The following is a 71768-nucleotide window of genomic DNA, read 5'->3' as shown; positions in this document are numbered from 1 at the left end:
ATAATGCATTTATTAGATAATTATGACCTAAGAGGGTTTTTATTTATTTTTATTTGAGTAGTGGATGGATTTTGTTAGAGACAATTAAAATTTAAGAAGACCAGAGATGGCTTTTATGTTGATTTTTTTATATTTATTATGATTTAATTTAAAAATGACTAACCACTTGTTTGAGAAATGAGAAGAGATCTATGTGAGCTTTGTGGTGAGAGGACCCCCCACCTTCCCTGCATACAATAACAAAATTAGGGTCCTTTAGATACATTAAATCTTAAATTGTTATATTCACGAATTTGTGTGATGTATGCATAACACATAATTAACTATATACATATTTGTATAATATTAGAAAATATATGTGCATACTCAAATGTTTTTTTTTTTTGCATTTTTCATATTTTTTGTTTTATTTTTTATTATTTAATTATGACATCAATAGTTAACAAATTTGACCTAAAAAAAGGTTGAATCATTCACTACCACCAAATAGGAAAACAATTTCAGTTTTGGGTTAATTTTAAAATTTTTATTTCATTTTCATCATCAATAAAAACAATTATTGTTTATCATAGAAAATATTAGATATATGCCCAATTTTTTATAATATATATTTATTTATTTATTTTGTATTTTTATTTGATATAACAAATATATAATATTAAAGATGTATCCAAATATTTCTATGCAGTTTTTTTGGATTAAATAATTAAATAAATAAAACATTTGAGGGTATAGTAATCAATGAATCAGTTTCAGATGTCAAAGCAATAAGTTATTCAATGAAGCCACTTCAACTAACAAAAAAAAAACTTAAATATTCCACTTCAGCTCTTATCTTGGGTCGGGCTAGGGTTGATCTCAATTCGACAACCCAACCCGGCCTGACTTCCTTGCAAACTACTTTGTAATTTAGAAAAGTTTAACTATCTCATGGCAGTTCGAGTTGAAATCGAATTTGATCCTCACAAGACTGTACTCACACCATTTGCACAGTCCCTATAGCCTTGCATTGGAAATATCTCCCCATGAAAAAAAAGGATGAAAGTAGACATGGCAAAAAGTTGACCCAAACCATGAACCCAACCCGAAAAAAACTGGGTTGTGTTGGGTCATGTGTCAACCCGTTGACCTAATTGTCAAGTCTAGTTGGAACTATTTATGCATTGTTAGAAATTTCCACTCTTTAACTTTTTCTATTTAGTCTTTTGTTTACTTTTTGAATTGTTAAATGTTCAAGTTTTTTTTTTTTTTTTTTTTTGGGGGGGGGTGGAACTTTAAGGCTAACTCCTTTAATTTTTGCATTTTTCATATATTTTATCTTTATGTTTTTAAGTTTCAGTTATTTTTTGGCATGACTCGAATTGACCCAACCTTAACCCAAACGTTTAGGGATTGCGTCTAGCATTTGACAACCCAACTCGAAGTGTCTTGACCCAACCCAAACCCGACACACACAACCCAATTGCCAGGTGTAGATGAAAGTATGAGATATTCTCAATGCAAAGCTGTGCGATCAGTGTGAGAACAATTTTGTAAGCATTGAAGTCGATCTCGTTCAAATTCGAGGCTGATACAGTGGGGCCTAGGGGTGTCCACAGTTTGATTAACTGAACCATGGCACCTTTTTGTAAACCGAACCGGTGGTACTAGTTTTTCCAATTCTCCAAAACGAAACTGAACCGGTACCACCAGTTAACTAGTTTGCTAGTTTCGGTTTTTGACCAATTCGGTTCTTTGGTTTCTCATTTTTTATATTTATAATATACATTATACAAATATATGTATAATATTATATAATAAATAATAAATGATATATAATATATTATAAATATTTGAAAAATATATAATATATATAATATATTTATAAATAGATCATTATAAATATAATACAAGTATATATTTATATATAATAAATATATATATATTTATATATACTACATAGAAAATATGTGACATATATTAAAAATATATATACCGGTTGGTTCGATTAACCATCGATTTTTTGTAGATTAACCAAAAACCAAACCAGTCCTCCAATTTTTTAAAAATCCTGAACCAAAACCAAACCGATCAATTTAGTTAACCGCATTTTGCGGTTCGGTTTTCCGGTTTTTTATGGACACCCCTAGTGAGGCCATAAATTTATTAGTGGTGTGGAACACTATCATTGGTTCCACAGCCTAATGAACAACCATCACGTTCAGCTAATCCCCAACAAGATAGTATAACAACTGAACAAGGACTACTTTTGAAGAAAGAGAGAATAACGTCTACGGAAAGCGGTTTTCTTGGTTGGATCATAACTGAAAACTCACACCAGATTCCTTCCTATATATAGAAAACCTATAACCATCTCAACCATCTTCCTCTTTAAAAGAAGAACAGCAGTCTGAAACTCTCATTGTATTTCTTTTTTCTCCCCTGTCCCGTCCTCAATTTCAATCTTCTCCAAGTGTTTGAAGGTTTGTCTTCATGGAAGCCAATCAATCAAAGCTCTCACTGTCGTTAATTCTGCTCTTATCTTCTTCATGGGTCATGGCGGGTTTCTCTCAAGAACTTGGAGGAAACCGTCCTAACGTTCCAATGGATTGCTTGGAGAAGCTCCTCCCCTGTGAATCATACTTGAAGCCTCCAGCGTCACCACCATCGTCATGTTGTGTTCCGTTGAAGCAGATGATTAAGGATGACCCGAACTGCTTGTGTTCTATCTTCAACGATGTCAACCTTTTGAAGAGTCTCAATGTAAGCCAAAGTGATTTGCTGGAGCTTCCAAAAGCATGCAGCGCCAATGTTGATATAAGCGTCTGCAGCAAGGGTAGTGGTTCTAACTTCTCTGATTTTTCTTTTCTTTAGACTAGTCTACATGTTACTGTTTATGCTTTTCTTAGTGATGATAGTCATGTAGGGAAAAAAACTTGCAGAATTAGGTTGCGTTTGGATAAGTTTCAGGATTTGTGCTTTTAAAGCCTATTTTGGTTCTTATGTTTTTGAAAACAACTCTTACTAACCTACAGCCTAAAGCTCAAAAGCAAAAGCTTATCCAAATGGTGGATTAATTTTCTATTTTATTGTTTGGTTTAAAGAGAATTTATTTAAGAACATGATCTAAATTCTGTACAAAAAAATCTTATTTTTCTATGGATATTTATTTGGTGAAGTTTTTGGATTATATTGTATTTATTTAGTTTCTTGTTGCCATAGTTCCTAATTTTTCAATTTTCTTTTCTGGGTTATTTGGTTTGCATGCCCTCTTCAATCCAAGTGGGGGACAGATCTTTGGATTAGGACCAGAACAATTTTTTTTCTCCTTATAATAACACTGGATTTGTAATTGAGGACTACAAATCCAGCTCCAAGTTCATTTATTTGTACTGAATTAAGATATTATATATTGCAATATCATCTCAAGTCCAGTATCTATCTTCCTGGAAGGCAGGAGTTCTAAGGTTTGAACATTGAAGAGTTGAAGAAGCTTCTTCATCTATCAAATTTAGTTATAAATAACAATAATAGTAATAACAACACAAAAATAAAATCAGTTTAGCAATGCCTTTGTCCAGACAAGGTTTCTCTGCTCAAACCTGGAGTAGAGTTTCTTCCTTAAGTTCTACTCGGGGACCGGAATTTCTAGGTTATTGTTTCTTCATGCAAACTTTAATTTATTCTATTTTTACCTTTTTTTATATGGTATTATTCAATGATCATTGTGAATTTTGATTTAAAACCAAATTCAGATACAACCGCTTCAACTTGGTCCATGGTTTTTCTCAGTGTAGTTAGTGTCATAGATGATACATAGGTGACCTATTTGCCTAATTAGGATCCCTGTTTACTGCGAAGTCCACACGGCCAGGGACTATTAGGTATTTTATTAAACTTATCTTCGGCTTATAATAACAGGAAATTTTAAGGTAACATCACAATTACCTGAAATGCTTTAAATGGTTTAATTCTGTGTGTGGATCCCCATCCTTTAGAAGGGACGACGAGCATACTATGTTGAGCCTGGAATTTACATCTCTCTCTCTCTCTCTCCTGAATTTCAGTCTCTCATTCCTTCTGTTTAATAAGAAAATGGCATGAAATTTAGAAATATATGAATAATACATTAGTATTCTTTTTGTAAAATTTAGTGAATATGGCACTTTCTAGTTGCAAATCTCTATCAAAACCCCTCTTCATTCAATTAACAAATTCTTATCTAAACTAATTCAAGTCAGGCAGTCAGAAGCAAGAAGGTAATGGATTGACAGAATCAGGTTATTTCAGCTATGACCCAACTAGAATGCACTGGTTAGAAGGCTTAAACGAAAAAAACACATCTACCAAAAAAAAAAAAAAGAACACATTAACATGGTGTAACGTGCTGATGCTGATTTGCACAGCTAACTACCATATATTTCGTAGTTATTCTCCATTAACAAATAGAAGATCGACCAAGATTATATCTGTTATTTCTTGTCCTAGCAAACTGTGTGCCATCATCTTGCTTGGAAATTCTCATTTCTTGAAAATTCACACTTATGCTTAGAGAGTAAAGAATGTAGAACTGATATGTTTTTTCCCAGTTCTTTTAATGCAGCAGCACCAGCAACTGCGTCTAACGGTATGTTTCTGAAACTTTCCTCTGTATTGTATCACTGTTGACTTTTGCTGCATTTTCTTATAAAAATCAATAGAATGTAGTTGGATGGTCCTCTCTCCCTCTCTGGTTTATCTCACAGGCCATTTTAATTATTCCATGAACTATCTTTTCCTGGTAATTACTATTTATTGTATTTTTGTTCATCCAAAAGCAGGTAATCATTGGGTGGATAATTACAAATTAATTTGACCCTTAAAATTTTCAGCTAATTGTGTGTGTTGGGGGGGGGGGGGGGTTATGTTTATCTGTGAATAATAATCATCCTATTGATACATGAAAATGTCAAATATGATGTGCTCATAGCTTACTTTCCATTTAATTTTCAGGTTCTTCCACGAGCAAGTCTACCAATACTCTAACTTCTAGGAGCTCAGCTTTTGGGATCTATCTTTCTGATGGATGTGACTTCCTTGCTATATTTACATCTTTAGTTTTGTCAGCATTCTAAATACAGTAGTTCTATTGATCAGAATTATGTCTAGAGATACATTGTCCAGAAGATAGTGGATAGGTTACTAAAATGACTGTCTTGACTAGATGTTTTTTAATGGATTATATGAATATGACAAAGTGTTTATTGGATAGTACAATTTGGTTTTGTAATCAGCTTTCCAAAGAATTAGAACTATTTATGTTTCTTTAGTTTTACTTTCAAGCAGTTATCTTAACAAAAAATATTACAACCAATTGTGTATTAAATAGATGAAATTATCAATATTGGTTATATGCAATGATGAACATCGATACTCTCTGAAAATGAAACTGTTTCAGAACAAGATTTGAAATCTTCATTCTCCCTAATGAAGAAGATCAAGCTTTGATCATCTTCATTCTCCCAAATTTGTAGCATTTTGTGTATTGCCCACTCCGAAAGGTAGTACCTATCATAGGATAGGAACCTTAAAACATTAAATTATATATTTTCCTTGAATATACAATTTCATTTATGCTCAGTTTGGAAGGAGTACAAATAGAGATATCTAGAGTGCAAAACCTTGTACCTTATATTATTTTGTATGTATTTGCACTGTACATATTTGTATCTGTACTCTTTTCATACTCAGCCTTAGTCTCAATTTGGAAGGAGTACAAATACAAATACGTATTTATATTTTGTACTATCTTGTATGTATTTGTACTGTAGATATTTTTATTTGCACTCTTACCAAACTGAGCCTCAGGCAAAGAGTACAAATACAAATATGTACAGTACATATACATACAAAATAATACAAAATGTAAGGTTTGCACTCTACATATTTGTATTTGTACCCCTTCCAAACTGAGCCTTAAGAAAAATCAAGGTTAACTGAAGTTGGCCAGCCTACTATCCTGCTAATTGAATGAATTTTAAGAAGAAATAAGACAATGAATTTTCTTTTTCATTTTAAAGTTTCAAGAAATGAACTCCCTTTGTTTTTTTTTTTTTTTTTTTTTTGAAACTTTGTAAATGTAATGTGCCACATAAGCACCACATGGGCATTTTGTAATGTGAAGATGATTTTGGTTTGCATTTATCTTGGTTGACAAAAAGGTTGAAAATTAAGATCTCCATAAAAGTATTTGGCATATGCAATTCAACCTTCTTTAAAGAACATTCAAATTGCAGAAAGGGTGAACTAATGGAAAACTCAATTTCCAGCATGCTCATAGATCGATGATTGAATGAAATTGACACAAAAAAGTGTTGTTCCTTATGGCGTTCATCATTTATTGGATTGAAGATTGGGATATTTGAAAACCTGTTAGCTTTCTAAAAGTTTCCAAATTCCAACCACTAAGCAGAAAGCCAGAAACGCAAACATCGTGTTTGCATTTATTCTACCGGAAAAAACAGCTAGGCTAAGTACAAAGTGCACTGATTACACGTAAGTGCCACTTGACACCGTTAGGCGTCGTTAGGCGCCACATGGGACAAAATGCCTCCCTTAATCAATTAAAGTAGCGTTTATATAACTTTAGGCAAGGCTCAGTTTGGAAAGAATACAAATATAAATTTATATGGTGTAAACACATACAAAATACAAGATTTTACACTTCACTGTATTCCTTCCAAACTGAGCCTTAGGTAATGAACATTGAACGATACAAAACGTCTGTACTTGAGCAATCCAACCAAAGTTGGGCCTAAGGCCTGAGGTAAATCCTCCTCAACCCAGGTCTCGACCAAAATAAAATTTGACGCAAGGTTGGGCTTGAGCATATTAGGCCCAAAGTATTAAAAATGGCCTTAAAGTTTATCTCAACTGTCATGTATTTATGTAGGATCTGACCTTGATACAGGCCAAACTTATATTCTGCGGAGAGGGGAGCGGGGGTTGATTGATTAATGCCCTTTCGGTATCATGTCCTTCCGGCAGCATAGATTTTTCCATGTATGTATTTATGCAGTCGGGCTAAGACTGGGGCTGGTCTTGGGCTATCCAAGGTCTAGGCCCATGCCCCCAAAATGTATAAATTAGAAAAAAAAAAAACGTCGTCAAAGTTTTAAAGGCTAAAACTGAGCGCAGGACTAAGGCAAGGCTCAACCCGTGTAAAATTTTGGTTATCCTACTTCTGTGTAGATTTAATATGTTGGTGGTTGTAGATGAAAAGGGATCGGATCTCCAGTATTGCATGAGGCATAAAACATTATGGCAGAATGATTATGTGAATCATTGATATCAATAAAATAATTTCTGTTTAAAATAGTGCCCGTACTGGCTGAATTTGATGGTTATTTTATTGGGGTTTTTACAGTTAAATCCATCCCTAGGGTGAAGCTATGATTTTTAGGGGTAGACTGAAAAGTTGTCCTCCCCTATAAACTACATCCTGTTCATGAATTTGACATCAATCCACGAGCAATATTCAGTCCACCCCTAAGAATCCTAGGTGGATTGAACTATAAAAACCCTTTTCTTTATTAGGTGTGGGACCAATCATTATGTTCCATGTTAGTCCTAAATGCAAGTTAGAGATTGAGAAGTGGATGTGGGCCACTCAATGTTTTCAATCCATCATTTATCACGACAGTCAAACCTGTCCAATCATCACTCAGTTATGATTCTGTATCAGGTTTTGGTAAAACCACAAGTTTTGGTAAATTCATTGATTGGTCAAAACTCAAAACCATCTAACTAGTTGGTTAAACCATTGATTCATTTGACCTAATCGATGTGTGAATTTTACTTTCATTGTCTAATTGGGGTGATGCTTATATTGATTTGGGGTAAATTTTTGAGATCTATGCATTCAAAACACCCTTTGCTATGCTATTTTTGCCCCAAAACTCCTTTTTGGACCTTTAATCCCAATTTTCAACATTTTTTACAAATAAAAATTTAAAAATGAAATAAAAAATATAACTTAAATGTATGTATATACCAAACAGCAACTACCAATATATATATGTCATGATGTGACACATTTAACCCAAATGGTCAAATTGGTGACTTGCAATTCGGTGGCAAAAATAGTTCAACCTCCACGGCAGTTTCAAAACATTGAGACCATATACACTTTATAACAGGCATGGAGCAAAATGATCGATCCCATGACTAGTAAAACAACTACCAAATTCAGCTAATTCATTCTAGATCCATCCATATACAACATATTAATTTTGTATCACATGGTACTAGAGATCATGATTTTGTAAACTAGACCAGATCAGATGGTTGGACTGATTGACCAAGGAATCAGTTCCGTTTCACCCTAAAACCGTTTATTTGATCAACGATCTGCTAATCTAGGTGATTGAACTATTGACTCATCATCATGAACAAATGGTTTTTAACCATTTTTTATTTTTTAAATCAGAATGAACCATTCATTTGAACCAGGCACCCAGACCGTTTGACTCCGTGTCCGGTCTTATTTTTAAAGCATTAGTAGAGATTGTGGGGGCTGTATTCATAACCTTGAACTCATATGTGTGCTGGGACCAAATGGGATTAGAGCAAATCCCATTTATGCAATGCATCCCTAGTGAAACGACAAAGAAACCACTGTTTGTTGTGAAAGTAAACATGTTCCGTTCTCCTTTGAGTGATTGAGTATTTAGATTTCCACCATATTCATAAGTGTACCTATGCATCAATTAATTGTCCTCTTTATATCTTTAATTAAAGGTAAAGGACCCCTCATTAGGAATAGGGATGGGATCGTATGTCCTCCCAGTCTCTCTTTGTCCCCATAGAAATACAGAGTTCGGATATATCCCAACAATGTCCAGTTCAGTCGTGCATAAAGAATATCTTGTCATAGGATAAGGAGATGTTCCTGATGTATGGCTGCAATGACTTGTTGGGGCGTTGTTAGGACCAGATCCGAATTCCTCTATCATTCACACAAATGACAATTGAGTATTTAACCACTTCTATTTCAGGGTCTACAAAGCTAATAAACTACCTTTATTTTTAATCTTTAAATTCAATCAAGAGCAAATATTTGAGAAGGAAAAACATTATGAACATTAAAATTAAAAAAAGGAATCTCTTAGGCTTGGAGAGGCATCCTCCTTGCTAGAGATCTCATTAGAATTATCTCGTTGACAAGTGACTGATGGAAGTTCTATAAATTTTTAGCTGGATAATTTGGTATATGAAAAACCTTTAATTGAAACTTTGAATCATGAAAATATCACAAATATTAATAGTAAAATAGCAGAAATGATTGATTTTGAGAGGAATTGAGGTATCTTAAAATGGTTGGCAAGACATTAAGACTATTCATATTGCCCCTAACTACATGAAGGATAAAAGGGTTTGGGGGGTGCAATCCTAAGGTACCTTCTCTACAAAATCGGCTTGTTTACTTAAATGTTCCTCTATTTCAAACCCACCTAGCAACTTTAATTGATTGAGTAGCATTTGGAACTTGAAATTCCCTCCAAAGGTTAAATTATTTCTATTTTTTTGTTTAATAATAGACTGCCTGCTAAAAGTCACTTGAGGAAAAGAGAATTTAATATGGCTCTTACAGTTTTTGTGTGCTTGAGGAAGATGCTAAATATAATTTTAAAATTTGTGATCACACAAAACAAGTTTGGCTTACTTTAAATACACCCTTGGAGGGCTCAAATGAAAATGAAAATTTAAGTGATTGGTGGATAAGAATGTGTACTAAAAAAGAAAGCAAAACTCTATTCATAAAGGAAAAACTAGTTTTTGTTCTATGGGTGGTCTGGAAAATAGGAACTCCAAAACTTTTAACGATGGTACTATTCCCATTCCAATAATGTTAGATAGAGCTTTAAATATGTTTATGGAAACTTTTGATAGAAATAAATTTAGCACCTCTACTACATCTCACAAGTTTTGGAAACAAATTAGTTGGAATGCTCCAAAATAGGGTTATATTAAAATAAATTTTGATGTCTCTCGTAATAGTGGTGGAAAATGTTCAGTGGCCTGTATAGTCTGGGACCATCTTGGTAAGGTTCTAGCGGTCAAAGCGTATAAACTTAGTACCTAAGGGTGCAAGTCGGGTGGGTTGGGTCGGGTTTATGGTCAACCCAGGCCCGGGCCTAATTTTTGGGCTTAAGGCCCAAGCCTGGCCTGAGCTTGAGGTCAAGCCCGGCTTTCCCAACCCAAGCCTAGCCCACCCTGTAATTTGATTTACTCGGGTTAGGCTTGGGCACGGGCCGGGCTCGGGTTGGTTAATGAACCCGCTCTAAAATTATACACATATAAATGTATTTATGCAAATATACATACACATTTATAAATGTATGTAAATATGTATGCAAAATATCTATACAAATATATATATATATATATGTAAATATGTATGCAACATTTACATATATACACATATATATGTATAAATGTATAATTGGGCCAGGCTTGGCCTGAGTTTGGGCTACCTAAAGGCTAGGCCCGAGCCCGACCCTGACCCAAAAAATAAAAAGCCCAACTTCTTGGGCTCGAGCCCAGCCTGAGGATCGAAAATACAAGTCCAACCCGTGTAAAATTCCAAGTTGGGCCGGTTCGGGCTCAAGCTGGGCCCGCCCAAGTTGCACCCTTATTGGTACCTGTCCATCAAACAGGATGAAGCTTGGGCTGCATGGGAAGCACATGTCCAAGCTACAAACTATAGGAAGTTTCCTATCATCATAGAGGGAGATTCGTCTATTGTCATCTCCTGCCTCAAAAGAAAGGTGGATATTCTTTGGAAGCTAAAATGTACTATCTCAATCTACTTGTAAGGGAGAGATTTGTTCAAAGGAGATTTTCATTATCAACATGTTTTCAGAGAAGTAAATCAAGTGGCTGACTGGCTGGCTTGAGAGGCTCTTTCTTCTTCTTCTTCTCTAGATTTTAGCATCTCATCTCTTCCCTCTTCTCTTCTTATTTGTTCTACTGACTTTTGGGGATGTACTACCCCCCGTTGTGTGTAGTATATTTCTGTTTCTTAAACAAAAAAATCAATCAATGGATCACGACATTTAAAACCAGCATGGTAAAAGAAATTCAAAATATAATTGTTTTTTTTTCATTTTTGTAGTTTTTATTTTTTTAGAAGGCCAGTTTTTATTCTTTAACCTTTATTATTTATTACAAAAAGCTACAATGAAGGAGATTTGAACCCACTCAAGTATAAACAATGGGGATAGCCCATCCCCCAACTCATAACCCTCCAAACCTAGGTGCAGGCGGGATCTCCCGCTATGACCAGTAGGAGATCTTACCAAGCTGCTAGATGACAATAGGGGAATGACTTCAATAATTAATCCCATTAAATGTTGTGCATGACTACACTGGTATTGAAAAGGGTTCCACTATGATGCCAGAAAAAAACTTATAAACAACCAATCTGCATCATAAAAGTGATAATCAATTACATGGGTTTTCATCAAAATTCATAGGGGATTGTGATTGGTCAAAGCCTTTTTTGCACCATAGGTTTTCCCACTTGGAAAAGGTTGGAGAGGGATAATGTTGAAGTAAAAAAAAAGAAAGGGTTTTGGAAGACAATCACTATATCTCTAAGATACTCTTGGGAAAAAATAAGAATAAAAAGGTCTCCAAAGAAAAATGCCTCCTAGTCCAATAGTAATAGAAAAAGGCAAATTTCAAATTTTGTGATTGAATTTGTAATAAAAAACTATAATAACGACTTGCACTCACAGCATCCAAAGCAATGGTATTTGATAAAATGGAAAGTAGCAAATAAGGACTTAATCAAAATCAATTTTGATGCCTCAAGAAAAGAGAACGATAATTGTATTATTAGATGTATTTATGTAATCAGATTGAATTTGGATTTTGTAATATGCATGTAATTGATAATTGGATTTGACTGCAGCTGATCCAATTAAAATCCAAGTCTTATATATTATAATATTTATTGATTTTAATATATAAAATTTCTATAATTATATTTAAAATTATAAAAGATAATTATAATCGGGTTGAATTTATGTAGAATAGATTTAACATGTTGCATTTATATTAATTTATTATATATAAAAGTTGAAAAATAATTAACTTTTATTTTTTATGTATTTAAAAAGATTAAAGAAAAATCAAATTAAACCTAAATTTGATCTGAACTCATTAGAATTAAAATTTGAATATGAGACCTTTATATCAAACGGAGCTTCAAATTCAATTTGGATGTGAATTTTCAATAATCAGATCATACAACTCTTTAGAAATGGAGCAATAGGAAAGAACTAAGGACAGAGAGTTAAAATGCTTTGTCATGAATAGAAAGAAAAGCCAAGGGGTAAATTCATGTCTTTACTGTTTACTGTTTAGGGAGGGTAACCAAGCCGATTTTTATAACTTTTGTTCTCCAAATTTCTGAAAAACTAGCTGTCCCTTAAAATGGGTGAAAACTATTGAAAACTACCCAGGTTTCAACAAAACAACAACCCAACTAGTTTTCGATGTCTTGCCTCGGACATTTATTTGTTACAAATTATAAAATGACAATAAAATTTAGACCTATAACCTGCATTAATACGTTATTATTTTTTTCTTTGCTTTATTTGAAAAGTATATAATATAAATATGTACAGTGTAAAATCTTTTATTTATACTTCTAAACTTGGTGCACTGTATATATGTATTTACATTCTTTGCAAATTGATCCTTAATATTTTATTTATATTGACAACAGTATATATCTATAAATCGTAAAGTTAAAAAGATTTCAACCTTACTTGTATTACAACCTAAAATAATCTTATTTAATCATCAATTTTACACTGATATCTGATGTCATGGGTCACTAGATTCATTAACCTATAGTGGTCGTGGTCATGTTGTCTGACTTGTGACCGATAGCCTTTTCTGTTTTGTGTATTATATTCAAATTTGCACAAGTTGCTAATGTCTGCTTGCAAATGGATCGGATCAGATTCGACAGAGGGTATATCTGATCCAATTCGATAAGAAATCTGATCTATCTTATTGAACCCTTTTCAAAATTATGGTCTGAATTTGAATTCGAATATCTTATTGAATATTTGATTAGAATTCAATTCGACTTGAATTGCAATAAATGAATCAACTGTTTGATTAATACAAAAAAATCAAATTGAATTGGGATATATTCCAATTTGATCATTAACTAAATGAATCAACTGTTTCAATTCGATCCATTTGTTAGAATCAAAGAAGATATCCAAATCTGATTCTTAATTGATCGAATTTGGATTCAAATTGAATTTGATCCGACTTATTTACAATCTTTATGCACACTTTGGAATCATAAGCATTAAGCCATATATTAGAAATATCTCTATGATGCATGGCATATTAGGCTCTGGATCTCCTGCAAGTAAAAACACATTGAAATTAGCTTATTAAATTCATATAGAGATGTTTCCAATGTACAGTTGGATCCCTACGTTTTTAAAGTGTGTGCAAAGTTTTTGATTGCATGAAAAATACAGATCTGAACTCTTATCTTAATGCAGTAGCCTGCAATTAATAAGAGTTCAGATCTGTTCCTCACAGAATGCATAGCACATTTCAGATGTGCATTCTCTTTATTTTTCAGGTTTGGACAAAACTTTTGGTCCACAGATTTGGGCTTTTTCAAATAAATCCGGTTCAACACTATTATATATAATAAAAAGTATTTATATTATATATAATATATATTTGTTTCTTAAATTATTAATAAATATTAATTTACTATTAGGAAATATAAATCACTAAAATCAATTTATTAATTTATCAAATTATTATTAAATTAATATAATATTAATTTATAAAATTACACATTTTTGTATATAAATCAGGCTCCGGGATTTATATAAAGGCGAGACTCAGATTCAAAGATCTAAACCCGACGGTCGGGCTGGACTTGGGCTCAGGCCTACATATTTTCTGTTTTTAAAGAGGAGAAGATCCGGATTTGGCTACAGCCGAACACATGGGTAGAAGATCCGAGATCGTTCAAATAAACATGGAGGGAGCACTTTCAGTTTCAGTCTTTCTTTCCATGTTTCATCCGAGAATGATGTACTTCTCTCTACTGCTCAACTTAGAACATTGGCTCTTTTTTTCCGGAAAGCCGAAAGAAATGTCCGGAACCGGAAGATGATTAGATGACCGTTGGTTGAATCCAGTTGGACCCGTTCCCGAAGCAGGAGGCCAGGAAGGAAGCAGCTTCCAGCTTGAATTGAGGTTGAGGATTCATGCCATTCCGGTCCGACTGGATAGACCGGAAGGGTACAAGGTTGGTTGAGGTCCTGACCGGTGTATCACGACCGTCTGATCTCTGACAAACGCACACGTGATGTGTGAGACTGAGAACATCTCAGAAGGCCAGAACGGCAAAATCAACCAATAAAACCCCCCTTAAAAAATTTTTCCTATTTTTAATTCCATTCTTCCTCAGACTTCGGTCTTCTCGTCTTTCCAATTCCAGCACCCACAACCACACTCCACCACCACTTGAAAAGCAGAGCTCTCTCTCTCTTTGGTTTTCTTTTTTGGCCACTCTCTCGTTGTTGGGTATCTCTCTCAGATTCCTCAGTGGTTTGTCTGGTTTGTGCAAGACTGAGGTTTTGCATCTTAAGAATCTGTATATGGCTCGCCTGCTGCTTCTTTTGCTTTTGGCTGTCTCTCTTGTTACTGCTGAAGGTGCGCTCCCTTCTTCTTCTCTTCATTCTCTGTCTCTTCCTTCCTCTTCATCTTCTTCTTCTTCTTTGGCGTTTCCGTTTGGATGTGTCTGTTAGTGGGTTCATTTATGCAGCTGTGGACCTTTTTTTTATACGTTTGTTATGATTGGGCTGTTTTTATAGTCATTTTTAATCTGTTTTGTTTCTGTAAACATTTGTTGATGGGTCGTGGGCATTTTGATCTGCTTTTTGCTCCCCTTTTGCTTGAGCTATGTTGTAGACCTCTTTCATGATGATTCATGATTAATCTCTGTTACAAAACCCATTCGGGGGTTTATTTTGGAGGTAACCAAGCCAAAGCTGAAAAGAAAAAAGTTCAGTTTTTTCCCCATTTTGCTTTTGTGTTCTCATTTTCTGCGAGATTGAGCTGGTTAGCCATGAAAATGAAGCGGTAAAGACTAAAGAGAGATGTTTGGGTTTTTAAAAGTCCTAACTTTGTGCGGTATGGAATAGTCCGTTCCGTTCTTAATTCTGAAAAGGTGCAGATACAGAGATACTTTGGGGAGAGAGAGAGAGAAAGAGAGTTACTGGATGACAGGTGGTTCTAGGTTCTTTTTAATCTGTTCTGCTCACTAAAGCAGTAGATGTAGATTTATTGAAAAGAAAAAAAAAATAATAATCTCCTGGGCCCTGCCTGCGTTCACTAGTAAAATCTCCAATATGACCTTAGTCAAGTACCCTCTCCCTTCTCTGAAGTATGCACGTATGGCCTTTTCAATTTGTGGGTGCACAATAGGACCCAAAAACTATTGCCTCACAGCTCACCATGTTTATGTTTTGTTTCAGTTATTTTAAGTTTTAACCATGAGTCTCTACAGATGTTGTTCTATTATGGCAATGACCCTCTATATCTCTAAAGTGACCAAAATATCCCTCGATTGTTCAACTTCAACCAAAGCCACAACTAACAGAGGGCATGATTGTCATTTCTAGGCAGTTCGGACCTGGCCCTGATGAATATTGCTTGCATTAGTTGGGTAGTCCATTACTACCAACAAGCGATGCTGATTTGCATGCTTGCCCATTTTTCCAAACCGTCCAAATCTAATATGATCACGAAATCTTGACTCTTAAATGTGCAATATCACTTTCCACTATTCATTCCATCACATCCCTGATTAAAATAATATTAAATCTGTACATTTCCTTGGCATCATTAATGGCTTGAGTTTTACTAAAAAAGGCCTTAATATACTATTATTATCTCTATATCATGATTCATGACCATTCATTTATTGCTTTTGATGCTTTAGAAATATATGGTGGGTGGACCTTGGGCCATTCTGGGTATCTTGCAATGTTGCATTTGTCACCTACCCATCATGTTAAAATGGTAATATGATGCTCTTAACTGAAGTATTAATATCCACCTACCTCAATGTTAACAAGTAAAACCCTACTTTTGGAAATAAAGAAATGACCTGGAAATGACCTTATTACCCATAAGTTCTGCTTGCTATTGTGTCAAATGAGTCAGGACAAAACTGCCATTCTGATGAAAAAGGTCTCTTGTAAATATATTTTCTGGGGTCTGGCCAAAGACGTCATGTTGCATGGTTAGATTATTTATGGAACTCCACATTAATACTTTTTGGTCCAGATTTCCAAGTCCAATTTGTTGGATTGTGCCTCCTTAATTCCATAGCATGCCCATTACAGCTGGCATAGTACTCTATTTGTAAGCTGCATCATTTATGTGTATATTCATGAACAGAGGAGTAAGAAATGCCAACTTACAAAGATAAAAAAAAAAGCATTATTGTCCTCCTCCTCCACTCTCCACAAGTCACCCGGCTGGAAATGAAGAATGTGTGTAAAAGAGAGGGTACATGGGGTGGGGACTTAAAAGAATACTGTAAAATGACAGAAAATTTGATGAATGGTTCATGATCCAATTGGATTGATTTTCTTCTCTGTCAAATTCAAATTGTTTTGATGTGGCCCATTTGATGAGTGGTGGTGACTCCGTCTTTATGAGATTTGCACTATTTCAACTAAGGCAATGCATGAATACAAAGTATTTATCTCTAGTGATGAAAGTGAAACCACAATCCTAACAATTTAATAACAGATTTTAGGACTGGGCTGGATGCTAAGTAGATTAGGATCTGTGATGGGGTTGACTGTCCTTTTGGTCTTTTGAGCATATCTCTCTGCTGGACCCAAATGCAGTGGTCCAAGGAACTTCTTCTATGTGCAGTAATGGTTACATTGTATTGTATGCTTGTCCATCATCATCTGTGATGCATGCTTTGAGAAATGCTGTCAAAAGGCCATGTCCTGCAGCTCATCAGGCTTTTCTTTAATCTCCACCTGGAGGAAAAAGAAGAAAATCCAAATTGTGTAAAGTAAGAAGCCCAGGTAAAATTTATCCATTCAGCTATACGACAATATGATGTTTATGTGTCATTCTAAGTGATGCCTCTGTTTGGATGATGACAGTTTCCTCCATTACTGTGTGCATTTCTGAACGCATCCTGTGTTTTTGTGTCTTATCTTTCAGATGCTTTTATTGGTGTCAACATTGGCACAGCCCTTTCTGATATGCCAGACCCAACTCAGGTGGTGGCCCTGCTAAGAGCCCAGCAGATTCGGCATGTAAGGCTGTATGATGCTGACCGTGCGATGCTCCTCGCACTTGCCAATACTGGCATCCGTGTCACTGTCTCTGTCCCAAATGATCAACTACTTGGTGTAGGTCAGTCTAATGCCACCGCAGCCAACTGGGTTGCTCGCAATGTTGTTGCACATGTCCCTGCCACTAACATCACAGCCATTGCGGTTGGATCTGAGGTCCTCACAACTCTTCCAAATGCAGCCCCTGTTCTTGTCTCTGCCCTGAAGTTCATTCATTCTGCCCTAGTTGCATCAAACCTTGATAACCAGATCAAAGTCTCTACACCACATTCATCTTCCATCATCCTTGACTCATTCCCTCCTTCTCAGGCCTTCTTCAATCATTCATGGAACCCAGTCATGGTCCCCTTGCTCAAGTTCTTACAGTCCACAGGATCATACCTCATGCTTAATGTCTATCCTTATTATGACTACATGCAATCAAATGGAGTTATCCCATTGGATTATGCACTCTTCCGCCCCCTCCCACCAAATAAAGAAGCAGTTGATGCAAACACATTGCTCCACTATACCAATGTTTTTGATGCCATAGTGGATGCAGCCTACTTTTCCATGGCTGATCTTAACATCACAAATGTTCCCATTGTAGTAACTGAGTCAGGGTGGCCTTCCAAGGGTGACAACAATGAACCAGATGCCACCCTTGACAATGCCAACTCATACAACAGCAATCTGATCAGGCATGTGCTCAACAACACTGGGACACCCAAGCACCCTGGAGTTCCAGTTAGTACCTACATTTATGAGCTCTACAATGAGGATCTGAGTCCTGGACCACTCTCGGAGAAGAACTGGGGGCTGTTTGACGCCAATGGCATACCAGTTTATATCCTGCACCTAACAGGCTCCGGAATGGTGTTGGCAAATGACACAACAAACCAGACATATTGTATTGCAAGGGATAGTGCTGATCCAAAGATGGTTCAGGCTGCACTGGATTGGGCCTGTGGTCCTGGAAAGGTGGATTGCTCTCCTTTATTGCAGGGGCAGCCGTGCTATGAACCTGACACAGTTAATGCTCATGCAACCTATGCTTTTAATACATATTATCACCAGATGGAGATGGCTTCTGGGACTTGTTACTTCAATGGTGTGGCTACAATCACCACCACAGACCCAAGTAAAAGAACCACACCTGTAGAATGCATGTAATTTTGCTTTTAATCCTAGATGGATTATTTTCAAGTGTTACTGACAAGTGTTTCTTTGGTACAGCTCATGGTTCCTGTATTTTTCTGGGAAGGTAAGGAAATAACACATTAATATTTGCTTTTACTATATGTTACCTAAACCTTAGAAAATGATGTTATACCAACTTTTGGTGGATGAAGTCCTCCATTACGTGTGTAGTATTGGTGCATTTTTTAAACCAAAAAGCTTGTAACTTTGGTTTTCATAAAATGCAGTTCTGAAGTGCAGCCAGCCCATGTCTTCCAGAAGTTGGTTTTATAATATAATCCCTAGAAGATGAAAATCTAATCCTCAACTTTTCAGTAAAAAAGTATGTTAGTTCAATTTTTGATGCTTACATTTTGTGACCGTGCGTGCATGAACTAACAAAAAAGTTTGAGCTGGAAACAATGAAATCTTATGGAGATACATGAACTAGCTGTTTCCTGTTTGAACAACCGTTTCACCTCTCCCCTTCATCTATGTTTTCAACCTCGTTATTTTTTCTTCCTTTCTGGTGGCTCATTCAGTCATGTTTATGTCACTGACTGTTGTTATCTTCTTTTATGCGCATAGTGGTGGCAAGAATGGTACTATTAATGGCACGTTACTCGCCCCATCTTCAAATTCGACAGCCTCTGGATCACCCTCACGGATTCTCTATGGCAGCTTTACTACAAGCATTCTGCTCTCTGTGGTTCTACTTTGGAGCGTGCTTCTCTTGTAGGGCAGTACATGGCTTTTCTTCTTCAATATATGGTGTATACTCTCTCGACCTCAACATCCTTCTGTAACTTTTGGGACGGTTCCTTGCTAGTGGGAACCCTGCAGAATACCCGATTTTGGCTCCTCAGAAAGGAGAGAAAGGGAGCAGCGAGGCAGTTCAAATTCAATAGGCTTTCATCAAACTGAAAAGGCCTGTTTGGTTTATCCAACCTCCACTTCACTAGGCTTTCACACGATTCATTGCTCCATTCCATTCCCCAACCTTGGTAACTGCTGGATATGTATGGATACTGATGATACATATACACACATACGTTAAAGCAGTGCAAATTTTAGCTGGATATAAATTTTGCACCTGATTCAGTTTTGCATCCATTTATTTGTAACTACAATTTGCACCAGTATGTGAAACAAAGTTCATTAACAGTGCAAAATTTTACATCTCGAAAGTTGATGCAAAATTTGCATCACCTTCCTCACCAAATCATCTTGCTTGCCATATCGCTTCCAAGCAAAATCATGTCTTTGAAATCATGAAAATTGTGTTTTCTAAAATAAGAACCAAATTCACTCTTCAAACTTTTGAAAACAAAAAATGCATACAGAATCAAGTACATGTTTTCAGTATTTTTGCTCTGCTTTCAAACCTGATGGTTTTTATGACGACAAGAAAAACAAATCACATTGGAGAATGCCTCTTTAATGGTTTGTGTGAAGAAACAGTAATATACATTGACTGATACAAATTCAAATTCAAGAGTCATGCCATGTATGTATTTTTGTGGTCAGCCTCGCAACCTATACAATATGATATACACCAATGCCACTGGCGAATTTGATATCGATCTCCAAATAATTAAACTAACCCAAAACTCGACTTCCTTTCCCTACCTTTTTCTTTTAAACCAAACGCAGCCTTAATTTTGCTAGGAGTCTAGGAACATCAGGTAGTGACAGAGTTGGGTTGCTGTTTGTTGAGGGTTGCAGTGTTTCTCGCCATTGGAGCACCTCAACATCCTCAACCAACCATTGCAGTAGGCTTCTTCCTGTGGCTGTAGGAGCACCTTTGTCAATGGGTTTGCTTCTGGCCAAGGAAGAAAAGAAAAATCATTCTCATCTTTGAGGGTGTAACTTGGGTGGACCCAACAAGATTAGCCCAGTCTGCAATTTTACATGGCCTGGGCCTAGTCGTTAAACTTTGGGCTTTCTTATTTTTTGGGTTGAGTCCATGCTTACTTGTTTTGTTGCTTGAGCTGCACCTGACCCCGACTTAGCTACACACATACATAATCATACACACACGTATGTCAAATTTCAGCACAAGCAGTGCCTGGGTTGAGCAGATCAAACTTGACCTCAGGCTCAGGTTGGACTGTGCTTTGGGCTGTTAAGGACTTTGAAATTCCAAAATTTGGTCCAACATCTGATTTGAATATCTCGGATATGAATGATCCTTCAGATTGGATTCGGATTTAACTTCATCCAATATTCCAATCCAAATCTTTTTAATTATAGTTTATAAATATAAAATATATAACTGTATATATTATACTATCTATTAATTTATTATATATAAATTAAAAATAATTAACATTTTTATTTTTTTCTTTCGAATAACCGAATAATTATGAGGATGGTACACCTTGTCCCAAATCAGATCCCATCCATTGACAGTTCTACGATCCATTGAGAATTTTGTGGTATTTTTTAGGGAATATTTCACTTTAATACCTTAAACTTAGGGAGTAGCATTAAGTTAATACCCAAACATTAAAATGTGTCAATACAGTACCCAAACTTTGAAAAACTGTCAATTTGGTCCCAAACCGTTAACTGACGTTAACAAACAAGTGGAATGACAAAATAACCTTAGCGGTTCATAAAAGAGAGAACAAACACTAGAGGTCCTGTTCGAAGTGGTAGCATTTGCCGCCAACGAGTTCTTAGAAATCGTTACCGGAGAGAAATCCCAGTGTATTCAGTCGTTGCCAGAGAGAAGCCTCTATGGAGAAGGGTTGCTCTTATCCTTCACATAAAATCCCGGTGTGTTCTGTAGTTGCTCTTACCTTCCGTAGGTCTCATTCTCTTTCAACAGAGTGCTTGACAGAGATCTAATTGGTCTGAATTGTTGAAGTAAACGTAACATACTCGTTAGTCTCATCTAACAAGCAGTCCTCAAAGTAGAACTACCAAGGAAGCTCAAAAAAATCCATTCATTATGTTCTGGGTGAACCATTCAAGTAAGGTGGAGCTGAATTGAATGATATAGCCCAAATCTTATTTCTCACTCTATTTCCAACACCTCAGATTTCTAACGATCTACAAACATATTCACATCGGTAACAATTATTCTATTATAATCATCTCACAGAAACACCAGTTCTTGGTTAGATTTGTTGCTGAATAGGATATGCCAATCGGAGAACAAATAGAAGCCTTAAAACTCTATCGCAACATTGACAGTTAGAATATGGTGGTGAAGTTTCGTGACTAAACCCAGATAAGATTTAACAATATGAGTTCCGAAATGAACACCTGAAAACCCAGGCCCTGCAGCACAAGAGTAGATAGAGAGATAAGAGAAGAAAAAAAAAAAAAGAGGAAGAATCTCTTAAATTACTCTCAAATTTTCACAACCATATGTGTTCTCTAAGCGGAGTCAAAAGCCAGCGAAATCCACAAATCTATCCACCAAACAAAAACTAATACAAATTGTTCATGAGTTGCAGTTGAACAACTAAAACAAGAGAAAACAGAACAAGGGCCTTTCATGAAAAAAAATGAGCTTTTTTTCAGAGCATTGAGCATATAACCTGTGAAGTGAAAAGGCAGAGTTGAAGATGAAGATCCATAGACGAATAAATAATAAGTGAAAAAGCATAGTGGAAAGAATTATAGAAACAAGAGGAAGTGCATGTGGTAAATTAACAATAACAATAAGCTTTACCTGGGAAATGGTGGCTTTATTACTGATTGATTACATACGCAAAACACTTTCACCTCCCTTATCTTACTCACTCCACTTCGTCCAACATTAGGGTCGTTCTCCACGCTAATGATGGATTTGTTACTAGTAATCTCCCAATCTTTCTCTGGTTTTCCCGTAGGTGCACACACTCTCTTTCTAGTTTTCCTCTCTTTGGTTTTCCCGCAAGCGCACTCTCTCTCTCTCGTTTTCCCGCAGGCGCACTCTCTCTGGTTTCCTGCAAGCTCTCTCTCTCTTTGGTTTTCCGCAAGCACACCAAGGACTGAAACAATCAACGATTGGCATAATTTATCAAGATAAAATTGGGCGGCACCACCATGCCATGATATTTAGCGGAGGCGAGGTCGGTTGAGGCCATCGGAAGTCCACAGCTTCTGCTACGATAATGGCGGCGACACCCAGTCTTCACCGTTCAGCTTCAACACCAACCGTATATTTGGGGGAAATATTAAATCGATTTGAAAAGGGTAAAATGATCCTAAATTATATTCAAAGGGTATTTCAGATATATTAAAAAATTTAAGTCATCACGTGACCGACAAACCTAATGGAATACTAATGACAGGGATCGAATCGACAATTTTTAAAAGTTTGGGTACTGCATTAATACATTTTAATGTTCGGATACTTACTTGAAACTATACCAAAGTTCAGAATAAGTAAAAGTTTCCTTTTTCTTTAAACAAACAAGAGAGAAGCTTGGCCGGTTGGCCCAACTGGGCTCGCGAAGAATTGAACACTCACGAGACATTATGGGGCATTTGCGTAGTTTATGGAAAAGTTGAGGCTGATTTGTTGTGCCGTAATGTCCAGTTGAACCAAAAACCCTAATTTCAGTGTAAGGCTATAAATTGGCCACCATCTCTCCCAAAATTTGTTAACCCTAATTTCGTTGCCATTCGTCTCAAAGGTTTTTCTCCCTCTTTTTCCCCTATTCTCCCAAATCCCTGTAATTTTTCTCTCTAACCATAGTTATGATCGAACCGATGAAAGCATCCTTCATTAGTCATTTTCGTTCTCCCTAAAAAAAACTCTTCTAGACGTGTGATTCTCTCAATCTGTTTTTGATTTTTGATTTTTTTTTATTTGATCCTTTGATTGGAAAACAAGTGGGTGTGCTCGATGATGATCGTTTTGCTTTAACCACACTGAAGAGAAGCGAAGGGAGGGTTTGCTCTCTTTGTGGGTCGGAGGGTTTCTTTTATTCTGGGTGTTGCTTGATGACTTTTCTCTTTTAGAGTGGGATTTGATTTTGTTTGCTCCAGGCAATTAATCAGTCAGACCAACTCTTAAAGAGAAGATGAAGGCTTCGTCTAGCATCGAAGTGATTCTTCTGATAAAACCATCAAGAGGGTTCCTTCTCAAGGTTCTGATGTGGAAATCTTTGGTCATTCGACTGAGAGCAAGCGCTGGTTTGATTTTGACTTGAAGTTTTTATCTCTGGTTTTTATTTTTTTTGAATTTTGAAATAAATTGCATTGGCATATTTCCTATTTTTTCCCATATATATCTTCAGGTTATCCAGTTGCTTATACATTTTCTTATAATGAAGCTGTAGAAATTTTAGTGTAAATCATTAAAAAAATATAATTTTGAACCCAGATAAGTGGATTTAGCTTTCAGCAAACAGAACGATGTGAATTTCAAAATTAATTTTCATACTCTAAATTAGGAGTAATATCTTTATCATCAAACGATGGGGAGGAAGCGTTCAGCATTCAGCTGAGAAGACTCGTTGATTGGCTTTGTTCAAGCATTTTTCAGTCCGGGAAGGAATTTATTGTATGTAGCCTAAGGCCCTAATGGAGCAACCCCATGGAAGGCGACGATTTGAGCTCTATGTTGAAGTTAGGAGTAATATCTTTATCATCAAACGAAATAATCAATAACAAATGACAATTTTATTTGTGTTGAAGCAAATCTTTAAGGAGATGAAGACTCATTCGGTTGGGTGTGGACGGGATCGGTTCAATATAGCATTAGGAAAAATATCATGGATACGTTTCCTCTACGGTTTATTTTTTGTCTTATATTTTATAGATTCCTTAAAATTCTATTGTGTGAAACCCTTTTTCTTCAAGCTAGTGCTTGCAATTAGGAAGTGAGTGAGAGGGGTCATTTTTTCGAGTGTGACTTGCTCAACCAATGGAGGAAAACAAAGAGTCCATGTAGATGATAAAGAATGGGAGAAAAAAATAGTGTGAAATCGAGAAAAAAATAGTGTGAAGACTGGGCAGATATTGTGGCTGTGAAGTCTCTTCTATGGTCGGAGAGCAAAGATGGTCTAAGAGCAATGCAAATAGGGAGGAGAGGAAGAAGAAGAAAAGAATAGGAGGAATAAGGAATAAAGAAAGAGAGAGAGAGAGAGAGAGAGGGGTTTTGGTTACCACCGTATTGTTCTCGTATAAGGAGGAAGATGATGAATAGTGCTTCCTTCAAATTAGGTTAAATTAGAAAGTCTGGTCAGCTTTGAAAATAGGGATAAGGGTAGTTTGGTAATTTCAGAGAAGTCTATGGGTAATTTGGTTAATTGGGGTCAAGGGGGTCAAGTTCAAGCATGGTAATTTAATTATTTAATTATTGTTTTATAAAAAATTTAATATTTATTGGTTAATATTAATTCATTGATGTATTTTTCAAAATATTTATTATATAACGTATAAAAATTAGATATTTATGATGTACCAAGATTGCACCACCGAACACACATGTTGTAGAGTGAATTTAAAGTTTATATTATGATGTACCACCATCACCACAAAGCACTGAGTTGCAAAATGGAGTATGTGCTAGTGATCTAAGGTTCTAGAATGTGTTTCAGGACTTCACCCTCCATAGAATGGTAAAGCAAATAAGACATGATATCTTAATGCAGTTTCATAATTTTACATGTTAAAAAATCTTATGGGTCTATTCTTGCATATTGCATATGTGCTTGTAGAATTTAAGTTCGTGGTAATTTCATTGGTCTAGCACTCTAGCCAACTCCATATACTTGGGATGAGGCTTGGATGACGATGATGATGCTGAGTAATTTCATTGGTCTAAAGGTTCAACAGCAGTCCTGAAGAGAAGGATGTAGATCTTGTCAATGGAGAAGTACAAGAAACCTCCTAGAGAATGTGTGACATATGAACCGAAGCTTGTCCCTACAATGCAATGCCAAGCTGGACCATACGATGTGTCAAACTCCTGTACAACCAAGAAGAACCTATTAAAATTGTTCTTAATCCAAAGTAAAACATTTTTAACTTGTAAAATCCAAGAGAAAAATTGGCTCCAAGCAGGCTGTGCCAGACACCACACCGCATCAAAGCACAATTGTTTTTCTTTCCTTTTATGCTATACTAGATGAATTAGAATGACATCTTATACATGGAGGAATAAGAAAGAAATAAACAATTTTAAGGGTGAGGTACAAAAGAACCATATTTTTGCCCTTGAAGATATTAACTTATATTCTCATCAAAGAGCTTGATAAAACTGAGAAATAACAAAAATATACATGCAGTTTTGTTTCATCATAAACTTCTGATAACAATTATTATTCAGCATTTAGCAATATGTTAAATATTCTGTGTAGACTTCTGCAACAGATATGGAAGGGTTCCCAAGTAATTCTAAGAGCCAAACTAAGTACCATGATACCTGTGTTGATGGAAAGTCTTATAATAGATCAAGTCCACAGATTTCTTTTCAAATACATGCCTGTTTAAGGAAAAGAAAGAAAAAGGAAAAAGAAAATCCTTTGTATCACCATGTTTTGGATTAACCTGTCAATTAGGTAGATAAACTAGTGCATTTTCTAGTTTGGAAAAAAAAAAAAACAAATAGGAAACAGATAAGGAGCATCAGGATACAAAAATTCCCCACTGAAGTTGTTTGCAACAGATCTTAAAAATTTCAGGTAGTCCTAGTTTCATATATGGTAGCAATGCATCTCCATATCATAATACCTGAATAAACTAAACTAAGTCAGCATATACGAACTAAGCCTCATTCCAACTATCTGGGATCACCTATGCACGAACATGCTCTAACAAATTTAACCATTCTTCAAAATTAGTAATATCAACTGATCTATAGTAGTTTTGCAGACACCTTGGAAGAAAGAAATATTTCAACCATGCACGGGTTAAACTGAAAGATAATAGCATAAAAAGCAAAGAGATAAACTAGAATAGGAAGATAAAGCATATGTGAGTATAAACTATGTTAGACACCCACAAATACCAACACTGAAATGAAACTTGAGGACTCTACTCCTTGACAAATCTATAATATGTGAGTAAAGAACCTTAAAATTATAGATCATTCCATTTGGTTATTGTTCTTTTCTTTGAGTTATGCTTCTACACTTAGTTGGCAGCACTCCAAGGACTAAATATAGCAACAACCTGTAATTATTGCAACCCAGTTGTGGAGATTCAAAGGTGATTATGGGATGGATTAGAAACAAGCAAGAAGGTCCATGGGAGCTTAGAAATCACATGAGGAAGGTGCTAAGATTATTTGAGGAAATGGTGGATAATATCCAGTGGGTTGAGAGATCGGCAAATACAAAGAGAGAAGCATGAAACAGAAATCTATAGAAGACCAGCGTTTCCTTTTTGTCCTATTGGTAACTTGTAATTTTATTACTACTATAGCTATGTAATTGTAAACATATCTTTGAGGGAATCTCTCCCTGTTTTTTAAGCTCTGTTTGCTTTTCGGTAAGTTATTTACCTAGGTAAATGTAGTTACCTGGGTATGTTTTTCCTGGGAAACACTTACCCGGGTAAGTGCATTTACCCATGTTCTTTTATTTCTCATGTAAATAAGGCAATGACCATTTTAGCCATACAAATCCATTATTAAAAGGGGCATTTTTGTCTCATTCAAGTGTTGGGAACTTCCCCCCTACGTGGGAAAGTTATTTACCCACCTAGGAGATGGGTATCACTTATCTGGGTAAGTGATACCCAGGAAAATAAACTTTCCCTAGTCCCCACATAAATCTGAAAAAAGAACATGGGATTCTTACCAACTTTACCCCCTCTCAAAATCCGAAAAAAGAATGCCCCCTTATAGTAATAAAAATAGTATTACAATTTACAAAAGAAATACTACTATAAAAAGCTTCCTACTACCAACTTTTAACAGGTGAAAAATATAAAATGCATACAGAAGCTAATGCTGACTGGATTTAATGAGCATAAAGCAGAAATAGTAAGAGCTGTACTACTGCCCTCAGGCCTGGTTCCCCCAAAATGAGATTGTCTTCAATGATTCAATCCCTTACTCTCGAAGTCTATCAGCAACATGGTTGATGTAAGAGCCCACTTGAACAAGATGTTCTTCAAAAACCAGTGTTTCTCATTGGTGTGCATGGAAGATGAACTACTCTTTTGACAGTATGGTTTGCACCTTGAGCCTTAGTAGCTAATAGCATGTTCATCCACATCCAAGCAGATAAAGAATCCATAGAAGAGACACCCTACTGACACACACTCGTGTGGTAGTAAAGGTAAACTTCAATTGCTCCTTGGGAAATTCTGGTCTCTCAGGAAGACTCTTAGATACAGAGCAGAAGCCAGGTCTTTCCTCCAGGGTCTGTGCCTACTCAATGTGGTAGAATCGTAAGAGATTGAGGGAGACTCTCAGATAGTGATAGGATGCCCTAGACACCCATGGATCTTCAGATCACTTCATTAGGGAGGCTCAAACCCCAACATTTAGCATAAAGATCTCCATTATATGGATTCATGGATAAGCCAACTACTTGGCTAGCTAATAGCTTAGTATGAAGCAGACTGGGAATATCTAAATTGTATTTGGGGACCACCTTCCCAAGTTAAATTGTGGTATATGACCATGTATCATAGGGTTTATGTTTGCCTCCATAAAGAAGTTTCTTGGGTTTGGTTTACGTAATGCCTAGGTATATCATATTTATCATCTATTTCCCAAGATTAGTAATGTTTTCAGATCAGCTACCAACTATGGTACGCTGAAACCTGTACAAGGGTGCCGTATCATGTTGGATACTTCACTTTGTAGTTTAGGCTTCATATTCAATTCCATATCCAGCTGTCCTTGCTACATCCTATGGGTTACCTACAAAAAATAGATTCAAGAATGCACCGAATCTACAGAAAGTAAAGATACCAGTTGACTCTAGAACTGTTGACCTAATGTTTTTCAATAGCTATGAACTAACTCTTGGATTACAGGTGCAACTTGGATTCGGTTCAACCAAACTAGACTTACCTCAACTTTAAGTTGGGTCATGTAAAACATCTATACCCTAGGTATACTTGAATTGGAAAAGGTAAACCTGGTTCAAAATCAGTTGGGCTCAGATGGGATCTTGGGCAAACTGATTGATTGAGTCCCATTATGTGTATGCTTTTGAGCATTTCCTTTTTTTTTTTATGTTTTGAAACATGTTAGAATATAAAGGAACATGTTTCAGACTAGTGATACTAATTTAACATTTAATATTAGGAGTCAAAGCTTGAAAGTTAATCTTTCAAATTTCCAGTTGATGAAGATTTTTGAGTTGTCATGTAAAGGCTTTCATTGTATATAATCTGTGCATAATCATAGTCACACTTTTGTATGAGTTGAGGGTGTCTCACCCTCCTTTTTGATTATTAATATAATACATTCTATACTGCTTATCAACAAAATAAAGCATCATATGTTATGTTGACAAACTCTTATTCAAACCAAGCCTAACCTGAGTCCAACCTAACCGAACTTTATTTGGGGCTTTGTTCAGTGTTTGAGTCTTCTGCACTTTGGGTTGGAGAAGGTTGGCACTAACCAGCCCAATGCAACCCAAATTGCACTCGTATCCTGAAGTAGAATATGTTAAATGGCCTCTTAGGGCAATCCACTGCTTAAATGTGCTTAAAGTTCCCTTTGATTCATCTTTTGCTGCTTCCTTCAGAGAATGAGAGAAAGCAATAACCTAAAAAAACTAAAAGAAATCCATCAATCACATTAACCAAGGAACATGTAGACCTCCTTTTAATTTCCTAAACAAAGGGCTTCGCATATAAAAGCTGACGGAAGATGGTAAAAAATAAGAAATACAGTTAACGAGAAAACATAAAGATTATCAGAATATACTTTAAAGAATTCCTTCCGGGTCAGAAATTTGAGCCTTTCAGTGACGAAGCTAATCTACATAAAAATGATGAAAGGTTGCATTGAAAAGAAAAAAAAAAAAAATCTGCCAACAGAAAAAACAGAAAGACCGACAGAATATACTTTCAAGTACTCGGAACAGAAGCTTGAGTATTGGACAAGTTACTGGCTGTTACAAAGAACTCACTACCTCAAGAACATTAAGAAGACAGGCAAGAGAGCTTGCAAGCAGCCTTGCATTGACCAGAACTGTCATCTTTGGCTTAAAGAAACAAAAAATTTCAGATACCCCCCCCCCCTTACTGGCTGTTACAAAGAACTCACTACCTCAAGAACATCAAGAAGACAGGCAAGAGAGCTTGCAAGCAGCCTTGCATTGACCAGAACTGTCATCTTTGGCTTAAAGAAACAACAAATTTCAGATCTTTTATTTATACCCTACCCCCCCCCCCCCCCAAAAAATAAAAAAATAAAAAATAAAAAAATAAAAATAATTGGTAACAAGGCTGTTGGTGCATAACTGCATATATAGAAACCATTTATGAAGTAAATACAAACTTACTTGTAAGTTCTATGTTCATACATATCAGTAACAACATTAAAGGTCCAAATGTATTGGTATCAGAATCCCAACGAGGTCTATGTGAATTTCAAAATGAAATCATCTATACAGTTCGGAAGAAAATATGAGAACATCATAAATCAGGACTAATACAAACATATTAATCAGGTCTCACAAAGAGTCCTCATTACTTATCTGCCTAATAAGGGGAACCCAGTTCGGCTTCAAAATTGCAAGACCTCTATACTCTTAATACTAAGAAGCAGAATCAGACGTTGTAACAATAGAACAATAACAGAAAACGAAGGCAGACAACAAGAAAGCTTCAATCTTAATATTAAAGCATCACCTTCTTAAGGGCAAGAGCAAGGCGTTTTCTGTCAAGCTTTTTGGGCATGGAGTCGAGGGATTCCTTGGCACAGCGAAAGGCTCGGTCTTGTAAAGCAACAGGCATGTCCGAGGCCCTGACTTGAATGCTGAATCTCTCATTCTGCTCTTTGTGCTCTTTTTGGTCAAGCGCTTTCTTCTTCTGTATTAGACTGCTCAAGAACCGGCTCCTCCTCTCTAGTTCTTCCTCAGCTCCCTCCATTTGATTCCCTCTTACCTCTTCCTCTCCATCGACACACACCATTATCCTTGCCTTCGGTCATTCAAAAAGAAACACAAAAGCGAAGAAAAGGAATAAAGCGAAAGAGAAGAAACAAATGAATGCAGAAGAAAAGAAAGAAGAGGCCAACTACCAGCAACCCTTCTCTGAGTGTATCTCTCTCTCTCTCTCTCTCTCTCTCTATTTGTGTTTCAGACTTTCAGTTCCTTATCGACGGGGCATTGGTTGGAGAAGGGAGACAGTTTTCCGTTTTTTTATTGCTGATTTACCCTTTGCTTATTTCTAGATTTAATTTCTCTAAATACGTTCCCGATCCCCAACATTTTGAATTCATATTTCATAATCTGTAAAATGAGCTCAGATTGTTGCCCAAAAAATAATGATATTCGGTATTTGTATTTAGAGTTGGCTGACGACCTCTGACTAGTGTTTACCCAAAGAAAATTTAGATAATCTGAGAGGGTCTTGGGTTTTGAGACAGATACCTATCAACGTAGGAGTGTAGGATCCATATGATGGTCTAAACATTGGACATTTGGCAAGTTTCGTGGACCCAAAAACATGGTGGGTACAAGTATGTATAATTTGCATTTTTACACATTAAAATATCGATACATAATGATATGGTATTACCATATTGATACATATTGCCATATTATTTTTTTACTTTATTAGAGGGTCCTCCTTAATGGTTTAAAGTCTAAAAGTCTTGAAGAACTTATTGTATTGGTGTATCCACATGCAACCAGTAATTAAGCTTGCAGTTGTGAACTTGTGATCCAGCACGGCAGTATTTTTCATTTTTGTCAAGCTGTTTTTCGTTTTCAAAAACTTGATGATGATTTTAAACGTATTTTTTCTTGGATCCAAAACGAAAAAACAGAATGATAAAAAAGAAAAATACTGTCGTGCTTGATCATAACTGCAAGCTTGTAACCCCAGACAGCAGCAGGTCCTGAATTCTGAATCATCTCCTAGCTGACAAACCGCATGTGCAAACATCAGTCCTCTGGACAAAATTGAATAGGAACAAGATTCAGCTGCTGGGCTCCTATGTACACGCTTTAGGATGCAATTTGCCTGATGACTAGCCCGGGTAGTTGCAATTAACCATTGAGACTATCCAAACATTCAATGGTGGCTTCTGATGCTGGGGCCATTACGTCTAAGATGATTACAGGACAAATGGATGATAACATGTCTCATCAAATGAATCGTCACATCACTAGAGGCCAGCATTTTAAAACCCCAGCCTGGAAGTTGAACACTTCCCATATGGATTAATGGGTCATTGGTTTAATCATAAACGTCCGATCGTTTGAATCGAATGGTTGGCTCGTTTTGAAAAAAAAAAAAAGAAAAGAAAATCGATTAAAACCATTCGAACAGTTAATCGCCTGGGTCAGCAGTTTATTGATCAAAATCAACAGTTTTTATAAAAATTCCAGTTTTAGAGAAACCAAAACCAGTCACCTGACCAATTCCTGATTTTTCCAATCGTCCAGCCTGATCCGGTTTTGAAAACCATGGGTTTAACTGTCTGGCTTCAATGTTTTTAAAAAATGGTTGACTAATTCAACTATTTTTTACCAAGGACCAGGTTTAAGGTAAAACAAAACTAGTTGCTTGGATGGTTCTGGGGCTAAATGGCCTGGTTGTTCGGATCAACAGCGGTTTGAAACCTTTGCCACTAATAACCCTCCCCAAAGTCGGTGATTGTGGGAATCAAATCTACATCTGTGCTGCAATAAGTCAGCTAACATACCAACTGAGCCCCCTTGTCTAAAACTCACGTGTTAGATTTCTATTATATCAACATTAGTGATTATTAGCAGAAGTTGTCAATAGAAGCATTTAAGCATTTTACATGACCAAAGTTAATGAAGATGACTAACCACTAAGCGATAGTTTGGTTACATAAAATACTTAAATGCTGATGTAGACATTTTATTAGTAAATGATATAATAAAATTATAAAAGGAGCTTTGGACAATAAAACTCAATGAAGAGATTCCAGAAGTATCGACAATTCATAATAATTTTAATAAAAATGTGAAAAAATTATGTTAAATTTTAGATAATATACCAAAAAAAAAAAAAGAACTGGATCGATAGCTCTTTGTTCATCTAGATCTTTGATTCAGTCAAGGACCTATCAATCCAGAAGGTTGATCTATTGACTATCTGACTGATTCGGTAGATTACCTACCGGGTTTTTGTTTTTTCATATTGATGACATCTGGATATCATTGACTCAGTCAAATAGTCAATAGAGAAATGGGAAGAAGTATGTGTTTGATAACAAAAATTCCCTGGTTTCTGAAAGTTTTGCAAGTTTAAGAGAAATGGGAAAAAGTGAAAGAGACCAAATTAACTGTGAAACCAAACGATAATTTTCTACAACAATCATAAAATACATGTGACCCACAACCACCTACTTTCATTAAAATTGACGGTTGGTGTGGAGCATTATCATTGTTTGCACAACCCGCCATCATGCAGTCATGCTCAGCTAATAAAAAAAAATAATAATAATAACACTATTAATATTACCTTTTGATATTGCCTTTGACAGGCTAGAGCAGCTGAATTCCTTCATCTAAAAAGGAAAACTAATAATAGAAACCTTGCTTGATTTCAGGTAACGTTTAGCAACTACATCCATAATCTTACACAAGTAAGCGGGAGGGTGTCTGAATTGGTCAGTTCACTGCTACTGTGGCAAAACTAATAATATCAATTGAATGATTGATAAGGTCCAGTAAAGAAACACCAATATCTACATTCAGAATCTGGACCAGCAATTTAAATAGTATCCGAGTATGTTGATCAACACTGAAACCAAGGCCCATTCTGACATGGGCACATGGCCAGGGTTGTCCCACCACCAGGAGTTTCCTATGATAGAAAAAACCAAAACCACAACGTGGTTACAGTTAAGATGAGTACATGGTGGACCCTGGCTCTCTAGTTCTTGTTTCTCATAACGACTGTAATTAGTACTCTGGAATAGATACTATGATATATAATATATTTTAGTAGTCGAGATTGTCATTTTCTTGTTCTTTTGCTAACTAGATTAGATTGTCATCTTCGAGATTAGATTGTCAACTACAGTTATGAAATAGTAACTAATGATAAACAATCTAAACCTAATACCAATAAAAAAAATTAAAACTTGAGCCATTTTTGCTGCACCATTCGCAATAACAGCTGCAACAAAGCGATCAGGTTTAGGAAAGTTGGGTATGCACGCATGGTGTCAATGGAGACACTCTCAGCGTTGAAGCAGAAACTTCTTGCACATTTTACAATTAGATATCCCCTGAGAGGACTGAGGAGAGATTAAAGACCATCGAAAATTTTCATTAAACGTTCTTTTCTGTACATTTTGTACAAGAGGATAGAACAGGAAGAACAGGGACAAAGAAGAAAGCGCAAAAAGAAGCCAAAACTAGCAGCGAAAAAAAAAATACAAAACAAAACAGGGGAAAAGAGAGCATGGAAAAAAGCCTAGAAAAAAATGAATGAAATGGCTATACAACTACCAGAAAATAGACATGAAAGCTTCAGGAGATGCATCTTACAGGAAGATGAGACAATGTTGTTCCTGCATAGATGGCCTTTATCAATGCCATAAATTTGGACAGTGATTCTTCCGAGAACCACTTCAACTTCCATGTGCACGAGCTTGAAGCCATTTTGTCCTCTGCAAGCTTGGCCATGCGTTTTTCTTTCATTGGATCAGCCATGCAGCAGTACTTCTCAGATGTAACTCGGTCTAGGGTCAAGGTGACAGACCAACGCTCCCAGCGCTCTATTATCTGAAAATTTAAGTTCCAAACTATTTTTCGTTAAATCCACGAGATGACCAAAGAAACAACTACAATAATTTAACTTTTCTTGCTGCTTTCCGACTCGTGTTAGCCCACATTGCATCATTAAAACGTTATAAAGGGAAGACCGTATTCATCCAGACTAAATATATCATAATCAGTAATTGTACTAATAAATAGTAACATACAAAAGAAATCTTGACTACAGGTCAGGAGTTGGTTGATTTGGGTTTAGGGTCAATCCAAGCCCAATGAAAACATACCTCAACTCCAAATTAACCCAATACACAAATAAACATGATAATCTAAATGAACAGAGAAAATACAAGTCCAACAGAATGATCCCTCAACAATACATGGAGTTCTGAGCCAACTCTATGTTATCACCCAAACCTTAAGATATATATTTTGTTTTTCCTTTATTTTATGCTTTGAATACAACTCCCACATCATGATCCATTAGCAATACATGTACCTCTAAGCCAACCAGGAACTTTTGTTCCAAACATATAAATTAGTGCGCTTTCATAAATTATGACCTGAATGGGCAACATATTCACGGTGGATGACAAAAGCCTGGGGTTTCCAAAAATAACAGATACCCACAGCATGTTTCTAAAAGTACAATTATCCAATTCAAAAGGAGACACTCTTGATGACAAACGAACAATGACATAAATACCCCTAATATTTTACATATATATAGAATCCTTATTTCAAATAACAACCATGCGCAATGACATAAATACCCCTAATATTTAATATGTGATCACCAAAAACCAAAAGAAATCTATCATCTTCAATCTATTTGGCTTCAATTTCAATGTCATTTCACTTGAGTTGAATGTACTACAAAAGAGTAAACTGTTATTCTGAAATGTCCAAACAATGTATCAAAAAGGGTAATTTGGTCCTTCAAAGGGTTTGAACACACCATATAATTGGCAAGGTTAAGATTGTTACCATGGAAGTCTAAACATATCATGTGACATGCTATTTAACAAAATGATGGTATCCGTATTTCATCAAATAACTTGAGGAAAATGTAGAGTAATTTTAGAAACCTAAGGTGGGTATACTCCAGGTAGGGTATTTGTAATTGACCCTAAAATCCTCCCAATCAAATTAGGCATTTGTCCAGCATAAGCTAGTTTTTTTGGCCTGAAAATTAGGGTAATCATTTCTAGCATGGCCCAAGCTTGGCCCTGCATCAGGCCTGGAAATTTGCAAGCCAAACCTGGGCTCAATACTTTAGCCCTGGCTCAAGCTCCGATTACCAGCAATAATATAAGGGTCTGTTTGGTTTGCAGTCGGATTTGGAATCAGAATTCACCAGAATCGGAATCGGAATGGCCCATTCCCACAGTCTGTTTGGTTCAGGGAATGGCCATTCCCTCAAATAGGGGAATGCCATTCCAGCAGGAATGGGAATGGGATTCCAATTCCATCCAACCAAACAGTTGGAATCAGAATAGCCCATTCCGATTCCGATTCCAGACCCCTATTCCCATCAACCAAACGGGGCCTAATTTATGGATATATTAATCATCACCATCCAAGCCTTGACCCAACTATTTGGGGTAGGCTACACGAATCCTGTTTTGCCACTCAATTCTGTTTAATGCCATATGCATTGTTAAATTATTAGCACTTGAAACATTTCTTACTACTTCAACCCATGTGCTTTTTGGTCTACCCCAATTCCTTCTACCCCTTTCAACTATGTAACAGATCACTTCTTCTTATGGGTCCTTTATGTACGTGGCCAAACCATCTTAGTCTATTTTCTCATTTTATCACCTATTGGAACTACTCCTATGTTCCTTTGAATGATTTCATTTTTTACACTGTCCTTCCTAGCTTTTCCATTCATCCATCTCAGCATACATATTTATGCATATATTAATGTCATATAAATATACAATACTATATATTTGATATATAATTTAAAGTTATTGGCCTGAAAACCCAACCCAAGCCTGGGCTATGGCTCTTATTATAGATGCTAAGCGCTTAAGTCCTGTCTATGATCAATTCAAAACTTGGTGAGTATTCACAAACATCCACTAGGTCTGTCTAAGTTTCATGCACACAAGCTTTCTTTTATAAAAACCTTAGCTACAAACTACATACAACCATCTCTCATCTCACATACACACAACCAACTCATAACATCTCAATCCGAATCAACAATTCAAGCTAGGGTTTGAATAAAAGGAGCTATACTTTCCCTGTTCAAACTTTAGATCAAGAATTAAAAATTATGCCAAAACATTATTTGAAGATCTTTGAAACTTTTGAATACCTTCCAGCCTTTTTAGGGGAAACAGCCCATTCAAAACAAGGTTACAAATGCCATAATCTCCTAGAATTCAGCCTAGCTCCCAACTGAGAAGCCTGAAGCCCCTTCGAAGCAGACCCATGAAATCAGTTTTCCAAAATAAATGGATATAAGATCCTCTCGGTCCTCGTAGATGTTCTGGAAAAGCTTTTTGTTCCTTTCTGCCCAAATGGTGCTGATCAATTATCTACTGCACATGACCAACAAGCATTGCTTCCTTTGATACTTCATTTTGTCACTTTTTTAAGACCTCTAGAATCCTAGAATGTGTCATTCATCATCCATCATATACAGTCATTATATGCATGTCATTTTTTTATTGCCCCACAATTTATTCCATAAAGTATAGTAGGTATATGTCTTATGGTAACTTACATAAGTTTGCTCAAGCCTAACAGAGTCAAATTTGCACAGGATCCATCCTTCTCTAATTCTATAGAGCCATCCTACTTGAACTCACTGTAATTATGGATAACCAAAATGACAAAGATACCTTTGTCTGTGGTATCTCCCTACCAATGACATTAACTAATGTCTATTCTCTTTACTAGTTCTTGTTTCTAGTACCATAACAACCAACTAGTGGCCATTATACAATGTTGGTCCTTATCTGGGGTCTTGGAAGGGGTGGACTGGATACAGATCTAAGCTTTGCCATTTTTTGCACAAAGTAGCCCATTATTAGACTCTAATGGTTCATATTTCATTTAAGTCAAAGGAATTCCTTTAACCATATTCTGACAGAAAAAGTTACTTTCAATGGAAATAGGTTTGGAATTCATGGCTGTTAGGTTATAATGCAGTTTTGGTTGCTATTAGGAATTTAGAGGTTATAAAAGAGGGAGCAGTGATAACAATAGTATATATCACATGATATTGGTTGTTAATCTGATAAAGGCAACATGTGACACAATATAACATGCACCCACACACATGTATACATGTACGAAAACACACACAGCTACACTCTAATTATAAAAATATAGTAGAGTTCTTTATCAATTAGATATGTATAAAGTGATTAAGTACCAGTAGATTCATTTGCACATGGAGAAAGCATGTCAAAGAAAGCTAAATTAAATATAAGATTACCATTTCTGTTATGTTACTGATGGAGCAGCATGAATCAAGAGAGAAATATGAATTCGACGATGCTTCATTCAATGAAAGAGAACTGAACTGCACAAGGTCTTCAATGCATACAATCATATATCCTTCAATTACAAATAGGGATCTTAAAAGCCATGGTTCATCTGCCGGCATTGAGAAATGAAATGTAAGAATTATTAACGAGGAAGAGTCAATGCTCAATTTCTTGCAGGAAGTACAAGGCCAACTCAAAACTTTAAAATGCGACAATCTAGTACCCGAACTTTAAATTTGTGACAATCCGGTACCTGGCATTAACTCACCGTCAGTCAACACATAAAAAGACATAAATACCCATCTCGTTTTGAGTCATTTTCAAAATGATGAAAATAACCTCCACTACAATAATCTTTTTTTTCCAAAGGGAACCACTGTTTACTGCTCTAACCTTCCGAAGAGCACTGGTGCTGTTCAGTCCTCAACTGCTCATTCATTCCTCACCAGCAGTTGCAGCACGATACATCCCCATAGTGAAGTGAACATCAGTTTTCAAGTGTTTAACTCCGTGATCCAGGCACAACATAGCGCTACTTCTGTTCCAAATGGTGTTGAGAGTTTCAGCTTCTGCTGCTGCATCATCCTCTTTGAGATGTGCCAAGGGAGCTAAACTTTCATCTTTGTTCATAAACCCGCCACCTGTTGTTTCTGGTTCTACCTCTGAAACTACAACAGAATACTCTTCCTCCCATAATTTAGATCAAACAGAAATCGAAAATTTCAAGGATAAGTGCAAATCAGGAAATATCCATCTAAATTATGCAGTTGGGTTCTTTAATCAAATGCTTCTCGTGCAACCCCTGCCTCCCAGGTGCAATTGCCAAAATCAAAAACTACTTAGCTGCTGTTTCTCTCTACAGAAAATTGAATCCAATCGGTGTCTCCCGATTTCATTATGCTAAACATTCTATTAAATTGTTGTTGTAACTCTAGTCATGTTCCATTTGGTTTAGCAGTTTTCGGGGAAATTCTGAAACGGGGTTACGGCCCCAACACTTTCACTTCTCTGATTAAGGGGATGTGCACGGAGAATCGGATCAATGAAGCTGCCCAGATCTTCCAAAAATTGATTGAGCAGGGCTGCATACCCACCGTAATCACATACGGGACTCGGATTAATGGATTATGTAGGTCAGGAAACAGAGCCCTAGCACTGAATTTGCACAGAGAAATGGTGAAAGGAACTGTTGGTGGTGATAGGTTTAAGCCTAACGTAGTTATGGTTATTGATGGCCTTTAAAAAGATGGTTTCTATAGGTGAGGCTAAGGAACTCTTTGTGGAGATGATGGGTAGAAGGATCTCTCCTGATATGGTTGTTTACAGCTCTTTGCAGAGATGATGGTTCCATAGATGAGGCCAAGGAACTCTTTGCGGCAATGGAACTGTTTAAAACTCTTGAGTCTTGAGTGTAGTGCATTTGAACCAAGTATTAAGATAGACAACTGCCTAATACATGGAATGTGCAAAGCAGGAATGCTTAAAGTTGTTGAAACGGTCGATCAGTTAACGCCACCTCTCCTCCGTCGTTCAACCCAGATTGAAGAGAAAGGGGAATAGGGTAAAAAGAAAGGAAAGGGTAAAATGGTCCAAGTATTATCATAGGGGTTAGTTTTGGTATTTAAAATTATTTAAACTTCACTTGATCTCATGTGATGGCCCTAACTGATGGTGAGTTAACGCCAGGTATCGAATTGTCACAAATTGAAAGTTTGGGTACTGGATTGTTGCATTTTAACGTTTGGGGACTAAATTGTCACTCGAGCTAAAATACAAGGTACTGATTGGGAATTTTCTATGAAAATGTATATTTATAAAAAGGCCCTTGTGGGGCAAAGAAGAGAAAAAAAGAAAGAAAGAAATAACACACAACAATGACCATAGTAATAAGGTACAATATCAAGATTCTTCACACCCATAAGCCTTGAATTGCATACCATTCCTCTCACAATTCATTCATTTCCCTATAGGTATTAGGTCCATACACATTAGTAAGCACCCAACAAAAACCATCATCCGCATTCTTGAATTTAATGGAGAAAGAATCTCCCTATTAGTTCTTCCACCGCTTCCATTGCCTCATCCCTCCATACTGTAACAAGTCCCCTAGAGGCTCCCCCAAGATGGAGCCAAGGACCAACTTACTCCCTTAGATCTCCAAAAGCTTCTGACCCATCTTCCATCAAGATCAGAAAAGTTTTGTCTCTTGCACCATCATGATATCGGGTTTTTTCCTTTTTCAATAAATCTTTTTTTCTAGCACTTTTCAATCCTTTTACATTCCAGTTGACAATCTTCGTAGCTATACTTCACAAATAGACCCTCCTTAAAAACCAAACTTCTTACCTGGAGTACTACTCCTCTCTCCCTTCCGCCTAAACTCAAGATCACCCTCGATGTCAGAAATTAGTCTTTGTACCTCAGTTCTTTTCTTCTTTTTCTTTTTCTTTTTTTCTCAGTTTTCCTATTGTAAGTTTTAACTTCTCCCTTGCACACACCAGATTAAGCCTTTTGAATGCACATTTCAGTTTTAGGAGTCGATTCTTTCCCCTTGTAACCTTCCTCTTCAACAGCCTCTCCTTCCTCACTAGCCAACCTCTCCTTTTGAGGGTTCTCTTCCAAGTAATCTTCCTTCTGCCTAAGTTCCTCGAATTCTGTACAGATTAATCTCCGATTCTCTTCGCCTCCTCTCTAGGCCCCTCTAGAAGTTTTAGTCCATTCTTCTCTTTAACCTCTTGGTTACCACCCTCAATCCCTCCCTTGGATGCCATATCTACCCATTCAAGGTGAATGCTAGAGTATCTGCAACAGGCTGAGTACATGGGTCAGTAACAGAAGCCAAATGTACACCCATACCTGAGAACAAGGAAGCTGAACGTGGAAAACTAGAATGTTGCAACTGAGAATTTACAACTGGTATCAAGTCCTTCCCCTTAGCAGGCGCTTGCAGTGAAGTGGTTATGGTAAAAGTTAAACCACCAGAGAATCCTGATCCTTGTTCCCTCCTTCTTAGCCTATCTTCACAGACCACTGGAGAGTCCTGTCCCCCTGTACTAGTATTATTTCCGGAACTGATGTGTTGTAGTATCTCCCTCAAAAATAGATGACATCCTGTTATGTTTGTGCCTTGAATTCTTTGTGGCGACCCGCTTCATGAATCCGCTCCGAATTAATTTGAGAAAACCCGAAGGCAAATTTTCAGAGGTTTGTGGTGGATGCGTATACCCAATCCATATTCATCTTATAGGTCTGAATCGAATACGAAGAGGGTTTTTTCTGTTGTATACAGAGTCTTAGTCTTGTGAGAGACGAGTGAAACATTGGATGTATTTGGGGCTTTTTTTTTTCTGTGAGGGCACAACTCTGTATTTCTTCTCCATTGCCAACTTCATAGTGGATTTCTGTTCCTCCTTCGCCCGTGGACGTAGGCTATAAGCCAAACCATGTGTGTGTTCTCTGCGCTTGTTTCTCTTTATCTCTACTTTTACTTTCAGGTTGGGTGCCATTCAAATCTGTTTTCTTGGGTTTTTCACAACACATCCCTTTGACAACTCAAAAATAGGAAAAAATAGGTTGGGCGCTATATGCTGTAGATATCACAAAACCAGACAAGGCCACTTTCAATCTCTACTAAAAGGTCAGGAAACTTAGGTTGATGCAAATCTGAATTTTCTCAAATTTTCAAGAAAAATGCTAAAAAAAAATGCCAAACTGGTCTAAAATGATCACGACTTCTGCACCAAAATTCTTCTAAAATCACCCTTCATCAAAACCTAGAGTATCTTTAACCAGGTGTGCCAGCTGTCCGTATAGTCTGCTGATGTTATCTAACAGCAGGGATGACATCAATGCATAGAGAAGTGTGCAATTGACAAATAGAGTTTAGCTCACTGCTCTGATACCAACTTTGACAGTTTTGCACTAAAGAAATTCAGATTAGAGTGAAAAGAAGAAAAGTAGAAGAAATAGATAAAGAAAGAAAGGAGAGATTAGAGGCTAGAGAAAAAATGTGGACTAGCCTTTCTCATTAGAGTTGCCCTTATATAGAACTAAAAGGACAACCCCGCATCTAGTGTTAACCATTCAACAACCATCAGGATTCTTCTAAAATGAGGTCAAGCATGAATCTAGGGTTTTCTTCATCTGCAGATCCAACCGACTCCAGATGACATCATCAGTCAGTGATGATTATGGTATCAGCAGCCGACCAGAGATGCAGCAACCAGAGCTGAAGTAGATAATGCTCTAAAACAAAGTTGTGCAAACTTTGATGTATAATGTATAGAGGCAATGCGAAGAAAGGAAGAAAGGAGGAGAAAGGGAAAAAGAGAAAAATCAAAAGTATTGAGAGTAGCCCCTTCATTAAGTTTTATATTAATGAACATAAGTTACACATAAACCCCTTCACAGTAATAAAGTATGCACTCAACAGAAAGATACCCATCAATTAACCAAGATAGGGCATATTATTGTCTAAAATCACTTCCTCCAAGTCCAGAGAAATCAAACAATCAACTTATAGCACAAAATGCATACCTTCACAACTGCTCTTCCGAAACAGCAACATTGTGTATAGCAATATGCTCATTTTCGAGCCTCTACAAATATACCTCTCAAACAATTCAAGCTGAACCTGCTCCAAGCTGTAATTCAAATTTCCAGAGACAACCATCACATAAGAGATTAAAAAGAAATTATAAACAACACAAGGCACTTGGTGACTTCTTTTTTTCTTTTTTCTTTTTGATAAATAGCTTTGTCTTCAAATACCAAGGGGAGTATGATGGAGAAATCACCTTTTTAGGGAATATCTGTTACTCGTGAATGGATGAAGGGCTTCCAAGAGAAAAAGCAATCCCCTTGATTTATCAATGCTCCTTGTTATTAACAGGTATGGTGCATCCCTCTCGAAACGTACACTGAAAGACAAGAAAGTCAGTAAGCAGAAAAGTCAATGGTTGTTTACTTTTGTAACTTATAAACTATGATACCTGGATATCTGTACAAGGGTGACTTGTTGTGGCGATGCTTCAATTTTTAGTGTACTAGAGTTTGTAAGGGCTTAGGGTTTAATAGTTGAGAGAAGAGAGAATTTTGTGAATCAGGAAATCTGTACCCTTTTTTGAACAAAACAAAAGAGGAGCATTTACATGTTATAAAGTTCAAACATCAACTAAACTGAGCATAAAACTCTCTCTCTCTCTCTCTCTCTCTCTCTCTCTCTCTCTCTCTCTCTCTCTCTCTCTCTCTCTCTTATATAGGTTAACATAGTTTATAAAAAGAAAAGTTAACCACTATGCTAACCTCAAAGCTTGTAGTCCCATACCAACCACAACTTCTTTAATGTCTTCAAGCTTGTGGCATCCAATAACCTTTGAGATTTCACCTATGAAACATCAACCAAATCGCAGATGACATGTAGCCATTTAAAATATACCATCAACCGAGCAGCATGAACAAATGATTATTGCATGTCACTAAGAAATAGTTCACAAAACTAACTTTACTAACCTGAGCCATTAGATGTGACATCAATAAGGAGCACGTACAACTTATTTTCACTGCTTAATAATATGACTACTTCTCTGCATATATAACATGCCAGAAACAATAAGAATCCCTGCAAAGAACAAACTGCTTCTTCTGCATAGTCCTGAATAAAACTAAGGAAAGGCAACAAAGAAATAAGAAAATAGAGTACAAGATGTGATTGGCCTGGAAAATTGAAATGTAAGATATCATGGAAAATATAAATCCAACATCTGAAATGTATAAAGAGATGAAAATATGCTTGCATATTTATGGCAATGTGTTGAGGTTGAAATGTGCTTTACATGGCATTGATCATCAAGATCAAGTGCTTACAGGTCCCTTCTTGAATTGGGACTATGGTACTAAGATGTACTTGGTTGTATCTCATGTTATTTGAAAGAAAGTCGGTCTGGATATAAGTCCACATAGTTTCATTATTTAAAGCAAATACTGGGCTTATTTTTAAGCCCATTTAAGTCTTTCTAGAAGACCATATTGGGATCAAACCTGTAGTGAGTCAACTAAAGAACAGATGGACAGAAGGAAAAAACCAATTTCAATCACTTAAGTGCTCCCACGCCTGGTCACCCCTCTCTAAGTGGGAACGAGGTGTCATCTTTTTTATTTATTTATTTAGAGGAGATGCCTACATAACCGCTGCAACTCCTATAAAATTCCTTGAAGAGGATGTTGTGAGACTTAACAGTGTGGGTTTCGGCCCATTTATTTTATGATATGATATGTTCTGTTGTCATTAAGAGGTTAATGGGCCTGGGCAGCTGGGCTTATGTTTTATCTTAAGTTATATTGCTGTCTACTAGGGGGGGGGGGGGGGCAAAATAGTCATCTCATGTACTATTTAAACCCTAATATAAATATCATTTCATGGGTTGGTGAGAATAACTACCCCACCCTATTCTCTTTTCTCTTCTTCTTCTTCTTCTTCTTCTTCTTCTTCTTCTTCTTCTTCTGTTTTTCCTCTTTTCTTCATGAACCTAACATGGTATCAGAGCAATAATCTGCTCTTGTTCTGGTCGCCGATTCTTGCATTCACTCCTCTTCTCTTCTCTAGTTTTCTTTTCTTTCTTTGGAGCAACAAGAAGAAACCCTAGTGCTGGTTGTGGTTAGCTGACTATTTCTAGGGTTTTTTCCTTGAGAAAATCTCTAAGGAGGCCCAGAATAGTTTCTGGTATGCTCACTTAGGACAAGAAGCTGTGTAATAGTCGTTTGAACTACTAGAGAGTCCTATTTCTCAAGTCTACCTGCTAGAGGGTCAGTCTAGGAGATTCATGTGGGCTCTTGGCAAAATTTTCTTTAGAACTCAAGCAATGGGAGGTGCTGTTTGACCTGTTCTACTTGCTGACTATCAATTTGTGGGAGCTCAAGATGTCTTCTAACACAAGTGAAGTTTCATTTGCAGATTCCAGGACTAGGGATGGTATTATTCATCTTGGAAACCCTATGATACAGATTACTAATGTAAAATTAGATGAATACAATTATAGGGAATGGGTCATTCAGCAAAGATGGTCCATAGTAAGTCATGGACTGCAAGGATACATTGATGGGAAAATTAAGGAGATCAAGGAAGAGGAACCAAACTTATAGGTGAAGGGATAGGAAATCCATCACATGGACGCCCAAAGATTGCAGAATAAGGGGGCGAATTTCAAGAATTTTTCTCTCCCTTCAACTGGGAATCGAATTCCCTATTTAGATAATCATATTTTCAATGATCATTCTTGAACCATAAACTGAACCAGATCTGAACCAAAAAAGGAGTAGGGAGGATAATACCTGATACAGAGAAGCAGTATCTCCCAATGGAAGTGTTCGCGCCCAAGGAAGGATCCAAAATCTGCTCCCACTGAAGATGGCGCAGTGCAGGGTGGAGCAGAATCAGCAGTGTTCTTCCAAAAGAACTAGACCCTTCGCAAGAATCAACTGGACGACTTGTGAATACAACTCCCACCAATCTTTTCTCCAAAAGATTGGAATCAAGATCAAATCTTGATTTCTCCCAAGAACTGGAGATCGAATTGCTGTAGGCGACGGCTGTAGGAAGGAGGCGGCAAGAGAGTATTTGCAGGGTGCAGAATTCTCTCTTCTTGTAATCTCAGCTCTGAACACAAGAGTGTGTAGCTTGCATTGCATGTCTAAAGGCTGCCACCCCCTCTTCCTTTTATAAACTTAAAGGGATCAGCTCCTAATCCCATTAGGAGTTGCTAACCCAAATCATATTTGGATTAGAAGTCCCTTTAAGTGATAAGGGATAACCCTTATCTTATCTGCAAATTAGATCAGCCATCTCCTAATCTAATTAGGAGGTTTCCAGATCTAAATCTCATTTAGATATTCTCTAAGTGGATAGGGTCTAGGCCCAATCCTATCAGCTGATCCATCTCAGAATTCGCCCCTTAAGTGACTAATCTCATTAGCCCAGTTCGAAATGGGCTTAAGGCCCATTTAAGGTTATGTATTCATTTAGCCTTCCAAACTGCTGCCCAGTTGGGCTTCCTTGTATAACGTGGAACCCAAACATTGATCTACACATCAGCCACATGGGTTCGGCCCAGCCTTTGTTACAAGGCCTGGCCAAATACACTGTTATGGATAGTGCACCCCTTGAAACTCATCAGATGGGCTCTATGGGCCCAACACTTACCCTAAGTGGTCCATGGGCCAAGCCACCTTGTAACACCCAGGGACTGTGGGCAAATGCAAGATTAGCCCATCAGGTATTATCCTCAATGATCTTACACTTAACCTCTCAGCCATAATGATCATACACTGCCCGACAAGAGAGGACCTCTCCCTCGGCTGCAAGGAACAGTGTTGCACTCTCTGCTTATATGGATCCCGGGAATTAAAACCTTTTGCAAACTTTTAGAAACCATAATATATATATTTGTATATCTCATATAAAATATATTTTGCAAAAACAAATCTCAACAATTGAAATCGGCTGCCGGCAGTCTTGGTTTCCATCAATGAGAGTGCATCCCCGATCATTACCTTTGTCCGACAAAGGAGCTGATCCTGTCACTATGATCACCCACTCAGATGAATTCTCAGACTGTCCCAACATACACAGGTTTTGACCCCCGCTAAGGATCTCACTAATTGGTACATCAAATACAGCCCAATCCGACACCTAGTGCAATATCATAATCAAGTCTAGGGGTCGGGTGTAACTTTCCAGTTTTGCCCATCAATCTCCAAGGTCTAGGGCAATACTGGAAATCTGGTCCAGTTCAAAGATTCAACTAATCCTACACTGTATGTGCCTAGGGTCTCACCCTGGCAGCTGAGACAAGCCACCCCAACCGACTTGGTGGCACAACAGTGTCAGCCTTGTCAGGATAGGTCTCCCAGACCGACCCACTAGCTGTGAACATTCTAAACTAACACAAGTCTCATTAAGTGTCCAGTTTAAGGGTATTACATAGAAACATACCAAATGAACATGAATCAAATATGCACTTTTATTCATTTACAATAAACTCATAAAATACATCATTTTGATTGAAGCTAAGGGCATACAAAACTGTCTAACAATAGGATTTGATGTTGAGAAAATGCAACCATAATGTTATGGTTAACTATCTTCTATGACTCCTAAAATGACGACCATTCAGTCCTATACTACAGCCCATAAGATTTCGTTAAAATTGTATAACACTTACAGTCAACGGAAGGACATCACAAGGATTTATACGCTGAATCAAGGCATTTCAAATTTGACTCAAGGGAACATGACTGTTACAACTTACTTTGCTACACTAGAAGGCTTGTGGGAAGAGCTTGACCATCATTCAATCCTTGAATGGGACAGCACTAAAGACAAAGAACGACATGACAAACAAATTGAAGGGAGAAGATTCAAGTTCCTAGCTGGTTTAGAACATTCATATAAGAACATTAGAGCAAAAATTTAGGGAGAAATGAACTTCCAGAGTTGCATTAATATAAGCTTACATGTTAGTGGGTATAATACATATTAATACATTAAAATGAGGTAAGTTCAATCATGTCAACATTTCGAAGAAACTGGCAAACAAAAATCCACTTCTGACTGTTGGTTCCTAGTCTTGGTGGCCCTGCCATCCAGCAAGTCTTACAACATTGGGTGAATAATTCTTTTTGGTGAAAAGTATTATGGTGTACTAAAATGTGGTATATAAGGGTAATTTTAGAGACAAATTGCATATAAGCATCTTTTATCATTTACTAAGAAGGCTTTTAATTGTCATAACATTTCCTTTTGTGTTTTAATGGAGATTTTCTAATAGTGCATGCTTAAGCCTATTTTTAAAAAGCAAGGAACAGCACATTTAAAAAGTATAGTAGAAGTTTTAAGTAATTTTCCTTTAATCTTTTTAAGCATCACAAAAAGGACTAAAACCCATTAAATAGTGGGACTGATTGCTAAATCTATAAGAGGACTTATTAAGTTTCTATTTGTGTTCTACCTCACTCAAGATTGCAAGTTTCAGCGGGAGATGAAACCAGAATTCTCACTAGAAGAAATCTTTAATATGCAAGTTATGTTGCATTGTTTGCTCTATTTACTTCTTCAAGTCAAAACCAAAGGGTTGTCTCTACTTTTTGCAGAGGTCAATTAAGAGGACCATCTATACGATACCAAGAAAGTGACTTATCCGAAGACAGTAAAGAGAAGAAAACTAGAAGAGGAAAGTCTTCAATGAGAAATCACATTGATGTCATGTGACAGTACCAATACATGGCATAAATAGCAGATACTCTACCTACAAAGAGGTGCAAGAATGCAACTTAAAGGCAGTGTTTGCATTTAAAAAGTGAAATTACAGCTTCAATGGTAATGTTTCCACAATAACAACTAACAAGATGAATTGTCTAGGAAGGTGGTATTGGCTATTTAATTCTCAGCCTCTTAGCTTATGGAGGCGTCTAATTGAAGAGAAGTTTGGTCTGAATAGCAACTGCTGGAACCCAGGTATCAGCTCTTCTTCATTTGATTGTTCAGTGTGGAAAGGAATAGAGAAATCCTTTTCAAGCTTCGTTCAGGGAATTAAGCTAAAGGTGGAGGATGGTAGAAGAACTTGGTTCTGGCTCGACCCCTGGTGCAGAAACAGTGCTTTGATGGATGAATTCCCTTTCCTATTTCTGTTAGCAGAAAACAGAGATGCTCTAGTTGCATATCAGATAGACTGGGCCGGAACTGTGGGAGTTTGGAGCCCAACCTTAAGGTGGCAGCTTAATGATTGGGAGATTTCTGATCTGGTAAGCCTTCTCCAACTCATTCAGGCTCATTTACCTGATCAGAATCGGCAGGACAGAAGATTGTGGAGATGGTCCAAAGATGGAAACTTTTCTGTCAAATCCTTCTATGAAGAGTTGGTTCGCTCACCCCCTTGGATTTTTCTTGGAAGGAGGTTTGGGTCCCTCATATCCCTTCTAAGATAAATTTCTTCATGTGGACAGCGGTAAATGGTAAGTGCCTATCAAAGGTAGAACTGTCAAGAAGGGGTACTTGAACTCTTTGGCTTGTGTGATGTGTGGTCAGGAAGCAGAATCCACCAACCATCTCTTCTTGCACTGTCAAGTACCAAGTTTCCTTTTTAATCATGTATGTGGGCTGCTAAATGTAAGGTGGTGCCAACCAAGGTGTTTGTTTGACCTCCTGAAGTCCTGGAAACTGCTGGGTTTAAATAAAAAAGGGAAGCTATGGAGCACAGTCCCCCATGCCATTTGCTGGGTGCTGTGGAAGGAGAGAAATAGAAGGATTTTTGGAGAAAGAAAGCTGGGCTATGGACAAGGTGGTGCAACAGGTCGTGGCTTCAACCCATTCCTGGCTTTCAGCCACAGACCTCTTTAGAAGAATTTCTCACAATCAATATTTTGAAAACAGCACCCTTTTTGGCTAATCAGATAACCTGATCAGTTTTTGAATCCTGCTTTCGATGTTTTGTTGAATTGTTTTTTGGGGGATCTTTTTTGTGAATTCTAATGTATAGTTCCTGGCTGTACATGCTTGATCTGTCGACACACTTGTAATCCATGCTTACACTATACAAGTATACATTAATACAAATCTTTATACTTTAACTTTTCTCAAAAGAAAGACGAATTATCTAGGAATCTATTATAGAGGTCCACAATTAGAATTTTACTCGTTGTAACATAGAAAGTGAAAAAAGAATATCATTGGCATTTTCAAGTTTCATTGCCAACAATTTAACTATATTTTTCCCTACAAATACAATGCAAATAAGAACAGCATTAAAGTGATTTGACCACTGTTGAAAAGTGCACACGTAGTGACAATTAAAATTTTGTGGAATTTCAAGAAGAAAAGATATAAAATGCCGTCTAAAAAGTGAAAATATCACATTCAAAACAAGCATTATTTATTTCTGCTTATATCAAATGCGAAAGTTATTACACTATATTATATTATCCTTTCCAAATAAACATGAGAATGATGAAAGTTCTACCTTTCTTGGCAACCTGATTCCAGCTCTAGAATACTGTCACATCGCATATACTGCAAGCAAGTCTCAGAAACTCTAGCATCAGCAACTTTGGCATGAAAATAATCCATTATAAATCTATCATTCTCAGAAAGAGAGGCAGATTTCATCCTGAAAATTTGGTTTTGTGGCCCATCTTCCATATTAGCTTTACAACCATCAGCATTTCCATTTAACTTTTGGCATCGTGGGTCTGCACTCCCTGTCATATAATTCTCTTCTGGTAGTGAAACAACTCTTTTTTTTGGCTTACTTCGGCATTTTCTCTTTTCCAAACAATCTGTTTCTTGGCTCATAACATGATCAATGCCAGCATTGCCAACACCAGCCAGCACATCATCAGTCAAAATTTGCTGGCCATCAATTGGTTCTAGAAGTCCTACAGTGTGAGAATGTTTATCAGTGGAATTATCCAACAAAATATGGTCCTTTTGTCTTATACACAATTCCCTTTGTTTTTTGTCATAATAACTATCATTTGAGAGAAACATGTGCATGTGGTAACCCATACTCCCATTCATTGTATTCAAGGGCTCTAAACAGCATGACTGGTGAACTTCAAGTAAAGATGTTCCAGATTCATAGAAATCATCTCCACTGCAGCTGGTAACACTATCTGATGATGCCAGTGAATACAAGCCAGAAGAAAGCTGCATTAATTCTCGATGTAGCATATCCTCTTGATAATGAGGAGGTGAGCAAGGGCAAGTAGAGGATGTATGGGATTCCATAATCTCATCAATCGCTGTCAATGGTAAAGATGTTCCAGATTCATAGAAATCATCTTCACTGCAGCTGGTATCACTATCTGATGATGCCAGTGAATGCGAGTCAGTAGAAATTTGCATAAATTCTTCCTCTAAGTTGTGATGACAATGTAGCATATCCTCTTGATAATGAGGAGGTGAGGAAGGGAAAGTAGAGGATGTATGGGATTCCATAACCTCACCAATTGCTGTCAATGGTATATTAGCCTTTGCATCCACTTTATCATCTCCCTGGATGGTCAATCTATTAGGAAGAAAGGAATCATTTACTCCAAAAGGCAGACCACTCACCCTTTCTTGACTTAAAGCCATTGTCCCAATTTTTAAGGGAGGAACAGCTTCTCTGCTATTATATATCACTGATGACTTCAAAGCCATTTGACCAATTGAATCATTGGGCAAATGGGCATGGAAATCAACAGAAGCATGAGATAAGGAGTTCTTAGATTCTAAAAGGTTTGTCCTGCTCTTGTCTTCTGGTGCTAGAACAGATTCTATGACATATCGTGAGCTCTCTCTGAGATTATTTTGCCTTTTGGTCTTTTTCACACAATTCTCTTTAGCAGGACATGAAATCTGCCCTGAAAAGTTGGTATTGTCAACCGCATTCTCAGAATTGTGATCGATCCAGTCCTTCAATTTTCTCAACCAAAGAAAAGAAAATTCATTTTTCATGACTTCAATCCTATTCATTGTACAACTCTGCTCCTCATCTTCAATACAAGCAAGACGAGACAGTTTTTTCTGCAATGTTTTCAGAAATTAACATATGGACAAGGCTAATACAAAAAGAAGCAAGTCATTATAAGGCTCCATACAGATAGATAATATAGTTCTTCAAATGCTGCCTGAATTGGAAATCTAGTAGTGAAATCACCTACCTTTTTCATATTGAAACTCCTTTCCCTGTTAGCATCATCTTTTGCAGGAGAATAAAGTCCAAAGACAGCAGGCTGCTTTTGCCTGTTTGCAAGAATGACTTGTCTCTTCCAAGCTTCTTTCTTGCTAATTTCCTTTTTATCTAATTTCAACTGGATTGTAAATGCAACAGAGTTAAAAGGACAATGACAAGTCAGAGAGGCCCTAAATTTGGGTATTAAAAGAGCCCTTGCCCAAAGATATGCTAATATTCTCAGGAAAATGTAGAAAAACCAAAATTAATGAGGATGAACAACCAAAATCAAAACTGAAGTCTACTCCAAAAATGAGAAAATGGATGATGTAGGACATAAAGCAAGACAGAACTAAGGAAAGAGTAAACATTACTTTCTCTGGATTAGTAAAAAAGCTGAACACTTGTGGGCGGTACCATCGGGCACAGCATATTGGATTTCCTTCCAACCATAAGCTTTGAAGAGATGGAAGACTTGCAAGAATCTCCAACTCCGTAAAATTGGAAATAATGTTGTAGGAAAGATCAAGCCCTTCTACTGATTTCAAATTCTCAATCCCACGTAATATAGTTAGAGCATTGTTCCTCAAAATCAGTTTAACTATTGAACAGGAAACCTGCAAAATTCAACAAGTTCTTTGTGTATTTACAAGTAATTTGAAGATGAAGAATATCAGAAGACAAAGCAAAGGCATCGGTGAACAAACTATAAGTACTAATTTGTATATGTTGCTGATGTTAGAATTGCTAGTACTTCAGTTCCCATAGAAATGAATAGACAAACTTCAATTTGCCAAGTAAGAAGCCTATAGGTATTTAAGTTTTAGTTATCTTAAAATAAGAGTTGCTTTAGGTGGTATATGAGTAAGAGTTTTGGTGTAAGGATTAGTCTTATGATGCTCTACATTCACTAGTTTGAAATCTTCTTTTTTTTTTTTTTTTGATAAACATCACTAGTTTGAAATCCTTGTGTTCTCATCTTTTTTAATCAGTTGTATTGTCAATTTGTTAATCCCTTTTAATAGTTCTCTCCACAGAAAAAGGAGTAGGAGATTAGTTTTTTTCATCATTCTAGCTAGCAGTTCTACTGTGCATTCTTCTATTTATTTATTATTACTTAAAGAATTTTTTATGAAGTTTTGATATCATCCCCAATTAGTAGATACTCCGCATGTATTTTATAATCTTTTTTCTATAAAGGATCATAATGGGGGTCTTTCTCCACAACATCTGAACTGTGATATATGGATCTTATTTGGACTCCACAACATCTTTGCTAATATTTTGAGCCTTCTTGAATTTCTTGAACTTCTTGATAACGTTGTCTTAGACCCCACAAGGGCGGACTCTAGAATTTGGACCCATACCCCCATTGGCTTCTTTTCTTGTGCTTCCTTTTTCAAAGTCCTAAGCCAGTCCACCAATCCTGTAACCCCCCCTTTCCCTGTTGATGAGGTTTGGTGCAGAGCAATCCCTCCTAGGGTTGGTAGTTTTTGTTGGGAAGTCTATCTGGAAAGATTCAACACCGGTGATCTACACCAAAAGAAGCGACCCAATACTTGCTTGTCACCCCATTGGTGTGTTCTATGTAAAGTGGATGGGGAGACTGGTTTTCACCTACTGGTGTCTTGCCATTTTGCGAGGTCAATTTGGGAATGGGCTTTTTCCCTCTTTGGGTGTAGATGGAACCCTCCATCAGATCTGCAGGGTATTTTTTCCCCTTTTGTCTTCAGGTGGCATAGGAAAAGGAGAAGGACTATGTGGAGAGATCTGAGGGCTGCAGTATGTTGGACAATATGGGAAGAAAGAAACTTCAGGATATTCTCAGCGGCTGAGAGAGGGGTGGAAGAACTAAAGGCTATCATTAATTTTAGGGCTGTACAGTGGCTGAAATATTTGGAATTATTCACAGGTTACACAATGGATGACATGTTGAGAAAGTGGGGTGAAATAGCAAAATGCACACAGACCAAGTCAGTAACTTGGACACCTCCACCTGCTGGGTTCATGAAATTAAATTTTGATGGGAGTAGTTGGGGGAACCCTGGACAATCAGGGATTGGGGGTGTCTTTAGGGATGAGAATGGGATCATTTTTGCCTTGTTCTCAGGCCCAATTGGAGTGGGTGACTCCCTTAGAGCTGAAATCTTTGTAGTTATGAAAGGAGTTCAGAAAGCCAAGGAAATAAACATCAGAAAACTCTTAATTGAAGGGGATTCGGAGTTGGTGATAGGGTGGCTGAATGCATATAGCAATGGTTTATGGAGGTATAGTAATCAGAGGAGGAAATTTAAGTGGCTGGTAAGAGAGATGGAAGTTAAAATGTGTTGGGTTAAAAGATTAGCCAATTCTCTAGCTGATGGTTTAGCTAAACAAGGGGCAGAAAGGGATTCAATATTTTGGGTTAAGTTGTAATTTTTTGTCTCTACCTATTCTTTTGTTTTCTTGATTGTACTTGGAAGATAAGTGTGTTTGCCTTCCTTATGTAACTTCTTTGGTGAATTAATGAAATTGTTATTGATCAAAAAAAAAAAAAAATACATGGATCTTATTTTATTCACACTATAGTAGCGGTGTCATACTCGACAAGACATGGGTGCAGCTATTAGGCATGAATACGTATATACATCATTAACATACCTCAAAATTTTACTGATTAGCAGAGAAATAAATATATACATCTATCAACCTCATCAATTTGAGGCAACAGCATTTTCTTTTCAACAATAATAGGGCTGCAAATGGATTGGATCAAATCAGGTATGCCTAGATCCAAATTTGATTTGGTTATATTCAGATTTGAATCAAATCTTATTTACCAACTCTAGATAAGACTCTGATCAAATTAGAAGGAATCCAGTTATTGAATACCATCAATATATAACTAAAAATTACCAAAATATTATATATCACAAATAAAATTAATTGATAATAACTTCTATAGGACTTGAACATATGGCTCATAAGTAAACATACAACATTAAAACCAACTTTACTAAAAGATGCAATATGAATTTTATGTAGATATAAGCATATACTAGTCAGGACCCGTGCAATGTACGGGTTTTATTAAGAAAATTGAGGAAGAAGCTTTATGATATTTCCCAATTAAATGGTGCTCATCTAAATCCAATTCAAGATTTTTTTTGGGTTATCTCTAGTTTATTCAATCACAATTCAAGTTGCACTTTAGTGAGTTCCTATGCTCTAGATAAATCCATATTACTTTTTGTATCTTAATACTAAACTTTTTTTATTAATTTTCAAAATTTTATGGTTTGTAACTATTTTTGTATACTATTTTTAGGTAAAAATAATTTTTTACCAATTTTTTTTGTTTTGTAATTATTTCTGAATAAAGTTGGTTAAGGGTAAATTTTCTATTTCGAATGCTAACAGAAGGAAAGTATTCAAACCTTTTTCCAAAAAAATACGGGAGGTTTTTGTTCAGGTCAAAACATAGGGGAGGTTCATAGGATTGTTAGAAAACCCAAGGAGGTTTTTATAATTTTCCCTACTTTTAAATAGAACTAAATTGTTTTTAAATTAATTAAACCATATTTAAGGTTAATAAATTTTTATTAATTTTTCCTTTTATTAATCCTTACAAAATGTAATTAATTATATTAAATTTTTATTTTTCAATTAAATTAAAGTTTGCTAAGAAAAAATAATTATAAAACTAATAATTGTTAGATAATTTTGTATTTATTTTATATTAATTTTACAATGGTTAATTAATTTTATTATTTCCAAATGGAATATAAATGGATTAAAATTTTTATGATGTTTTATTCAATGTTTTCAACTCATCGTTGACTCGAATATTTAACCATTCAAACTATTATTTCCTATTTCTATTTTGGGTTTCCTAAAACCTATTATTTTGTTGGTCAAAACCCGTTTGACCTAGGCAGTTGAACCATCTTCCCTTTTGATCTAGCCATTAGGTTGGGTTATAATATACGATGTATTGAAAACTTCTAGAGGACTTAACTTTGTGCTAAGTTGTCTAATTGGGGTGGTCTTTTTTTTTTATTTTGGGTCTTTTCACAACAATCTTTGCAACCCCACTATACCAAAAAAAAAAACATATTTTGTGGTCTCAAATTTCAATTTCTGGCTCTTTTATTTATAAAAAATTAAAAAAAAATTAAAAGTACAAAATGAACCTAAAATAATACATACACACAAAATGCAATCATATTATACATATAAAAATGGATGATGTGTCATGGTTTGACTTGTCCAACCCATGCAATTGAACTATTGACCCATGACATAGAGGCAAAAACTATTCAACCTCCAAGCAGATTTTTAAAACATTGGTTTTATCTGTTGAGTGAATTAAATAATATCTATTCTGAAATACAAATTACTTAATTAATTAGCTTAAACATTAATTATCTTTTAAATTAAAGTAGATTATTTAGCCTAATAATGTATCATTGAATATTTTTCTATATCTATCTATCTATCTATCTATCTATCTATCTATATATGTATATATATCTATCTATCTATATATGTATATATATCTATCTATCTATCTATATATATATATATATATATATATATATATATATATATAGATATAGATATAGATATAGATATATATACATATACATATATATGGATTTTAGGCAATTTAATAGAACATTAGAGAGAATTAATGATTGAAGGACAGAGTTAACGACATAGTTAATGAGAAGAGATAATTAAAAGAGTTAATGAGAAAGAGGAGAAAGTGCTAATGGCGAGTTAATGAGAGGAGATAAAAGTCTTAAAGCTTATTGGCCACTTGAGTTATTTTGTTCAATTTTAAAATGAGAAAAAAAAAAAACTTCTAAAAGATAAGTGTTTCTCAAAAGCAACCAGAAAGCACGAAAATGCCAGCTTGGCACATTCCATTTTAATATATAGATATAGATGTTTAAATATTACCGGATCAGATCATATCAGATTTGATATGGGTGGATCCATATTCTATCCAATTATAAATAAATTGAATTCATATCATCCTTAACCAGATCAAGGGTTCAAATACAAATTCTGACAAATAGATACCACTTCCAGCCCTAAGAACAAATTCTGGCAATTCTAAACTTTTAGGTTGGATTTTTTTCCCACATTTGTTTTGAAAAACAGATAAGTGATCCACATCTTTCAAATCTAAAAGGAATCAGCCTCCTCACATTCATCAAATCAGGCAAGATAGGACAATGATTTGATGGTTTCTTGTCAAAACCAATGAATGAACCCTGTAAAGCTTTTCCCAGTCAGTTGTAATAAGAAATCTTTTTTCCTTGAAAAAGCTAAGTTATCGTATTAAACAAAACAACTGCCCTGTTTCTTTGAAATTGAACTTTTTCTTTTTCCCATTTAGCAAAAAATCAATGCAATAACTTTATTTTTATGGAAAAAAATATGCTGCTCTAGCTGCAAGTGTCTCCATTCCTTTGCCATAACATTCATCAAAGCCAAGAACTTTCCTGCAATAACATTCATCAAATCTCCTTCAATATGCATGTTAAGTGTATCCATTCCTTTTCCATCAAATGGGCTTCCCTAGCTGCAAGTGCTGCAGCAACATTGATTGAAGTTCTACCAGTTAGCCTAGCCTTAAAACCAAGAACTTTCCTGCCAGGTTTCTTAAAATACATCCAATGGCAGTCTCCTCGCTTTCTTTCCAGGAAGCATCAAGATTTATTTTGATTGATTGCTAATTAAGGGGTGTCCATTCCACCCAGATCTGATCATTCCTATGAAGCCCATTAAGGTTTAATTGATCCACCCCAATCATTTGCACTAAAATTCTCTACGTCCTATTAATAACTTGGGATGGGGTTTAGTCTTTATTTGAAAATATTTTCTCATTTATGGGCTTAAAAAATTTATTTGATAACTCCTTCCTACAAATGGTTAAAGGCGTGAGATTCCATAAAGATGTGGCCTTTATAAGATGTTTGCATATATGCTAGTTATAACTTTCACTTAATGTTCTACATTATAGAAAGCTCATTCTCCCTCAGAATGGTGTACAAGCCACAAGACCAACCTGCTTAGAAAAGTTCATCCAATTTGCAAATATTTGTATTTTTTTTCTCTTTTTTATGAAAAGTGAAATAAATTTGTATTACGAAGGAGGGAGAAGGACCCTCGACCACTGTACAATAATCTCTATACAGTATTATCAACAGCCACTGTATTTTTATACCAAAAAAAAATATATCAGTCAAAACCATGAACAAGCTGATGCCATTAATTCCCTAACAACCCATTGCATAAACTTACTTGTCTGCATTACATTACCAACAGTTGACATTTTGCATGATCAACAAAAATGCAAAATAAGCATATAAGTATATAACCTCTTACCTGATTAAAGCATCGATATCAACATCTGAAGTTTGAAAGTCAAACAAATGAATTATCTAAAAGGGAGATGCAAGTCAGATGAATTTATGCATCTTTCAACAACTCAGCGAAATCAAATCACAAACTATTATAAGAAGTCATAATGTAAACAGCCCTACCTCACTTAATGAAGTGATTGTCCTCAGATGATTAAATCCAAGATCTAGGTGCCTCAATTTTGTACATTTCCATAGATTATCAACTTTCTCAAATCTGTTTCGGCTTAGGTCAAGTGTTTCAACAGCATGAAGCAGTTGCAAAGACTCATCCATGAGCATCAAACCGTTACATGCACAAGAAACAAATGACAATCGATTCCATACTGGAGATTCCTTTATATCCTTAATTCTACTGGCGAACACATGCCGAAGAGCATCCTAAATTATTCAGAGAAACAAATTAAGTCAAATGTTTTTAGAAACTTGCATAGGCACGTTCGCTCAAAGTAAAAGTAGATAGTACACGTGATCAACTTCATGAGAAACAGAAACCAGAAAGGATAAGCAAAACAGTTTTAAAGACAATGAAATAAAACTAACAGTAGAATTATGACAAATAAGCTTCTCCAAAGTATGCCTCAGCTCAAGAAGTCCCCTTGCTGCCGAAGTCGAAAGATCACATCCACGAAGCTCCAAATACTTTAGCCGTCCAAAGGGCAACAGTGACAGAGGTGTCGGATCTCTAGCAGGCGGCGGAAACACCGAAACAACCTTCAGAGATGTCACTAGCGGGAGAATCCTACTGAGCTGCTCGAGCGCCCGGTGGTCCCCGAGATCAGAAACGTAAGCCCGAAAGTAATCAACGGGAGCAGCACCTAGAAGACGTTCAAGTTCTTGCAACGCCTCGAGCCTCGACTGAATGTAGTGAAGCCCGACCGGGTTTAACTTCAAAACCAAATTTCCTTCAATCAAAAGACCAGTTTGCTTCTCAATGAACTTCACCAGGTATTCAAGGTACCTATCTCCTGTCACAATTGCCATTCTTAAACCTTAACAAATCTCCAACCTTCAAATAACAATAAACCAATGCATGGAGAAAATGCGAAACCCCATAGCAAGGAAAATTGCAGCTCTCTCTCAAATTGATTCAGGAAGCCTGATCTAAAGAACAAATTCTAGATGGAATTCACTATGAATTTTCATACTACGGATCATTTCAGCTGATGTTCTGATGAAATATACTTAGGGTTTCCGGAAGAAAGGATGGAAACGGAAACGCGGGGACAGAAACGTAAAGCGAGTTCCATTGTTCAATGAAGCACAGAAGCAGTGAAATTAAGGTTTCTATGGAGCAGAGGATAGGAGACGAGAGAACTAATGCGATTAGAGAAACTTCGCGCGCTCTGCAAGCGGGAAATTGAGGGGAACTGAGGAGAGGAATCAAACACAAACAGCCATGGCTGCAACTCTCGGACACAGACTACAGTAGAGTAGAGAGAGAGAGAGAGAGAGAGAGAGAGAGATGCTTCCGTTGCCGTTAATCAATAAATCGACGGACATAAGCGTGTACGTGTCGTCTCGTTTTGAGAAAATTTGAAACAAGAAGGCACGGATGCAAGAAAAGTGTCACGTGGCAGACATGCTGGGTGCATTGGGGACCCATCGATGTTCGGATCATCTGGTCCCATAACCAGGGTAGTTGTTCTGTTCTTCACCTATGGAACGACACAGAGCGGTACGGTACAGAGAGTAGTAACGTACGTAACTATCGTTACATTAGACTGTTAAAATTGACAAAATGATCCCTGAACTCACATGTATCGCGGAGACGGAAGGCTTTGTTTTCTTGTTTGGGATTTTTGGACTGCAATTCCCTCAGAAATTGAATTTACAGCCCTCCTAATTTACTAGTAACCCCCTATAAACCACAAACCCATTCGGCCAGGCGGAAGGTAAAAACAAATTGAGACTTGGGAGTTGAACTCACTCGCATTTAGGCTGCAAAAATGGATCCAATCAAATCGGATTTGGATTCGAATCCGGTTGTCCATCGGATTTATATGGATTGTAATGAAAATGACCAACATATTATATATTGTTATAATTCATTAACAAAATCAATTGAAAATAACTTTTAACTTATGTTAATGATTTAGTAAAAATATAACATTTAAAGTTTTAAACCATGTTTATTAGTATATCAAATCAAATTGGATAGGAATGATTCATATTCGATTCAATTGTAAATGCATCAAATTTGGACCACCCTTAAGCTATGTTTGGTTTGAAGGAAAAAGTAAGGAAAGAAAGGAAAAGACAACTTTTACAAATTTTGTATAGGTTTTCATACATTTTTCCTTCTTTCCCTACCTTTTCCTTCAAACCAAACATAGCCTTGGTGTAATTAAATTCAAATTTGGATTTAGACAAATGATACTTTTGCACCATTTTTTTAGTGTGGAGCAAGGCTTCTTGAAATTGTGTCTTTCTTGGAGAATTTATGGCTACCTAGTTAGGTATTTTCCAAATCCATCACCTTAGTGTGTATTACTTGGATCACCGTATCATGGTTAGACTTGTTTATGGGCTAGACTTCGGCCCTAACTTATACTATGATGGGCTTTGAAAAATTTTGGCAAAAGCTAAGTCCGAGCCTAGTCCATGAACAGGTCTAGTCGTGGTAAAGGGAGAATCTATGATACTGGAAAGACACGGTAGTTGATTTAACGGTTTCTGGTCACATATCAGTATTTTTTTTGGCTAAGTACCTCACCATCTCGTCTGCTCCCAAGTGGCCTATGACTCAGAGGCTGAAGTGGAGCTCCCTGGTAGCGAGCTGCATGTGGTGAGCTACCTAGTGGCGAACTGCCTAGTACCGAGCTACCTGGTGGTGAGCTACCTTGATGAGCTGCCTAGTGCTCTTTTAGAGGCCTACAAGGAACTAAATGTCAGAGGATCCGGGGTGGTTAACCCGATGATGTCGCTCCGATGGCTAAGTCAAAACTTAGTGGAGAACTGAGAATGATATTAGAGAATGCGAGAGTTGAGAATGATATTAAAGAATGAGAGAGCTAGAGAGTAGAGGTTACCCATCCTCTTCTCGCATACCTTTGCCCCTAGGGGGTGAGGTCTTTATATACTGGAGTCCTCGTGGGTTAAGTGGAACAGTTCATGGATTCCCGCTGTGATGGGACTTGCTTTCATGTTAGGTGGGGATAAAGCCACCAACTGGTAAGGTTGCCCATTTCCACCTGACTCGGGGAGTGGGTGAGCTAATATAGCCGTTACAAGTCATAATCCCATAAAATGCGAGGTACGGTGGTGAGCTCCTCGGGATTGTCAGGTTGGGCTTGTGCCAGCCCGCTAGGTTGGTGCCTGGGCCAGGCCACCAGCTCGTGCCAGGGCCAGGCCACCAGCTCGTGCCAGGGCCAGGTCGCGCCAGGGCCAGGCTGCCAGCTCATGCTAGGGCCAGGTTGTGCCAGGGTCAGGCTGCCAACTCGTGCTAGGGCTAGGTCGCGCTAGGGCCAGGCTGCCAACTCATGCCAGGGCCAGGTCGCGCTAGGGCCAGGCTGCGAGCTCGTGCCAGGGCCAGGTCACGCTAGGGCTAGGCTGCCAACTCGCGCCTGGCCAGGCCGCTTGGTGGGACACCATCAACATAGCAAAGGCAAGTTATTGTCCGGGTGTACCTAGTTGTTCTGAGGTGCAAGGCTACATGAGGGTGAGCTGCCTGTGGCGAGCTACCTAGTGGCGAGCTGCCTGTAGCGAGCTACCTGTGGCGAGTTGCCTAGTGGCGAGCTGCCTAGTTGTCAAGAGGCTGCACTTAGTTGTCAAGAGGTTGCCAGGTGTCATAATGTCATTAGAGGGCCAAATCCGCCCTCATCATTTGCCCCCACTCCCGAGCTGAAAGTAACTCGGCGAAGGGAGTAGATTTCTCCTTTTGGCCCGTAAGTCAACGAGCTCGTAAGCGTTGATTCAGTTTCTTAGGCTCTAGGAGCTGCTTGGAAGCGAGCTGCCCGTAAGGTGCTGAGGTCTCTACTAGTTTGGTACTTTAGCCCTTATGCTCTAGGAGTGACTTGTAGTCCACTCCTGAACTTTGCCCATGCCAAAGAGGCGAATGGGACTTGAGCAGTATTGTGGCCCTTAGGCTTTGGGAGTGACTTGTAGTCCACTCCTGAACTTTGCCCATGCCGAAGAGGCGAATGTGTCTTAAGCAATATTGTGGCCCTTAGGCTTTGGGAGTGACTTGTAGTCCACTCCTGAACTTTGCCCATACCAAAGAGGCGAATGGGTCTTAAGTAGTATTATGGCCCTTAGGCTTTGGGGAGCGACTCGTAGTCCACTCCTGAACTTTGCCCATGCCGAAGAGGCGAATGGGTCTTGAGTAGTATTGTGGCCGTTAGGCTTTGGGAGCGACTCGTAGTCTACTCCTGAACTTTTCCCATGCCGAAGAGGCGAATGGGTCTTAAGCAGTATTGTGGCCCTTACGCTTCGAGGAGCGACTCGTAGTCCACTCCTGAACTTTCCCATGCCGAAGGGGCGAATGGGTCTTGAGTAGTGTTGTGACCCTTAGGCTTCGGGGAGCGACTTGTAATCTACTCCTAAACTTTGCCCATGCTGTAGAGGTGAATGGGTCTACGGGTGAATGGGTCTTAAGCAATATTGTGGCCCTTAGGCTTTGGGAGCGACTCGTAGTCCACTCTTGAACTTTGCCCATGCCGAAGAGGCAAATGGGTCTTAAGCAGTATTGTGGCCCTTAGGCTTTGAGGAGCGACTTGTAGTCCACTCCTGAACTTTGCCCATGCCGAAGAGGCGAATGGGTCTTGAACAGTATTGTGGCCCTTAGGCTTTGGGAGCGACCCGTAGTCCATTCCTGAAGTTTGCCCATGCCGAAGAGGCGAATGGGTCTTAAGCAGTATTGTGGCCCTTAGGCTTCGGGGAGCGACTCGTAATCCACTCCTAAACTTTGCCCATGCCGAAGAGGCGAATGGGCCTTGAGCAGTATTGTGGCCCTTAGGCTTTGGGAGCGACTCGTACTCCACTCCTGAAGTTTGCCCATGCCAAAGAGGCGAATGGGTCTTAAGCAGTATTGTGGCCCTTAGGCTTCGGGGAGCGACTCGTAGTCCACTCCTGAATTTTGCCCATGCCGAAGAGGCGAATGGGTCTTGAGCAGTGTTGCGGCCCTTAGGATTCGGGGAGCGACTTGTAGTCCACTCCTGAACATTGCCCATGCCGAAGAGGCGAATGGGTCTTAAGCAGTATTGTGGCCCTTAGGCTTTGGGAGTGACTCGTAGTCCACTCCTGAACTTTGCCCATGCCGAAGCGGCAAATGGGTCTTAAGCAGTATTGTGACCCTTAGGCTTCGGGGAGTGACTCATACTCCACTCCTGAACTTTGCCCATGCCGAAGAGGTGAATGGGTCTTGAACAGTATTGTGGCCCTTAGGCTTTGGGAGCGACTCGTAGTCCACTCCTGAACTTTGCCCATGCCGAAGAGGCGAATGAGTCTTAAGTAGTATTGTGACCCTTAGGCTTCGGGGAGCAACTCGTAGTCCACTCCTGAACTTTGCCCATGCCGAAGAGGAGAATGAGTCTTGAGCAGTGTTGTGGCCCTTAGGCTTCAGGGAGTGACTTGTAGTCCACTCCTGAACTTTGCCCATGCCGAAGAGGCGAATGAGTCTTCAGCAGTGTTTTGGCCCTTAGGCTTCGGGGAGCGACTTGTAGTCCACTCCTGAACTTTGCCCATGCCGAAGAGGCAAATGGGTTTTAAGCAATATTGTGGCCCTTAGGCTTTGGGAGTGACTCGTAGTCCACTCCTGAACTTTGCCCATGCCGAAGAGGCAAATGGGTCTTAAGCAATATTGTGGCCCTTAGGCTTCAGAGAGCGACTCGTACTCCACTCCTGAACTTTTCCCATGCCGAAGAGGCGAATGAGTCTTGAGCAGCATTGTGGCCCTTAGGCTTTAGGAGCGACTCGTAGTCCAATCCCGAACTTTGCCCATGCCGAAGAGGCGAAGGGGTCTTGAGTAGTGTTGTGGCCCTTAGGCTTCGGGGAGCGACTTGTAGTCCACTCCTGAACTTTGCCCATGCCGAAGAGGCGAATGGGTCTTGAGCAGTATTGTGGCCCTTAGGCTTTGAGAGTGACTCGTAATCCACTCCTGAACTTTGCCCATGCCGAAGAGGCGAATGGGTCTTAAGCAGTATTGTGGCCCTTAGGCTTCGAGGAGCGACTCGTAGTCCACTCCTGAATTTTGCCCATGCCGAAGAGGCGAATGGGTCTTGAGCAGTGTTGTGGCCCTTAGGCTTCGGGGAGTGACTTGTAGTCCACTCCTGAACTTTGCCCATGCCGAAGAGGCGAATGGGTCTTGAGCAGTATTGTCTAGGTGCCAAGCTGCCTGTGAGGTGTCGGGATGCCTGTGAGGTGCCAGGCTGCTTGTGAGGTGCTGGGCTGACCAGGTGCTGAACTGCTTGTGAGGTGTTCGGCTGCCTGTGAGGTGCTGGGCTGACCAGGTGCTGAACTTCTTGTGAGGTGTCCGGTTGCCTGTGAGGTGTCGGGCTCCCTGTGAGGTGCTGACGAGCTGCCTGTGAGGTTTCAGGCTGACTAGGTGCTGATCTTCCTATGATGAGCTTTGTTGCTCTTTATAGACCTGCAAGGAACTAAATGTCAGAGGACCCAGGGTGGCTATACCGGTGAGGTCACTCCGATGGCTAAGTCAGTACTCTCATAGTAGACTGCGAGCTAAAAATCATAGTATGAGAGCTGGAACTTTCTTACTTGCTTCAGGGGTTCGTGCCTTTATACAGGCATTGTTTTGCGTGGGCTTCTCGCACCATATCCGAGATTCCTGCGAGGTCGTCTAAGTGGTTCGAGATTCATAGAGGTAACTGCCATGCACATTGACCACCCTCCAGATTGTTCGACACGTGGGCCAACTTCCAAGCATTGTGGGAGTGTTTGGATATGCATGCCGAATTCGTCGGCAAGCACGTCTTGCAAGTCGCCAGGTCGGTGCATGTGCCAGGTCGCCAGGTCGTGCCTGTGCCAGGCTGCTAGGCCGTGCGCAGGCTGCCAGGTCGCGCCAGGCCGCCAGGTGGGCGCCTTAGAGCTATGAAGCGAGAGCTTCAGTTTCTAAAAAGATGAGGACTTAACTTTCTAGGAGAAGAGGATTTAGCTTTTTGTAGGATGAGAACTTGACTTTTTGTAGCGTTTCCCACAGACGGTGCCAAATGATGTAACAGTTTCTAGTCACGTATCAATTTTTTTTTGGGCTAAGTACCTCACCATCTCGTCTGCTCCCAAGTGGCCTGTGACCCAGAGGCTGAAGTGGAGCTCCCTGGTGGCGAGCTACCTAGTGGCGAACTGCCTGGTGGTGAGATACCCTGATGAGCTGCCTAGTGCTCTTTTAGAGGCCTGCAAGGAACCAAATGTCAGAGGACCCGGGGTGGCTAACCTGGTGAGGTCACTCTGATGGCTAAGTCAGCGCTTAGTGGAGAGCTGAGAATGATATTAGAGAATGAGAGAGCTAGAGAGCAGAGGTTACCCATCATCTTCTCGCATACTTTTGCCCCTGGGGGGTGAGGTCTTTATATACTGGAGTCCTCGTGGGTTAGGTGGAGCAGTTTCTGGATTCCCCCTATGATGGGACCTGCTTTCATGTTAGGTGGGGATAAAGCCACCAACTGGTATGGTGGTGAGCTCTTCGGGGTTGTCAGGTTGGCGCCTGTGTCAGGCCGCCAGGTCGCACCTGGGCCAGGGCGCCAGCTTGTACCAAGCTGCCATCTCGTGCCAGGGCCAGGTCTTACCAGGGCCCGGCTGCCATCTCATGCCAGGGCCAGGCTGCCAGCTCGTGCCAGGGCCAGGTCGCGCTAGGACCAGGCTGCCAGCTCACACATGTGCCAGGCTGCCTGGTGGACACCATCAACTTAGCAAAGGCAAGTTGTTGTCCGGGTGTCACCTAGTTGTTCTGAGGTGCCAGGCTACATGAGGGTGAGCTGCCTGTGGCGAGCTGCCTAGTGGCGAGTTGCCTAGTTGTCAAGAGGCCGCCAGGTGTCATAATGTCATTGGAGGGCCAAATCTGCCCTCATCAATAGTGAAAGAGATTTGACCAATCAAAGCACCCTCATGAATTTGATGAATACCATTTGATTGGTCACCTCTTTTATGATACTGATGGTGCGCAATCCGACCGATCTTAGCTGTCAACGACCTTGCCTCTGACTGAAGCAACAGGGGGGCCTGAAACGGAGAAGAAGGTATGGAATCTCCAAGGAGGAACCCAGTGAGATTGCTTCAAAGCTCAAGTTAGTATTCTCTCAAGGGCAAGATAAAACCAGATGGCATGAAGTTCACATACCTTGTTCTTGGGGGGTAGGGAGCCTTTTATAAGCACCTCGCGCACTCATTCCCAAGCTTCTGTTAGGTTGGATATGACTCTGCGCTCCTGCCAGTTCGGGTGTCATCACCTCTGCTGGGACAGAACCGCCACTGCTCTCTTTGTCGGAGCCGTCTCTGCAACTGGAGATGGCGGTGGCAGGTGGCCGTTGAAGTGCGGTTGTCAAGCGTCATATCCCAAGTCAGTCAGGTGCGCCGCTCCTGGGTATGGACTTCCTCGGTGTCAGGCATGGTACGGTTGTTTAGTTTGGCGTCCTCAAGGCGAAGCGCTGGAGTGGCGAGCGAGGTGAAGTCTTGAGCTCGGATAGAGGTGTGTCCAGGACTGCCATGAGGCAGACCAGTTCGAGTTGATGCCCTTTGTGTTTGTAAGGCTTGGGGTCAAAGGGAGAGCTCGGCTCCTTGTGGGGAGCTCAGGCTCCTCACGGGGAGTTTGGGCTCCTCGTGGGGAGTTTGGGCTCCTCGTGGGGAGTTTGGGCTCCTTGTAGGGAGTTCGGACCGTTGGTTCCTCCTTTTGGAGCTCGCGCCTTGGGCGTGCTATTGTGCCGAGCTATTGCCTTTGCCACGTGTTGAGTGATTATGAGGTCGGGCCAAATCTTCCTTCATCAATTGCCCCCCACTCCTCGCACTAAGAGACTTGCCCTGGCATGGGGAGTTTATGAGGTGGTGGGTGGATTTGTCCCGAACTTCGAACTGATTTTGACTGAGCGCGAAGTGCGCGCTTGTCAGGATTTTTTTGGGTTTCCTCGAGCGCCAAAAAGATGGGAAACGCGCTAACCTGCCTATAAATGTTGATAGACGTAACGGCGCGTGCCCTTTTCAAAATTCAAGAAGCGCGCCGTTGGAAGATGTGACAGTGGGTGTATTTTCAAATATGAAGGAACGTTCCGCTGCCGCCTTTAATTTGAGGAGACGTGCTGGCGCCTTTTTCAGTTTTAAAAAAACGTGCGGCTAATCACGTCTCGGTCTCAGGAGACGTGTGGTCGGTGCAACTGTGGGCCATCGGATTGTCTTTGATCTGAGCCGTCGATTTTCGGTTACTGTGGGCATAAATAGTGGGGGACCCCAGTCGCTGTCATTATCTTGCGTTTTGCCTCTTGAGCTCGCATCTCAGTTTCAGTTCGCGTCCCAACATTTAGCTCGTGTTTCAAGTTCTCGTGGTCTGTTAGCTTTTCTCTGGGTGAGTACTTTCCTGTAATCATTATCTTCTTCCAATGTCTAGCTCGGATAGCTCAGACAGTTCTTCAAGGGGGTTGGATGTGGGTTCTACGAACCGAGCTGCCTCCCTCGATAGTCCTAGCGAACCTGAGGTAGAACTCGAGGGAGAGTTCAAACCCGTAGGCCGAGTGGCCTTGGGTAGCTTGGCGTCCTCCTCTCATTGAGGTTGGACGTTGGATAAGTTTGGGCCTTCGACCATGACGCTCGAGGGGCTTCATTTCCTTATCACACAGTTCAACTTGCATAGGGAGTACACCTACTTCATACCTTCGGGCAGTTTCCCTTGGGAACACGGTCCTAATGAGATTGTGATATTCCGGGAGCACCTCATTGCTGGGTTGCGCCTTCCTTTTCACCCCCTTATTGTCGAGGTGATGAACCACTTCGGTGTTACAGTCGGGCAACTTCACCCGAACTCTATTTGTAACTTGGTGGGGACAATCTCCCTATTTTGCGATCAGGTCTTGCCTTTAGACTTGGAAATCTTCTCCTCCATTTTAATGCTTAAGAAGCAAGCAGGTCCCCTTCCCGGGTGTAGGCGGGCGTATTATCTGTCTCCTCGCCTGGGTTTTAAGCTTCTACACGAACTTCCTAATAAGGTCCCGGCGTGGAAACGAGACTACTTTGAGGTGTGAAGTGAATCAGGGTGGCCGTTCCAAACTGGGTGGGGGATGGCTACCCCTGACGCCAGTGTTACACTTGATAAGGAGACGGCGAAGGGCCTCCGGCAATGGGCACGGCTTGGGCTAAAATGCCATCATTATCTAACGGAGGGCAAGCTCATTGCGGCCGGTTTGAGTTCGGGTAGGTCTTTTACTCGGATTTTTGTTTTGCTCCATTCTTTTGATTTTCTCTGATGCAGAGTTGTTTCCGCAGGTGTGATGGACTCAGAAAGGAATCATGGCAGGCACCTGTTTCACAGCATGAAGAAGAGGAAGCAAGTTGCCAAACGAAATCGTGCTGAGCTACCCCAAGATGCGGAGCTCGAGGTACCAAACTACCTGTCAGAGTATCCTCCCAGGGAGCCCGAGATAGCTCCTCCAATGCAAGAAGCGGCAGGGGCCCCTTATGCCGAGGCTACTTATACGGAGGCTCCCGCTTACTCTGGGGCTCCCACTCACTCTAGGTCTGCTCATACGTGAGTTGGGCCCTCGTGTTCGGGAGCTCAAGGGGAATTCAGGAGTGTGCTGTCGTCGAACTACGCACTTCAGAAGAGTAGGGAGGCCATTTTCCCTGAGGAGGTCGCGGCATTGACCGATCTTCCTTTGAACCAGGTGGCCTGCCGTGTTCACTCATGCCATGGTGGTAAGTCGGATTTCTTGTCGAGCTCTTTTGCTTTTATCCCTCTTACTGTCGTTCTTTTGATCATTTGTTCTTTTCCTTTTGGTAGGTGAACTCTTCTATCCATGCCTTAGCGACCCAGGTGGAAAGGAGCTCGAGGCAGGCGCGAGCTGTCGAAGAGGCTTTCCGTGCTGCCGAGGCGACTTCCCGAGCTACTGAGGCGGCAGCTCGCGTTGCATAGACTAGGCAGGCGAGGTCTCAGAGAGATGCCGAGGCCATGGGAGTAGTGGTAAAGCACATGGCGGACCTGAGGCTAGATTTGCAGCATCAGGTTGAGTACCTTTAGGAGGATATTAGGGAGACGACGCAGATCGTTTCCTAAGGCATCGAAGATGCCAAGAAGAAGGCCGTTGATGAGTACATCGCCTCGCCGCACTTTGATGACCTGATGGTGGACTCGTACAAAAGGGGTTTTAAATTGAGCCGGTGGATGATCCGGAATACGTAGCCCGAGCTTGATATTAGTGCCATATCCACTTCGCGCATAACTCAGGAGATGGCCAACGCTGCTAATAATGAGCCAGATTCCGAGGGCGAGGCAAGACCTTCGGATATTGTTGAAGTGCCTTCTGATAATGAAGAAGTAGCTCCAGGCTTGTGAATTTCTTTTTTTTTTTTAAATGTACACTGTATCTTGCAATGAAATGATTTAGTTTATCCAAATAATATCTTGCAATGAAATAGTGTTGGTCGCTCTTTCCTTTGAACTGGTTGTATCGCCGAACTGACCATATGTCGATGCCCTCATTTAGTTTGTCCATGCTGAGGTCCTTGTTAGTTCGGCGTCCTAGTCTTTTGGCTCTAGTAGCGACTTAATCCACTTCGCTTGGTGATCTATAGGTAGTATCGTCTCCAGTTAACGACGCTCCAAGCTCGGGGTACTTGTTTGCCCTCTTGAGTTTCAAGCTTGTATGCCCCCCCCGAGCACTCCCTTTATTCGGTAGGGCCCTTCCCAATTTGGTCTGAGTTTGCCCACACCGGGCTCGGGTGCCATGATCTTACAGAGAACCAGGTCATCGACGCGGAAGTTCCGCTTTTTTACTCTAACATTGTAGTACCGAGTTACCTTTTGCTGGTAAGCTGTGGTCCGGATGTATGCGAGGTTTCTTACCTCATCTAGTAGGTCGAGGTTGGTGCGTATGTTTGATCATCGTATGATTTTAACCGTAGTGTAGGTATTTCGATCTCCGCCGGGATTACCGCTTCAGTGTCGTAGGTGAGGTTAAAGGGGGTTTCTCCTATGGTGGTTTTTTCTGTGGTTCGGTGAGCCCATAGAACACTTGGTAGCTCATCCGCCATCAACCCCTTAGCTCGATCGAGTCATGCTTTTAGTCCGCGGAGAATAGGTCAGCTCATTACTTCCGTCTGACCGTTTGCCTGCGGGTGTGCGGCCGATGTGAAGTTCTACACGTTTCATTACTTCTGTCTGACCGTTTGCCTTGGCACCACTCTTGAAACTTGATATCCTCGAACTGCTTTTCATTGTCGGAGACCAATACCCGAGGTAACCCGAAGTGGCATACTATGTTCTTCCAAAAGAAGTTCTGCACGTTTTGGGCTGTAACCGTTGCCAGGGGTTTAGCTTCTATCCACTTTGTGAAATAATCTACCGCTACCACTAGGAACTTCCTCCCACCTGTTGCTAGTGGGAATGGCCCCAGGAGGTCGATGCCCCATTGCGGAAAGGGCCATGGACTGGTGAGGTACTTGAGCTCGGCGGCAGGCTGATGGTGGATGTTGGCGTGCTTCTGACACTTGTCGCATTTTCTGACGAGCTCGACAGTCTATGCCTTCATCGTTGGCCAGTAGTATCCTTGTCGAAGTGTCTTTTGGGCGAGGGCTCTACCCCCTAGGTGTCCGCCGCATAGACCTTCATGAGTGTCACGGAGTACGAGCTTGGCTTCGGTAGGTCGCAACGAACGCAGGTAGGGGAGCGTATAGGACCGTCGGTACAACCGTTCATCTATTATGACGTATTTGGCTGCTTGGTGCTGCACCCTCCTGGCTGCATTGCGGTCTATAGGGAGGGTTCCATCTAGCAAGAAGCTCGCGAGTGGGTCGATCCAGCTCGGCTCTGCTTCCCGCCGCAAATGCTCTCTCTTCATTCTGAGCTCAAGTGCTAATAATGGTTTGAGGTCTAGTCCAACTGTGCCCGCCTAGCTTATCTCCTTTAGTAATAAGAGTAACAAGCCCAGTTCAAGCTATCTCCATAGGTAGTAGTGTACTTAGTGGGTCGTCTCAATGCCTCTCTCTTTAGTCGAAAGCCCCTGTTTAAGCCCCTCTTTAGGCTATCTCAACTAGCGATACCTTAACACATGTGACAAAATGCCATACTTCCTGGTCTCAATTGCCCTTGTTAGCGTGACGGGAGCGACCTCCTCTGCCCCACTGATAATGCTAGGCCGAGGTACGTCCTCTATGTACACGGTTCTCATGGTGTTGTGACTCGTGCTGGCTAATTGGGACAGGGCATCGGCCTCAGTGTTCTCTGACCTCGGGATTTGCCTGATGAAGTGTGATTAGAAGTTGAGCAGAGCCTTCTTTACTTTTGCCAAGTATGCGATCATAGTGAGCTCGCGTGCTTCATATTCGCCCGTAACCTGGTTAACAACGAACTGGGAATCACTACAGATAACTATGTGCGTTGCTCTTACCTTTTGCGCTAGGTTTAGCTTGGCTATCAATGCCTCGTACTCCGCCTCATTGTTGGATACTGCAAACTCAAAGCGTAGTGCGTATTCCAATTCCGTGCCACCCGGGCCATGTAGCACTATTCCAGCCCCGCTGCCCTACAGGTTCGAGGAGCCATCTACGTGAAGGATCCAGGGCTCCTCATCCTAGTTCGCAT

At 38.9% G+C, this 71768-nt stretch overlaps 3 protein-coding genes and 2 long non-coding RNA genes across 17 annotated transcripts; 2 read left to right on the top strand and 3 right to left on the bottom strand.

The window, feature by feature from the left end:
* Positions 1 to 14475: 14475 nt before the first annotated feature.
* On the top strand, positions 14476 to 19676 carry LOC148863909 (glucan endo-1,3-beta-glucosidase 3-like). The gene is made up of 4 exons (XM_088974383.1): positions 14476 to 14730; positions 17272 to 18525; positions 18621 to 18648; positions 19152 to 19676. The coding sequence occupies exons 1-4, from the start codon at positions 14676 to 14678 to the stop codon at positions 19300 to 19302; spliced, it is 1488 nt and encodes a 495-aa protein (XP_088830509.1). The 5' UTR covers positions 14476 to 14675; the 3' UTR covers positions 19303 to 19676.
* A 1348-nt stretch (positions 19677 to 21024) lies between these two features.
* LOC148863908 (uncharacterized) lies at positions 21025 to 22772 on the bottom strand. The gene is made up of 2 exons (XR_016109130.1): positions 22249 to 22772; positions 21025 to 21851 (listed from the first exon to the last, which is right to left on the bottom strand). It is a non-coding gene; the product is annotated as an uncharacterized LOC148863908 (long non-coding RNA).
* A 393-nt stretch (positions 22773 to 23165) lies between these two features.
* Positions 23166 to 26982, top strand: LOC148863907 (uncharacterized). The gene is made up of 2 exons (XR_016110760.1): positions 23166 to 23699; positions 26705 to 26982. It is a non-coding gene; the product is annotated as an uncharacterized LOC148863907 (long non-coding RNA).
* Positions 25002 to 30757, bottom strand: LOC148863906 (dynein light chain 1, cytoplasmic-like). Its single transcript, XM_088981076.1, has 2 exons — positions 30336 to 30757; positions 25002 to 25479 (listed from the first exon to the last, which is right to left on the bottom strand). The coding sequence occupies exons 1-2, from the start codon at positions 30615 to 30617 to the stop codon at positions 25324 to 25326; spliced, it is 438 nt and encodes a 145-aa protein (XP_088837202.1). The 5' UTR covers positions 30618 to 30757; the 3' UTR covers positions 25002 to 25323.
* A 3177-nt stretch (positions 30758 to 33934) lies between these two features.
* Positions 33935 to 59530, bottom strand: LOC148863905 (uncharacterized). 13 transcript variants are annotated; one of them, XR_016110257.1, is made up of 13 exons: positions 58577 to 59530; positions 58157 to 58414; positions 51995 to 52237; positions 51610 to 51759; positions 49926 to 51472; positions 43426 to 43577; positions 43219 to 43300; positions 42711 to 42833; positions 42451 to 42557; positions 38308 to 38582; positions 38138 to 38167; positions 37863 to 38023; positions 33935 to 34417 (listed from the first exon to the last, which is right to left on the bottom strand). XR_016110257.1 is itself a non-coding variant. In XM_088979452.1 (11 exons), the coding sequence occupies exons 1-11, from the start codon at positions 59015 to 59017 to the stop codon at positions 34163 to 34165; spliced, it is 3519 nt and encodes a 1172-aa protein (XP_088835578.1). In that variant the 5' UTR covers positions 59018 to 59530; the 3' UTR covers positions 33935 to 34162. The 13 variants fall into 13 exon arrangements, 7 of the variants coding, with proteins under 7 accessions (XP_088835578.1, XP_088835579.1, XP_088835583.1 ...); XR_016110256.1 differs by having other exon boundaries at positions 37863 to 38167; XR_016110258.1 differs by lacking the exons at positions 38138 to 38167; positions 38308 to 38582 and adding an exon at positions 36735 to 36960.
* Between the last annotated feature and the right edge of the window lie 12238 nt (positions 59531 to 71768).

Source organism: Nelumbo lutea, chromosome 3 (genome assembly GCF_056320005.1).
Source record: "Nelumbo lutea isolate HS-2025 chromosome 3, American lotus-T2T, whole genome shotgun sequence".
NCBI lineage: Eukaryota > Viridiplantae > Streptophyta > Magnoliopsida > Proteales > Nelumbonaceae > Nelumbo > Nelumbo lutea.
Note: the sequence above shows the minus strand (reverse complement) of the source record. Positions and strands in the feature narration are given on the sequence as shown.

What these genes read in the sequence shown, in the direction of transcription:
- LOC148863909 (XM_088974383.1), top strand. Translation starts at nt 14,676, where the DNA reads ATGGCTCGCCTGCTGCTTCTTTTGCTTTTGGCTGTCTCTCTTGTTACT. An exon ending in CTCTCTTGTTACTGCTGAAG is followed by an intron (nt 14,731 to 17,271) that starts GTGCGCTCCCTT and finishes CTTATCTTTCAG; the next exon opens with ATGCTTTTATTGGTGTCAAC. An exon ending in AATCACCACCACAGACCCAA is followed by an intron (nt 18,526 to 18,620) that starts GTAAAAGAACCA and finishes TCTTTGGTACAG; the next exon opens with CTCATGGTTCCTGTATTTTT.
- LOC148863906 (XM_088981076.1), bottom strand. Translation starts at nt 30,617, where the DNA reads ATGGTGTGTGTCGATGGAGAGGAAGAGGTAAGAGGGAATCAAATGGAG. An exon ending in TTGCTCTTGCCCTTAAGAAG is followed by an intron (nt 25,480 to 30,335) that starts GTGATGCTTTAA and finishes TTGGTTGTACAG; the next exon opens with GAGTTTGACACATCGTATGG.
- LOC148863905 (XM_088979452.1), bottom strand. Translation starts at nt 59,017, where the DNA reads ATGGCAATTGTGACAGGAGATAGGTACCTTGAATACCTGGTGAAGTTC. An exon ending in GAATCAGGTTGCCAAGAAAG is followed by an intron (nt 43,578 to 49,925) that starts GTAGAACTTTCA and finishes GCCTTTCCTTAG; the next exon opens with TTTTATTCAGGACTATGCAG. An exon ending in TCGGAAGAGCAGTTGTGAAG is followed by an intron (nt 38,024 to 42,450) that starts GTATGCATTTTG and finishes CAATGCCGGCAG; the next exon opens with ATGAACCATGGCTTTTAAGA.